General features: G+C 35.4%; 1 protein-coding gene and 2 pseudogenes across 1 annotated transcript; 1 reads left to right on the top strand and 2 right to left on the bottom strand.

Moving 5' to 3' along the window:
* Nucleotides 1-39989: 39989 nt before the first annotated feature.
* LOC139890420 (receptor-like protein 14) lies at nucleotides 39990-45815 on the bottom strand (annotated as a pseudogene).
* A 1612-nt stretch (nucleotides 45816-47427) lies between these two features.
* Nucleotides 47428-50178, bottom strand: LOC139890419 (plasma membrane ATPase-like; annotated as a pseudogene).
* A 2368-nt stretch (nucleotides 50179-52546) lies between these two features.
* LOC139890418 (uncharacterized) lies at nucleotides 52547-53301 on the top strand. Its single transcript, XM_071873301.1, has 2 exons — nucleotides 52547-52781; nucleotides 52859-53301. Exons 1-2 carry the CDS (start codon nucleotides 52547-52549, stop codon nucleotides 53299-53301), a joined length of 678 nt encoding a protein of 225 aa, XP_071729402.1.
* Nucleotides 53302-72089: the final 18788 nt, after the last annotated feature.

Below are 72089 nucleotides of genomic sequence, written 5' to 3'. Positions count from 1 at the left end.
TAGTACAAATATTCTACCAAGGATGCGACATCACTACAAGGAAAGACATAGATATAGCAGCTGGTGGTTCTATTATGAAGAAAACCGAAACTGATGATTACAAAATTATTGATAACACTGCTTCCCACTCACATGAGTGGCACCAAGAAAAAGATATCATTAGATCATCTAAAGCAGCTAGAGCCGATTCTAGCCATGACTTAGATTCCATTTCCGCAAAGATAGATGCTGTGGAGAGACGAATGGAAAAGATGACTAAAGATATTCATGCTATACGAATTAGTTGTGAGCAGTGTGGAGGACCACATTTGACAAAAGATTGTCTCAGTATTGAATTAACAATGGAACAAAGAGAGAATATTTCATACATAAACCAAAGGCCTGGAAATAATTATCAGAATAATTATCAACCGCCAAGACCGATTTACAATCAAAACCAGAATTATAACCGAAATATTCCATACAACAACCAACAAGGTCCTAGCAATCAACAAGTATCTAATAACAATTACAATCAGCAAAGACCGAATTTTCAAAACAAACCACCACAACAAACCGATGATAAAAAGCCGAATTTAGAAGATATGATGATAAAGCTAGTTGAAACTCAAACGCAGTTTTTCACATCTCAGAAACAAACCAATGAACAAAATGCTCAAGCATTTAGAAATCAACAAGCTTCTATTCAAAATCTAGAACAAGAAGTAAGTAACCTAGCAAGGTTAATAGGTGAAAGAAAACCGGGAAGTCTACCTAGTGATACAAATGCTAACCCCCGAAATGAAACAGCTAAAGCCATTACCACAAGAAGTGGTACAACACTTAAACCACCTGAAATACCTGTAACTTCTGATGAAGCTATTCCTACTCCACAAGAACCACAACCTGATCAAGAAAAGGAAAAATAACCGGTAGTTGAAAAGGTTAATGAAGATAACACAGTTAAGGATAAACCTTATGTTAAACCATACCAACCACCACTTCCTTACCCGAGTAAAATGAAGAAAGAGAAACTTGAAGCCGAGCAATCCAAATTCTTGGATATGTTTAAACAGATAAATGTAAATCTTCCTTTCATTGATGTGATTTCAGGAATGCCAAGATATGCTAAATTCTTGAAAGATCTAATCTCAAATAGAAAGAAAATGGAAGAACTCTCGGCTGTTACTATGAATGCTAATTGTTCAGCAGTGCTGTTGAATAAGATACCAGAAAAATTATCTGATCCAGGAAGTTTCACAATTCCATGTTTTCTGGGTAGTCTTAGTTCAATAGAAGCATTAGCAGATTTAGGTGCTAGTATAAATCTAATGCCGTATTCACTATACGCTAAACTAGACCTTGGAGAATTGAAACCAACCAGAATAAGCATACAACTAGCCGATAGATCAATAAAATATCCTAGAGGGATAATGGAAAACATGCTAGTTAAAGTTGGTACTTTAGTATTCCCAGTAGATTTTGTTGTTCTGGACATGGAAGAAGATTCTCAAGTTCCTCTCATATTAGGAAGACCATTCTTAAACACGGCTAAAGCAATGATAGACGTGTTCGGTAAGAAACTGACCCTAAGTATAGAGGATGAGAGTGTTACCTTTTCAGTTGATAGAGCAATGCAACAACCACAATCTGCAGATGATACATGTTATTATATTCAAACTATAGATGCACATGCAGAATTATTAGAAGAATTTCCAGAATTACAAGGAACAGGAGAATGTTCTTTAGGAGAAGGAAATGAACCAATTGATGAAGCTGAAATGTTAGCTACACTTATAGCTAATGGATATGAACCAACAACAGAAGAAATTCAAATGCTAAAAGAAGAAGACAGATATCGATATAAATCATCGATAGAAGAACCTCCGAAATTAGAGTTAAAGCCACTTCCAAACCATTTGGAATACGCTTATTTACATGGTGAATCTGAATTACCTGTAATAATATCGTCTTCTCTTACTGAAAATGAGACATCACAACTCATTTCTGTGTTGAAAGCTCATAAATCAGCCATTGCATGGAAGATTCATGATATTAAAGGAATAAGTCCTTCGTATTGCACACATAAAATCCTTATGGAAGAAGGTCATAAAACGTATGTGCAACGCCAACGAAGACTAAATCCTAATATGCAAGATGTAGTTAAGAAAGAGATTATTAAACTGCTAGATGCAGGTTTGATATATCCAATTTCTGATAGTCCATGGGTAAGCCCAGTTCAATGTGTGCCTAAGAAGGGTGGCATGACTGTCATTACAAATGAGAAAAATGAGCTTATTCCTACTAGGACTGTAACAGGATGGCGTGTGTGTATTGATTATAGAAAATTAAATGACGCCACCAGAAAAGATCATTTTCCCTTACCTTTCATAGATCAAATGTTGGAAAGATTAGCCGGAAATAGTTACTATTGTTTTCTAGATGGATTTTCCGGATATTTTCAAATTCCAATAGCACCCGAGGACCAAGAAAAAACCACATTCACGTGCCCTTATGGTACTTTTGCTTACAAACGCATGCCATTTGGACTTTGTAACGCCCCTGCAACCTTTCAAAGGTGTATGATGGCGATTTTTCACGACATGATAGAAGAATGCATGGAAGTATTCATGGATGACTTTTCAGTCTTCGGTGATACATTTAAATCATGTCTAATTAATCTGGAACGAATGCTAATTAGATGCGAAAAATCAAATCTAGTACTTAATTGGGAGAAATGCCATTTCATGGTTAACGAAGGCATCGTTCTTGGACATAAAATTTCAAAAGAAGGAATTGAAGTGGATAGAGCTAAAGTAGATGTAATTGCTAAACTTCCACATCCCACAAATGTTAGAGGAGTTAGGAGTTTTCTAGGGCATGCCGGTTTTTACCGACGTTTCATAAAAGATTTTTCTAAAATTGCCACTCCTATGAATAAACTCCTAGAAAAGGATGCGCCATTCATCTTTTCAGATGAGTGTATCAAATCTTTTAATATTCTTAAAGAGAAACTCACTAATGCACCGATCATGATAACACCAAATTGGAATCTACCATTTGAACTAATGTGCGATGCAAGTGATTTTGCAATGGGAGCCGTTTTAGGACAAAGGATTGAAAAACGATTTCAACCTATATATTATGCTAGTAAGACATTACAAGGAGCACAAGTGAACTACACAACTACTGAAAAAGAACTCCTTGCAATTGTCTTTGCTTTTGACAAATTTCGATCATATCTCGTTCTAGCAAAAACTGTGGTCTATACTGACCATTCTGCTCTTAGATACCTATTTTCAAAACAAGATGCTAAACCAAGATTAATCCCTTGGATCTTACTCTTACAAGAGTTTGATATTGAAATCCGAGATAAAAGAGGAGCAGAAAATCTCGCCGCTGATCATCTTTCTCGTCTTGAAAATCCCGAATTAGAAGTTCTAAATGAATCGGCCATACAAGACAACTTTCCTGATGAATATCTATTGAAGATAGATTATAAAGAAATCCCATGGTTTGCAGACTATGCAAACTACTTAGTTTGTGGATTCCTTGAAAAAGGATTATCGTACCAAAGACGAAAGAAATTCTTCAGTGACATTTGGGGTATTGACTTTATGGGTCCATTTCCAAAATCTCATAATAATCTATATATACTCGTAGCCATTGATTATGTATCTAAATGGGCAGAAGCACAAGCTCTCCCAACTAACGATGCACGAGTTGTAGTCAACTTTTTAAAACGTCTTTTTGCAAGGTTTGGAACACCGAAAGCTTTAATAAGTGATCGGGGTACTCATTTCTGTAATAATCAACTTGAGAAAGTTCTTAAAAGATATGGAGTAACTCATAAAATCTCCACCGCATATCATCCACAAACAAGTGGACAAGTTGAAAATACCAACCGAGCTTTAAAATGTATTCTAGAGAAAACCGTAGGATCAAATCCGAAGGAATGGTCCATTAAATTGGAGGATGCACTCTGGGCTTTTAGAACAGCCTACAAAACTCCAATTGGAACCACACCTTTTAGACTTGTTTATGGAAAAGCATGTCATCTTCCAGTAGAAATTGAACACAAAGCATTTTGGGCTTTGAAAACATGTAATCTTGATTTACATGAAGCTGGACGTCTACGATTATGTCAACTAAACGAATTAGAAGAATTAAGACATGAAGCATACGAAAATTCGTTAATCTATAAAGAAAGAACGAAGAAATGGCATGATAAAAGAATCAGAAGTTCAAAAGAATTTAAAGAAGGAGACAAAGTTCTTCTTTTCAATTCACGATTCAAGCTATTTCCTGGAAAAATGAAATCAAGATGGTCTGGACCATTCATAGTCAAAAGAGTTTTCCCATACGGAACGATAGAATTGATAAATTCAAATGGGATTGAATTTAAAGTTAATGGTCACAGAGTTAAACATTACATACATGGTCCGATGGAAGTCGACAACGAAGTTAATCACAATTTCGACACCACAGCTAACTAAGTGTGGGGAGAATCAAGTCTTTAAAGGATAATATGTATTTCTGTTAGAGTTAGATTGTCTGTTTTCGTGTAGTTCTCGAAAATGGAACCCGAATGGTCTTTGCCTAGCAGACCCTAAAGAACTAGTCTTCTCCCCCCATTCTGAATTTTTATTTTTTTTAGGTTTTTACAAAATGAAGACTGCCTGTGAACTAAACCATGGTCTAATGCTACACGCTTTGATCACTAAAAGAAATAATGACATACTACCGAGTGAACTAGTATCAGTAATCAGAGAAAGAATGGACGGAGTTAGAAAAGAATCTAGATGCGAATATAATAAGTTACAATTTGGTAAAGGAAAATCAAAATCCGCAGCGAAAAGAAGAGCACGACACCTAGAACGATGTCACAAATGCGGAAAATGGTCACATGGAGGTAAATGTTCAAATAATCAAACCTATTCAAATACCGAATTTGTTACTTTATGCAGAGACGGACCGTTCATATGTTTAGAAGAAAAGACACTGAATGCTCGAGGTTACGCCTATGTAGCCATGGAAAACCAATTAAACTGACTATCTTATGAATGGGATAGATCATATAACTAAGAAATCTATTCCACAGGTATGTCTGTACAGTTTTTATTTTTATTTTTATTTTTAACCTTTTGATAATAAACGCTAATTTGTTCGCTAAAAAGTATTAAATTGGTATTAAATAAAATTAGGTTTGGCGACCGAAATTATTGATATCATTCAAAAATTTATTACATCACTGCGAAATTTAACGTTTATTCTTAAGGTATAAATATCTTTAAACAATCAACCCAAAATATTTCAAAAATTCGTCATGAGTTAAATTAGGTCTTGGAACCGAAATTACTTTACCGAAAAGAGGGGCGCATATTTTTGATAATATTTGATTGATTAAAGTGGGATAAAAAGACAAAAAGATTTTTAAATTTATTTTTACCATGTTTTTAAAATTAATATTTAAATCTTAAATTAATATTGTAAACTTTGTAAAAACAATATATTTAAAATTGTAAATATTTGAAAAATTAATATAAGTTTGGTGTGAATTTATAATATGAATTTTTAAATTAAGATTGGTGTGAACTTTTAATTTTTAAAATATGAATTTTTAATTTTATGCATTTCAAATTTTAAGTTTGGTGTGAATTTTTAATATTAATTTTGAATTTTATATTTAAGTTGTGTGAATTTAAAAACAAAAATTTACTTTATCTCATTAAGTTAAGAATATGATTTTTAAAATTCGTCGTAAGTTGAAGACTAGGTCTTTGAACCGAAATTGCTTTACCCGAGGGAGGGACGAGAACTTTTATTATCATTATTTTTAATCTTATTGAATTAAAGTATGCCAAAAACATTGAAAAAACCCAAAAATCTTAGCTTTTAAAACAATCGCTACAAAAAGACAAATTTTAAAATTTTGTCGAGGGACGGACTAGGACATCGTTCCGAAACGACCTCGTCCTAAATAACAAGGGAAACAAAATTTTAAAAATTAAGTACTTAATTGTTTTAATAAGTTAATGATTATATAAAAAAAAAAATAGCAAACTCCGTGACTCGCGGAGTTTGAAGAGGATTTCACCGCGAGTCGCGGAGAGACCAAAACCCAGAAAAAAATAAAACGTAAAAAACAGAGCAGTTCACTCCCCCACCCAAAAATATTGCGAAGAACAGCGAACAAAAACCCCAAAAACCCGAAAAATACACCCCAAAATCACAATTTTTAACCGTTAATCACCAAATCTTTTACTAAAATCATGTTGAGAAGGATGCTATCTAAGAACTACTCAAGAAAAACGGTAAATTTCTACACCTAAACACCATTTAATCTGAAATTTGGTGTTCTTGAGTCATTTTTTTTCCCAATTTGATTTTGATGCTTTTTAATTAGGCTTAAATTGTTTATGTATTATGCTTGTATAACCTAGATTGATGCTGTTTAACATGATTAGAAGCCTTAAACTTCAAATTTTGAATAATCTAGGATTTGTGTTCTTGAGCAAATTTGGGGCTTTTTGATATAAACAGGTTATGGCCGATTTTTGTCATGAATTGTTGCTAAATTGAGTAGTGTAACATGTCTAGGTAGTTAAATGATCCAAACTTTGAGCCTAAACATGATTTTGAGAATTAAAGTGGACTTTTTCAAGTCTAAAAATTCATGAACTTGATTTTTGAAAGATAATGCCATTTGAGACTTGTTTAATTGCTAGTAATGATTATTTTGACATGTTATTTGAGTTGAATGCTTATGAACTTGGCGAACATTTTCGTATATGCTTATTTGAAAAAGTGTAGATTTGATAAAAATGTGAAAATGAGCTTAAGTTTGATATAAATTGATAATGTCATTGTAATTATTTTGATTGATGATTTTGCTGACACTAATGCATATTTGGATGCACAAAAATTGTGTTTGATGTGTTTTGCAGAATGAAAGGGGTGAATCTTCATCCCAAGCCCGCAATGCTCCTGCTGAGAATTTGGAACAACAGGAGGTGGATAACTACTACAAGCAGGATATACCTCATCCAGTCATGACCTTTTCCGATATGCACTTGGAAGAGTTGTGAAACAAGTTGTTTGCGAACAAGTTTAGAATTAACTAAACTATGTTCTAGTGATTACAAGTTTAAACCTTCGAATAAGATAGCTTTATATGTATGAATCGAATGATGTTATGAACATCATTACTACCTTAAGTTCCTTGGATAAACCTACTGGAAAAGAGAAAAATGGATCTAGCTTCAACGGATCCTTGGATGGCTCGAAGTTCTTGAAGCAGAATCATGACACGAAAACAAGTTCAAGTAAGATCATCACTTGAAATAAGATTGTTATAGTTATAGAAATTGAACCAAAGTTTGAATATGATTATTACCTTGTATTAGAATGATAACCTACTGTAAGAAACAAAGATTTCTTGAGGTTGGATGATCACCTTACAAGATTGGAAGTGAGCTAGCAAACTTGAAAGTATTCTTGATTTTATGTAACTAGAACTTGTAAAATATATGAAGAACACTTAGAACTTGAAGATAGAACTTGAGAGAGATCAATTAGATGAAGAAAATTGAAGAATGAAAGTGTTTGTAGGTGTTTTTGGTCGTTGGTGTATGGATTAGATATAAAGGATATGTAATTTTGTTTTCATGTAAATAAGTCATGAATGATTACTCATATTTTTGTAATTTTATGAGATATTTCATGCTAGTTGCCAAATGATGGTTCCCACATGTGTTAGGTGACTCACATGGGCTGCTAAGAGCTGATCATTGGAGTGTATATACTAATAGTACATACATCTAAAAGCTGTGTATTGTACGAGTACGAATACGGGTGCATACGAGTAGAATTGTTGATGAAACTGGACGAGGATGTAATTGTAAGCATTTTTGTTAAGTAGAAGTATTTTGATAAGTGTCTTGAAGTCTTTCAAAAGTGTATAAATACATATTAAAACACTACATGTATATACATTTTAACTGAGTCGTTAAGTCATCGTTAGTCGTTACATGTAAGTGTTGTTTTGAAACCTTTAGGTTAACGATGTTGTTAAATGTTGTTAACCCAATGTTTATAATATCAAATGAGATTTTAAATTATTATATTATCATGATATTATCATGTATGAATATCTCTTAATATGATATATATACATTAAATGTCTTTACAACGATAATCGTTACATATATGTCTCGTTTAAAAATCATTAAGTTAGTAGTCTTGTTTTTACATATGTAGTTCATTGTTAATATACTTAATGATATGTTTACTTATCATAGTATCATGTTAACTATATATATATATCCATATATATGTCATCATATAGTTTTTACAAGTTTTAACGTTCGTGAATCACCGGTCAACTTGGGTGGTCAATTGTCTATATGAAACATATTTTAATTAATCAAGTCTTAACAAGTTTGATTGCTTAACATGTTGGAAACATTTAATCATGTAAATATCAATCTCAATTAATATATATAAACATGGAAAAGTTCGGGTCACTACAGTACCTACCCGTTAAATAAATTTCGTCCCGAAATTTTAAGCTGTTGAAGGTGTTGACGAATCTTCTGGAAATAGATGCGGGTATTTCTTCTTCATCTGATCTTCACGATCCCAGGTGAACTCGGGTCCTCTACGAGCATTCCATCGAACCTTAACAATTGGTATCTTGTTTTGCTTAAGTCTTTTAACCTCACGATCCATTATTTCGACGGGTTCTTCGATGAATTGAAGTTTTTCGTTGATTTGGATTTCATCTAACGGAATAGTGAGATCTTCTTTAGCAAAACATTTCTTTAAATTCGAGACGTGGAAAGTGTTATGTACAGCCACGAGTTGTTGAGGTAACTCTAGTCGGTAAGCTACTGGTCCGATACGATCAATAATCTTGAATGGTCCAATATACCTTGGATTTAATTTCCCTCGTTTACCAAATCGAACAACGCCTTTCCAAGGTGCAACTTTAAGCATGACCATCTCTCCAATTTCAAATTCTATATCTTTTTTTTTAATGTCAGCGTAGCTCTTTTGTCGACTTTGGGCGGTTTTCAACCGTTGTTGAATTTGGATGATCTTCTCGGTAGTTTCTTGTATAATCTCCGAACCCGTAATCTGTCTATCCCCCACTTCACTCCAACAAATCGGAGACCTGCACTTTCTACCATAAAGTGCTTCAAACGGTACCATCTCAATGCTTGAATGGTAGCTGTTGTTGTAGGAAAATTCTGCTAACGGTAGATGTCGATCCCAACTGTTTCCGAAATCAATAACACATGCTCGTAGCATGTCTTCAAGCGTTTGTATCATCCTTTCGCTCTGCCCATCAGTTTGTGGATGATAGGCAGTACTCATGTCTAGACGAGTTCCTAATGCTTGCTGTAATGTCTGCCAGAATCTTGAAATAAATCTGCCATCCCTATCAGAGATAATAGAGATTGGTATTCCATGTCTGGAGATGACTTCCTTCAAATACAGTCGTGCTAACTTCTCCATCTTGTCATCTTCTCTTATTGGCAGGAAGTGTGCTGATTTGGTGAGACGATCAACTATTACCCAAATAATATCAAAACCACTTGCAGTCCTTGGCAATTTAGTGATGAAATCCATGGTAATGTTTTCCCATTTCCATTCTGGGATTTCGGGTTGTTGAAGTAGACCTGATGGTTTCTGATGCTCAGCTTTGACCTTAGAACACATCAAACATTCTCCTACGTATTTAGCAACATCGGCTTTCATACCCGGCCACCAAAAATGTTTCTTGAGATCCTTGTACATCTTCCCCGTTCCAGGATGTATTGAGTATCTGGTTTTATGAGCTTCTCTAAGTACCATTTCTCTCATATCTCCAAATTTTGGTACCCAAATCCTTTCAGCCCTATACCGGGTTCCGTCTTCCCGAATATTAAGATGCTTCTCCGATCCTTTGGGTATTTCATCCTTTAAATTTCCCTCTTTTAAAACTCCTTGTTGCGCCTCCTTTATTTGAGTAGTAAGGTTATTATGAATCATTATATTCATAGATTTTACTCGAATGGGTTCTCTGTCCTTCCTGCTCAAGGCATCGGCTACCACATTTGCCTTCCCCGGGTGGTAACGAATCTCAAAGTCGTAATCATTCAACAATTCAATCCACCTACGCTGCCTCATATTCAGTTGTTTCTGATTAAATATGTGTTGAAGACTTTTGTGGTCAGTATATATAATACTTTTGACCCCATATAAGTAGTGCCTCCAAGTCTTTAATGCAAAAACAACCGCGCCTAATTCCAAATCATGCGTCGTATAATTTTGCTCGTGAATCTTCAATTGTCTAGACGCATAAGCAATCACCTTCGTTCGTTGCATTAATACACAACCGAGACCTTGCTTTGATGCGTCACAATAAATCACAAAATCATCATTTCCTTCAGGCAATGACAATATAGGTGCCGTAGTTAGCTTTTTCTTCAATAACTGAAACGCTTTCTCTTGTTCATCCTTCCATTCAAATTTCTTCCCTTTATGCGTTAATGCAGTCAAGGGTTTTGCTATTCTGGAAAAGTCTTGGATGAACCTTCTGTAGTAACCAGCTAGTCCTAAAAACTGGCGTATGTGTTTCGGAGTTTTCGGGGTTTCCCACTTTTCAACAGTTTCTATCTTTGCCGGATCCACCTTAATACCTTCTTTGTTCACTATGTGACCGAGGAATTGAACTTCTTCCAACCAAAATGCACACTTTGAAAACTTAGCGTACAATTCTTCCTTCCTCAATACTTCTAACACCTTTCTCAAATGTTCACCGTGTTCTTGGTCATTCTTTGAGTAAATAAGTATGTCATCAATGAAAACAATGACAAACTTGTCAAGGTATGGTCCACACACTCGGTTCATAAGGTCCATGAACACAGCTGGTGCATTAGTTAAACCAAACGGCATGACCATAAACTCGTAATGACCGTAACGTGTTCTGAAAGCAGTCTTTGGAATATCATCTTCTTTCACCCGCATTTGATGATACCCGGAACGTAAGTCAATCTTTGAATAAACAGACGAGCCTTGTAGTTGATCAAATAAGTCATCGATTCTCGGTAGTGGGTAGCGGTTCTTGATGGTAAGTTTGTTCAACTCTCGGTAGTCGATACACGACCTGAATGTACCATCTTTCTTCTTGACAAACAAAACAGGAGCTCCCCACGGTGATGTGCTTGGTCGAATGAAACCACGCTCTAAAAGTTCTTGTAATTGGATTTGTAGTTCTTTCATCTCGCTGGGTGCGAGTCTGTAAGGAGCACGAGCTATTGGTGCAGCTCCTGGTACAAGATCTATTTGAAATTCAACGGATCGATGTGGTGGTAATCCCGGTAATTCTTTCGGAAATACATCGGGAAATTCTTTTGCAATGGGAACATCATTGATGCTCTTTTCTTCAGTTTGTACTTTCTCGACGTGTGCTAGAATAGCATAGCAACCTTTTCTTATTAGTTTTTGTGCCTTCAAATTACTAATAAGATGTAGCTTCGTGTTGCCCTTTTCTCCGTACACCATTAAGGGTTTTCCTTTTTCTCGTATAATGCGAATTGCATTTTTGTAACAAACGATCTCCGCTTTCACTTCTTTCAACCAGTCCATACCGATTATCACATCAAAACTCCCTAACTCTACTGGTATCAAATCAATCTTAAATGTTTCGCTAACCAGTTTAATTTCTCGATTCCGACATATATTATCTGCTGAAATTAATTTACCATTTGCTAATTCGAGTAAAAATTTACTATCCAAAGGCGTCAATGGACAACTTAATTTAGCACAAAAATCTCTACTCATATAGCTTCTATCTGCACCCGAATCAAATAAAACGTAAGCAGATTTATTGTCAATAAGAAACGTACCCGTAACAAGCTCCGGGTCTTCCTGTGCCTCTGCCGCATTAATATTGAAAACTCTTCCACGGCCTTGTCCATTCGTGTTCTCCTGGTTCGGGCAATTTCTAATAATGTGGCCCGGTTTTCCACATTTATAACAAACTACATTGGCATAACTTGCTCCGACACTACTTGCTCCGCCATTACTCGTTCCGACACCATTTGTTCCTTTCGTTCTATTAACCCCTGGTCCGTAGACCTCACACTTCGCCGCGCTATGACCATTTCTTTTACACTTGTTGCAAAATTTGGTGCAGAACCCCGAGTGATTCTTTTCACACCTTTGGCATAGCTGCTTCTGATTGTTGTTGTTGTTGCGGTTATTATTGTTGTTGGGATGATTGTTGTAGTTGCTGTTGTTGTTGTTGTTGTTGTTGTTGTTGGGCCGTTTGTTATAGTTGCGATTGATGTTGCGATTGTTGGGATAATTGTTGCGATTATTGTTGTAATTGCTGTTGTTGTTGTATTGGTGATTCTTATCACCGTTTTCCTCCCACTTTCTTTTGACTTGCTTCACATTGGCCTCTTCAGCAGTCTGTTCTTTAATTCTTTCTTCAATTTGGTTCACAAGTTTGTGAGCCATTCTACATGCCTGTTGTATGGAGGTGGGCTCGTGTGAACTTATATCTTCTTGGATTCTTTCCGGTAATCCTTTCACAAACGCGTCGATCTTCTCTTCCTCATCTTCGAATGCTCCCGGACACAATAGGCACAATTCTGTGAATCGTCTTTCGTACGTGGTAATATCAAATCCTTGGGTTCGTAACCCTCTAAGTTCTGTCTTGAGCTTATTGACCTCGGTTCTGGGATGGTACTTCTCGTTCATCAAGTGCTTGAATGCTGACCACGGTAGTGCGTACGCATCGTCTTGTCCCACTTGCTCTAGATAGGTATTCCACCATGTTAACGCAGAACCTGTGAAGGTATGCGTAGCGTACTTTACTTTGTCCTCTTCAGTACACTTACTTATGGCAAACACCGATTCGACCTTCTCGGTCCACCGTTTCAATCCGATCGGCCCTTCGGTTCCATCAAATTCCAAAGGTTTGCAGGCAGTGAATTCTTTGTAGGTGCATCCTACACGATTTCCTGTACTGCTAGATCCAAGGTTATTGTTGGTATGTAGCGCAGCCTGTACTGCGGCTATGTTTGAAGCTAGAAAAGTACGGAATTCCTCTTCATTCATATTCACGGTGTATCGAGTAGTCGGTGCCATTTCCTTCAAAATAGTTAAATGGAACAAGTTAATCATACAGAATATTAAGAGTAGTTAATAGTATTTCGTAGCATAATATGAAATCATTTATAAAAGCTTTTTCTTCATATTAGCGTTTTATAAGTTTAAATTCGGGTAGTACCTACCCGTTAAGTTTATACTTAGTAGCTAATATACAATTCAACTACTACAATTCTATATGAAAAACTGATTATAATAATATTTCGCGTTCAAACTTTTATACAATATTTTACAAACTTACAATACCGCTTATTTTACATAAAGCATGAAATATAGCACACAATAACTTTGATACAAGATAGTTGTGAAGATAATTCTAGCTAGTACACAAGTCGTTCAGCAAAGGCAATAAAGACACGTAATTCATACGTCCAGAAACAAGTCATGCATTCTGGTTTTACTAGGACTACTTCCCATCCTTGGTCTTGTGCAACATAACCGTTATGGCCGTTGATAAGACAGCGTGTTGTAACGTCGTCAAAGGGACGAGGGTTACGTAATGTCCAACAGTCCCGTAATAATCTAAAAACCTCATTTCTTACCCCAATTACCGACTCCGTCACTTGTGGAAATGTTTTGTTTAATAGTTGTAGCCCGATGTTCTTGTTCTCACTTTGGTGAGAAGTGAACATTACTAATCCGTAAGCATAACATGCTTCTTTATGTTGCATGTTAGCCGCTTTTTCTAAATCACGAAGTCCAATATTCGGATATATTGAGTCAAAATAATTTCTTAACCCGTTGCGTAAAATAGCATTTGGGTTCCCCGCAATATATGCGTCAAAGTAAACACATCGTAACTTATGGGTTTCCCAATGTGATATCCCCCATCTTTCAAACGAAAGTCTCTTATAAACCAAGACATTCTTGGAACGTTCTTCGAATGTCTTACAAACTGATCTCGCCTTAAATAGTTGTGCCGAGGAATTCTGGCCGACTCTAGACAAGATTTCATCAATCATGTCTCCGGGTAGGTCTCTTAAAATATTGGGTTGTCTATCCATTTTGTGTTTTTAAACTGTAAAATAGACAAGAGTTAGATTCATAAAAAAAATACTTATTAATACAAGCAATTTTTACATATATCATAAAGCATAAGAACAATATATTACATATATTACACCACACGAATACAACTATCTTATTCCGACTCGCTTATTTCTTCTTCTTCGGTTTTGGTTCGTTTTGCCAAGTTTCTAGGGATATATGATGTTCCCCTAATACGAGCCGTCGTTATCCACATTGGTTTAGAAAAACCTGGTGGTTTAGAGGTTCCCGGGTCATTGTTACAACTTAAGGACTTCGGGGGTTGACGATACATATAAAGTTCATCGGGGTTGGAATTAGATTTCTCTATTTTTATGCCCTTTCCCTTATTATTTTCTTTTGCCTTTTTAAATTCAGTTGGGGTAATTTCTATAACATCATCGGAATTCTCGTCAGAATCCGATTCATCGGAGAATTGGTAATCCTCCCAATATTTTGCTTCCTTGGCGGAAACACCATTGACCATAATTAACCTTGGTCGGTTGGTTGAGGATTTTCTTTTACTTAACCGTTTTATTATTTCCCCCACCGGTTCTACTTCTTCATCCGGTTCCGATTCTTCTTCCGGTTCCGATTCTTCTTCCGGTTCCGACTCTTCTTCCGGTTCCTCTTCGGGAACTTGTGAATCAGTCCACGAATCATTCCAATTTACATTTGACTCTTCATTATTATTAGGTGAGTCAATGGGACTTGTTCTAAAGGTAGACATCTATTACATAATATCAAACGCGTTAAGAGATTAATATATCACATAATATTCACATGTTAAAAATATATAGTTTCCAACAAAATTTGTTAAGCAATCATTTTTCAAGTAAACACGGTCGAAGTCCAGACTCACTAATGCATCCTAACAAACTCGATAAGACACACTAATGCAAAATTCTGGTTCTCTAAGACCAACGCTCGGATACCAACTGAAATGTCCCGTTCTTATTGATTAAAAACGTTCCATATTAATTGATTTCGTTGCGAGGTTTTGACCTCTATATGAGACGTTTTTCAAAGACTGCATTCATTTTTAAAACAAACCATAACCTTTATTTCATAAATAAAGGTTTAAAAAGCTTTACGTAGATTATCAAATAATGATAATCTAAAATATCCTGTTTACACATGACCATTACATAATGGTTTACAATACAAATATGTTACATCGAAATCAGTTTCTTGAATGCAGTTTTCACACAATATCATACAAACATGGACTCCAAATCTTGTCCTTATTTTAGTATGCAACAGCGGAAGCTCTTAATATTCACCTGAGAATAAACATGCTTTAAACGTCAACAAAAATGTTGGTGAGTTATAGGTTTAACCTATATATATCAAATCGTAACAATAGACCACAAGATTTCATATTCCAATACACATCCCATACATAGAGATAAAAATCATTCATATGGTGAACACCTGATAACCGACATTAACAAGATGCATATATAAGAATATCCCCATCATTCTGGGACACCCTTCGGATATGATATAAATTTCGAAGTACTAAAGCATCCGGTACTTTGGATGGGGTTTGTTAGGCCCAATAGATCTATCTTTAGGATTCGCGTCAATTAGGGTGTCTGTTCCCTAATTCTTAGATTACCAGACTTAATAAAAAGGGGCATATTCGATTTCGATAATTCAACCATAGAATGTAGTTTCACGTACTTGTGTCTATTTTGTAAATCATTTATAAAACCTGTATGTATTCTCATCCCAAAAATATTAGATTTTAAAAGTGGGACTATAACTCACTTTCACAGATTTTTACTTCGTCGGGAAGTAAGACTTGGCCACTGGTTGATTCACGAACCTATAACAATATATACATATATATCAAAGTATGTTCAAAATATATTTACAACACTTTTAATATATTTTGATGTTTTAAGTTTATTAAGTCAGCTGTCCTCGTTAGTAACCTACAACTAGTTGTCCACAGTTAGATGTACAGAAATAAATCGATAAATATTATCTTGAATCAATCCACGACCCAGTGTATACGTATCTCAGTATTGATCACAACTCAAACTATATATATTTTGGAATAAACCTCAACCCTGTATAGCTAACTCCAACATTCACATATAGAGTGTCTATGGTTGTTCCGAAATATATATAGATGTGTCGACATGATAGGTCGAAACATTGTATACGTGTCTATGGTATCTCAAGATTACATAATATATAATACAAGTTGATTAAGTTATGGTTGGAATAGATTTGTTACCAATTTTCACGTAGCTAAAATGAGAAAAATTATCCAATTTTGTTTTACCCATAACTTCTTCATTTTAAATCCGTTTTGAGTGAATCAAATTGCTATGGTTTCATATTAAACTCTATTTTATGAATCTAAACAGAAAAGTATAGGTTTATAGTCGGAAAAGTAAGTTACAAGTCGTTTTTGTAAAGGTAGTCATTTCAGTCGAAAGAACGACGTCTAGATGACCATTTTAGAAAACATACTTCCACTTTGAGTTTAATCATAATTTTTGGATATAGTTTCATGTTCATAATAAAAATCATTTTCTCAAAATAACAACTTTAAAATCAAAGTTTATCATAGTTTTTAATTAACTAACCCAAAACAGCCCGCGGTGTTACTACGACGGCGTAAATCCGGTTTTACGGTGTTTTTCGTGTTTCCAGGTTTTAAATCATTAAGTTAGCATATCATATAGATATAGAACATGTGTTTAGTTTATTTTAAAAGTCAAGTTAGAAGGATTAACTTTTGTTTGCGAACAAGTTTAGAATTAACTAAACTATGTTCTAGTGATTACAAGTTTAAACCTTCGAATAAGATAGCTTTATATGTATGAATCGAATGATGTTATGAACATCATTACTACCTTAAGTTCCTTGGATAAACCTACTGTAAAAGAGAAAAATGGATCTAGCTTCAACGGATCCTTGGATGGCTCGAAGTTCTTGAAGCAGAATCATGACACGAAAACAAGTTCAAGTAAGATCATCACTTGAAATAAGATTGTTATAGTTATAGAAATTGAACCAAAGTTTGAATATGATTATTACCTTGTATTAGAATGATAACCTACTGTAAGAAACAAAGATTTCTTGAGGTTGGATGATCACCTTACAAGATTGGAAGTGAGCTAGCAAACTTGAAAGTATTCTTGATTTTATGTAACTAGAACTTGTAAAATATATGAAGAACACTTAGAACTTGAAGATAGAACTTGAGAGAGATCAATTAGATGAATAAAATTGAAGAATGAAAGTGTTTGTAGGTGTTTTTGGTCGTTGGTGTATGGATTAGATATAAAGGATATGTAATTTTGTTTTCATGTAAATAAGTCATGAATGATTACTCATATTTTTGTAATTTTATGAGATATTTCATGCTAGTTGCCAAATGATGGTTCCCACATGTGTTAGGTGACTCACATGGGCTGCTAAGAGCTGATCATTGGAGTGTATATACTAATAGTACATACATCTAAAAGCTGTGTATTGTACGAGTACAAATACGGGTGCATACGAGTAGAATTGTTGATGAAACTGAACGAGGATGTAATTGTAAGCATTTTTGTTAAGTAGAAGTATTTTGATAAGTGTCTTGAAGTCTTTCAAAAGTGTATAAATACATATTAAAACACTACATGTATATACATTTTAACTGAGTCGTTAAGTCATCGTTAGTCGTTACATGTAAGTGTTGTTTTGAAACCTTTAGGTTAACGATCTTGTTAAATGTTGTTAACCCAATGTTTATAATATCAAATGAGATTTTAAATTATTATATTATCATGATATTATCATGTATGAATATCTCTTAATATGATATATATACATTAAATGTCTTTACAACGATAATCGTTACATATATGTCTCGTTTAAAAATCATTAAGTTAGTAGTCTTGTTTTTACATATGTAGTTCATTGTTAATATACTTAATGATATGTTTACTTATCATAGTATCATGTTAACTATATATATATATATCCATATATATGTCATCATATAGTTTTTACAAGTTTTAACGTTCGTGAATCACCGGTCAACTTGGGTGGTCAATTGTCTATATGAAACATATTTCAATTAATCAAGTCTTAACAAGTTTGATTGCTTAACATGTTGGAAACATTTAATCATGTAAATATCAATCTCAATTAATATATATAAACATGGAAAAGTTCGGGTCACTACAAGTTGCACCCGAACCTGAGATTTGACAGACTTTGGATAGATTATCCAAAATATCAAAGGGGTTTGCATACTCTTCATTCTAAGGTTGTTGAGGTACCGAGGGTCATAGAATGGGGACCCTTAGAAGCTGTAGAATTGGCCGGGCCAATTAGGGAATTACTTGTACAGAGGTATGGTAATTCTTCTTTTAATGACTGGGTACGTTTATTCACCATACGTAGACCTGTATATAAAGTATGGTGTGAAGAATTGTTATGTAGTATAGAGTTGAATGATCGGGTAGCTAGTTTAACCGATCGTTCTTTTATTAGATTTTTGTTAGGCAGTTCGATGCGCCACATGTCTTTACTGGACATGGCTCAGGCTTTACGTATATATACGCCTGAGGAGTTAGCGTCTGCCGATTGTAGAGGATTGATACTAAACGGTAGAAAGATAGATGAAAATTTTGATACACACGGTGTGTGGAGTCAAATGACAAGCCATCACCGTTTCAAAGGGGGAAATTACTCTTATTTGGATATAGATAGAGCCGAATTAAGAGTGATACGTATGTTTTTAGCTAATTCGATTACACAAAGGGGTAAGAACAAGGAAAAAGTAAATGAACAGGATTTGTTTTACCATATGTGTATTCGAGACCCACAAAGCGCTGTAAGTATACCATATTGTGTGGGTTATTATTTATCAGCTATGGTTCGGGGAATGTGACCGCATAGCATAATAGGAGGTGGAATTTTTATTACTTTGATTGGTGAATATCTCGGTGTGGATATAAGTCGGGGGGGATTATTAGTAGAAGAACCAGAACCCCGCGATACTATAGGTTTAAATGTATACCATGGTGCGAAAGTTTTGAAGAAGTGAAATAACGCCGCAGTACGATACCATGGTAGACATCCACAGGTGGAGAGAAACCAACAGCAAGGTAATGTAGGAGGGGGGAATGAGATGCAAGAAATGCAAAGGTTTATAGCTTCTCAGGAATACGAAAATGCTAGACAGAGAGCATTTGAAGATTGGCAAGTTCATCAGAACCAAATCATAGCTCATTGCCAACATATAGGTAGAAACTATATTCCTACACCGAAACCCATCTTCCCTCCTTGGTCTATAGAGATGCAGCCACCGTATCCTACGTATGACCCTGCCGAAGCATTCTATAGCACCTATGGTTATGCCTGGAACCCCTATTGGTACCAGTATCATCCCTAGTATACTTATTTTTTTATTTTGTAATTTGTAATTATTGATATGTTTAATACTTTTGTTAATATTGTAATCATTTTTATAATTATCTAACTTTTATTCTTAGATTTTAATAATGTTTGAATGTGGGGTAATATACCAAACTTCAAAAATATGTATATATGTTTGCAGTTTATCTTATGTACACAACAGGGTAAAACAACGCATTTTCAAAGACTGGCATTAAGTTCAGCAAAAGCAACTAATTTTGACGACAAGATGCAAAATATATGTGAAATAACAACAAGACGGAATGAACAAATGATGTGCACCATTTATCATTCAGCAAACAAACGCCAATATATTTGGAAACTTTGGTAAAAATTTAATCATTTTCACACAAATCACCCTCAATAATTTAAATTGTTACTGATTTCTTGCAAATGAGGGCATTGCAAGATCTTAAGTGTGGGAAGGGGTTAAATTCTTTCGGATTTTAAAATTTTTATCTTAAACACTTGGTTACCATTAAAAATACTAGTAAAGTAGTAGTTGTATTAGAATCTAGTGCTCTCTGATAAAAAAGAACAGCCCTAGTCTTATATACTGACTACCCAATTCTAGTAAAATTTTTCAAAATTTTCAATTAAATGAATTCAAAATCATGTTTATACATATTTATGAACGATAAAACTAGGTTTTAACACCGAAATTATTGTTACCTCGGAAAGGACATAAATTGAGAAACAAACTAAAATGTTAAAATTCATTTAAAATGGAATAGAGGACGATAAAAAGGAAAATAAAAGCCAAGTGTGGGAAAATTTACCAAGTTATCTTAAACATATGTCACATATATCTGTAACAAATAACTGAAAATACTTTTGCTTTGGACTAAACTAAACTGTTTTACCCGATGAAAGAAAAGAAGAGATGGATCTACACGATGAATCAATTCCATCATTAAAAGGAAGTAAAGTCTTCCGAAAAAGACACGCGCTTCTTGATTTAGGTCATGAAGTTGTCGTCCAGACCAGCTGTAGGTTGACGAAAAATCTAGAAAAGTCATCACTAAAATCAGCAGGAAATCCAAGGACCTCAGCATTAAACAGGGTCGCCATGTGGTCAGATTTATCCTAACCATGAGAAGGATTTATCTTGTAAAATGGGGGGGCACCATGCAAATTAGCTGGATAAGACTAATGAATCAGATCCCCAGAAAGGATAATCTCCTTAAAGATTAAAAATCAGCTTTTAAGACTGATATTACTCAATCCTAGAGATTGACCTTAAAGATTGAGAATTACAAACTCATGGAATTCAATGATATCTAAACTCGAGCTTGAACGAGAAAATATTTTGATCAAAATTACAAACCGATTTGTTTTCTGAAAACCCTATTTTTAATGCGTTCATTACCATTGAACGTAAAATCCTAGAAATTCACCTGGAATTCATTAGGTCACCTGAACCAAATCGGGTGTCAACCGTAAGAACGGTAGTTGCATAGTGGTCAAAGACAGGACCTTGTGCCATACCGAAAAAATTATAAGGGTGAGCTTTACTATTGCTCCTACCAAGGATAGTAATTGCGTCCGACACGTTATAGACCATAATTAAAAGCATGTCAGGGGACATTGCCTTAACAGTTGCTTGTTCAACGCTTTCCTTTACAACCGGACGGTAGTTTATCGAAAGGTAATATACGGGACAAGTAAACTGGACGTGTTGCTTTCCAAATACAAGGTTAGCAAGTGGGTGACACAAAACAGCAAGTTTTGAGCTAAAATTTTCAATTCTGAAACCCACCAAACCCACAAAAATATTTTGCAAACACCGGTAAAGGGTTATCCCGGAAAATTTATCTAGGGTAAAAACTAGATTTAATTTTCAAAAGATCAAATGTTTTCATAAAGATCCAATTTCCTTAATGGATCTAATTTTTTATAGTCATGTGGGACTGTAAACCATATCGTTACTACCATTGTTTATACCGCCGTATAGAAAATCACTGATGTACAAATTGTGAAGAATAAAGAAGTGATTCTAGTATTTCAAGACGATATTGCTTGAGGACAAGCAACGCTCAAGTGTGGGAATATTTGATAATGCTAAAAACGAACATATATTTCATAGCATTATTCCTCAAGAAAGACAAGCTTTTAGTTGCAATTGTTCTATTTACAAGTGATATTCGTTTAAATAATAAAAGGTGAAGACAAAAGACAGATTCGACGAATTGAAGACGCAAACGACCAAAAAGCTCAAAAGTACAAAAGACAATCAAAAAGGTTCCAATTATTGATAAGAAACGTCTCGAAATTACAAAAGTACAAGATTCAAAACGCAAAGTACAAAATATTAAATTGTACGCAAGGACGTTCGAAAATCCGGAACCAGGACCAGAGTCAACTCTTAACGCTCGACGCAACGGACTAAAAATTACAAGTTAACTATGTATATAAATATAATATAATATATAATTAATTATATTAATTATATATATATTATATTTATAAATAAAAACCGTCGGCAGAGAAAGACTCCAAAGTGTGAGCTGGAATTTCAAACTCCGCGACTCGCGGAGTTTGAAGGCAAAAATGCCGCGAGTTGCGGAGCCCCAAAATGAAAAACTGCCTATAAAGCCAACCGAATTTTGATCGCATTTTCATAATCTTTTTCTTCTTCTTATCATACGTAAACGATATATATATATATATATAATTTATATTTTAATTTTAATTTTAATTATAATTCTAATAATAAGGGTATGTTAGCGAATATTGTAAGGGTGTAAGTCGAAATTCTGTCCGTGTAATGCTACGCTATTTTTAATCATTGTAAGTTATGTTCAACCTTTTTACATTAATGTCTCGTATTATTATGCTTATTTAAAACGAAGTAATCATGATGTTGGGCTAATTACTAAAATTGGGTAATTGGGCTTTGTACCATAATTGGGGTTTGGACAAAAGAACGACACTTGTGGAAATTAGACTATGGGCTATTAATGGGCTTTATATTTGTTTAACTAAATGATAGTTTGTTAATGTTAATATAAAGATTTACAATTGGGCATCCCTATAAATTACCATATACACTCGATCGGACACGATGGGCGGGGTATTTATATGTACGAATAATCGTTCATTTAACCGGACACGGGAATGGATTAATAGCCACTAGAATAATTAAAACAGGGGTGAAATTACATTCAAGGGTAATTGGTGTAATTGTTAACAAAGTAGTAAAACCTTGGTTTACACGCAGTCGATAACCTGGTGTATTCATTAAACAAAGTATTAAAACCTTGTTGCAATTCGAATCCCCAATTAGTTGGAATATTTAACTTCGGCTATAATAATAATTTGATGAGGACACTCGCACTTTATATTTATGACTGATGGACTGTTATGGACAAAAACCAGACGGACATATTAAATAATCCAGGACAAAGGACAATTAACCCATGGGCATAAAACTAAAATCAACACGTCGAACATCATGATTACGGAAGTTTAAATAAGCATAATTCTTTTATTTCATTTCCTTTATTTTATATTTAATTGCACTTCTAATTATCGCACTTTTATTTATTGTTATTTAATCGTACTTTTAATTATCGTACTTTTTAATTATCGCAATTTTATTTTATCGCACTTTTATTATTCGCAATTTCATTATCGTTATTTACTTTACGCTTTAATTTAAGTCTTGTATTTATTTTTAATATTTTACATTTGGTTTTAACTGCGACTAAAGTTTTAAAATCGACAAACCGGTCATTAAACGGTAAAAACCCCCCTTTATAATAATAATATTACTTATATATATGTTTGTATTTTTATAAAAGTAAATTAATATAGCGTTGAGCTTTGTTTAAAAAAGATTCCCTGTGGAACGAACCGGACTTACTAAAAACTACACTACTTTACGATTAGGTACACTGCCTATAAGTGTTGTAGCAAGGTTTAAGTATATCCATTCTATAAATAAATAAATATCTTGTGTAAAATTGTATCGTATTTAATAGTTTTTCCTAGTAAAATATAAACTATTTCGTATACCTTAGCTTTGACATCAGGTTTCATCAGAAGTTACAGGTATTTCCGGTGGTTTAAGTGTTGTACCACTTCTTGTGGTAATGGCTTTAGCTGTTTCATTCCGGGGGTTAGCATTTGTATTACTAGGTAAACTTCCCGGTTTTCTTTCACCTATTAACCTTGCTAGGTTACTTACTTCTTGTTCCAGATTTTGAATAGAAGCTTGTTGATTTCTAAATGCTTGAGCATTTTGTTCATTGGTTTGTTTTTGAGATGTGAAAAACTGCGTTTGAGTTTCAACTAGCTTCGTCATCATATCTTCTAAATTCGGCTTTTTATCATCGGTTTGTTGTGGTGGTTTGTTTTGAAAATTAGGTCTTTGCTGATTGTAAGTATTATTGGATACTTGTTGATTGCTAGGACCTTGTTGGTTGTTGTATGAAATATTTCGGTTATAATTCTGGTTTTGATTGTAAATCGGTCTTGGCGGTTGATAATTATTCTGATAATTATTTCCAGGCCTTTGGTTTATGTATGAAATATTCTCTCTTTGTTCCATTGTTAATTCAATACTGAGACAATCTTTTGTCAAATGTGGTCCTCCACACTGCTCACAACTAATTCGTATTGAGTGAATATCTTTAGTCATCTTTTCCATTCGTCTCTCCACAGCATCTATCTTTGCGAAAATGGAATCTAAGTCATGGCTAGAATCGGCTCTAGCTGCTTTAGATGATCTAACGATATCTTTTTCTTGGTGCCACTCATGTGAGTGGGAAGCAGTGTTATCAATAATTTTGTAAGCATCAGTTTCGGTTTTCTTCATAATAGAACCACCAGCTGCTATATCTATATCTTTTCTTGTAGTGATGTCGCATCCTTGGTAGAATATTTGTACTATTTGACAGGTGTCTAAACCATGTCGCGGACATCCTCTTAACAACTTTTCATATCTTGTCCATGCCTCATATAGAGTTTCATTTGGTTTCTGTGTAAACGTAACAATTTCTGCTTGAAGTCTTACGGCTTTAGATGCAGGAAAGAATTGTTTAAGAAATTTTTCAACTAAAACATCCCATGTATCGATCGCCCCTTCAGGTAACGATTCCAACCAATCTTTGGCTTCTCCCTTTAAAGTCCAGGGAAATAACATGAGATATATCTGTTCATCCTCCACTTCTCGGATTTTAAATAGTGTGCAGATCCTATTAAAGGTACGTAGATGTTCATTTGGATCTTCCTTCGGCGCACCACTAAATTGGCATTGATTAGTTACCATGTGTAGAATTTGTCCTTTGATTTCATAATCTGGCGCATTAATGTCTGGATGAGTAATTGCGTGACCTTGGCCAGTGCGTTTAGCTCTCATTCGGTCTTCCATACTTAAAGGTTCCAGATTCTCCATAATTGAATTTGTTGAATCGGAATCACTAGAGGATTCTGATTTAATGGTTCGTTCCTCAACAATCTCTGTTTGAATGATTGGTGGCTCCGGAGGAAAGTTTAGTGGTTCAGGATCTACGAACCATTCCTGAATATTCTCCAGATTCTCAATTGTGAGGTCGGATTCAAGAAATGGATTATCGGAAATTTGAACTGAAGTACTTGGTCGACTGGATGACGATTCTAAAGAAAAATCAACGGCAGTAATATTTGCTAAATGTCTTGATCTAGTTACAGGCGGTGAACGTACAAAAGGTGGTGAACGTCTTGCTCGGTGCATTCACTGAATATCCTATTAGTTTTTAAAAGGAAAGAAAAATTATAATAAGTTATCCAATCAATAGACTTTTCTGATTTTGCCCACGTTTCGAATAGCCAAAAGATGCAGCAGAGGGGCAGGATTCGTTTGGTCTCAATATAATTGAGGACTGTTTGGCTCCAATAACCCGGTCCACGTACAAATCCAACTATTACTACGAACCAGAAAATTTTGATGTCTATTAATTTAACCACTTAAAATAAATTTTCGTAATTTTAAGAAATTTAGATAAGAAGTAGAATAAAAATTTATGTCCTAAAACTAGAATAGCGAGAAATAAGAAAGAAAAAGAGTTCGTCGGAAAAAGGTTGAAAAAGAAAAAATGGTTGAAAAATAAAAGGTGACGGAAAAATTAAAAGAAACTTATAAAACTTAAAAATACTTGACTAACCTAACCTTATTACTACAACTAACTTAAAATTATAATCGCAAATTGAGATTACTAATTGGAATGATAATTGGTACATAGTAAAAGGTGTCTAAAAATATTAAAGCTTACAGGAAAAACTATATCCCAAATGGAAATAACTTAAAAAGAAACTAAAACTTAAAAAGGCGTCGCAAAATTCTAAAGTACCTAAATCTTAATCTAAGAAAAAGCACTTAAGGAATTCTACGGCAAAGCCTAAAAATCTAGAAGTAAGAAATAAATATGGCAAAAACTAAGTTTAAAACTAAATATGAGCGAAAAATACAAATATTACGCTACAACGATTAAAAAGGGACAAAATATAAAAATATACAAAAAGTTGTAAAAAGTACAATTTTTATAAAAATATTATTTTTATATTATTTATTTAATAAAACTACTAATTTTACAATTTAATTAAACTAATTAAACTAAATAAAACAAATTAAGTAAAAAGAAATTTTAAAATAAAACTTAATTTTAATAATAATTGATAATTAGGGTTTTATATTAATAATTATTATAATTACCCGTAATTAATGCTTGATTAGGGTTCTGGTCAGCTGTGTCAGATGGTCTCCGCGACTTGCGGTATTCAAAGCTTCAAACCCCGCGACTCGCGGAGTTCCAAAATTCAGCTGACAGGTTATTTAAATTCGACGCGTTTTTCTTTATTTATTTATTTATTTTTTTTTTCTGTTTTTAATTTTTCTGTTAAAAAAAATATGTGTATAAAAACTTATATTTTAAAAACTTAAATAAAATAGAACTACTTTATAATTTTAATAAATAAAATGCTTAAAACTAGATTTATATATATTTTTTTATGTTTTTAAATAAAAACAAAATACTTAAATAAAACTTATGTTTTTATAAAATAAAAATAAAGAAACTTTATAAAACTTAAATATTTAACAAAATCTTAAAAATACTTATATTTTTGTTTTTCTTTTTATATTTTCGAATATTTAAAACGTATTTTTATAAAAGCGACTTTTAATAGAAGTAAACTAAAAATCTCTTCTTTTTTTTTTGTAGCGTTGCGCTTTCGGCTTTTAAGAGATTTCCCGGCAGCGGCGCCAAAAATAACTTGATGTGGTAGCGGAGTGGTATAAAATAGTTATTAATTTTAGCAGAAAATACTATTAAATACTATACAATTTTACACAAGATATTTATTTATTTAGAGAACGGATATACTTAAACCTTGCTACAACACTTATAGGCAGTGTACCTAATCGTACAGTAGTGTAGTTTTTAGTAAGTCCGGTTCGTTCCACAGGGAATCTTTTTAAACAAAGCTTAACGCTATATTAGTTTACTTTTATAAAAATACAAATATATATATATAAGTAATATTATTATTATAAAGGGGGGGTTTTTACCGTTTAATGACCGGTTTGTCGATTTTAAAACTTTAGTCGCAGTTAAAACCAAATGTAAAATATTAAAAATAAATACAAGACTTAAATTAAAGCATAAAGTAAATAACGATAATGAAATTGTGAATAATAAAAGTGCGATAAAATAAACTTGCGATAATTAAAAAGTACGATAATTAAAAGTGCAATTAAATACAATAACAATAAATAAAAATGCGATAATTAGAAGTGCAATTAAATATAAAATAAAGAAATTAAATATGAAATAAAAGAATTATGCTTATTTAAACTTCCGTAATCATGATGTTTGACGTGTTGATTTTAGTTTTATGCCCATGGGTTAATTGTCCTTTGTCCTGGATTATTTAATATGTCCGTCTGGTTTTTGTCCATAACAGTCCATCAGTCATAAATATAAAGTGCGAGTGTCCTCGTCAAATTATTCTTATACCCGAAGTTAAATATTCCAACTAATTGGGGACTTAAACTGTAACAAGATTTTAATATTTTGTTTAATAATTACACCAGGATGTCGACTGAGTGTAACCCAAGGTTTTAATATTTTGTTATCAATTATACCAAGTGTCCTTGTACATAATTTCACCCCTGTTTTAATGAGTCCATTGACTATTAATCCATCCCCGTGTCCGGTCAAATGAACAATAATTCGTACTTATAAATACCCCGCCCATCGTGTCCGATTGAGTGTATATGGTAATTTATAGGGACGCCCAATTGTAAATCTTTATATTAACATTAATAAACTATCATTTAGTTAAACAAATATAAAGCCCATTAATAGCTCATAGTCTAATTTCCACAAGTGTCGTTCTTTTGTCCAAACCCCAATTATGGTACAAAGCCCAATTACCCAATTTTAGTAATTAGCCCAACATCATGATTACTTCGTTTTAAATAAGCATAATAATAACTTAGCTACGAGACATTAATGTAAAAAGGTTGAACATAACTTACAATGATTAAAAATAGTGTAGCATTACACGGACAGAATTTCGACTTACACCCTTACAACATTCGCTAACATACCCTTATTATTAGAATTATAATTAAAATTAAAATTAAAATTAAAATATAAATATAAATTTTTACGTAGTATTATAAGAGAAGAAGAAAAAGATGATGATTACGATCATAATGCGCGAGCTTTATAGGGATTTTCTGAAATTGGGGCTCCGCGACTCGCGGCCTTTTTGGCCTTCAAACTCCGCGAGTCGCGGAGTTTGAAATTACAGCTCAGATACTTTGGAGTCTTTCTTGCCGACGGATTTATAAATATATATAATATATTAAATAATTATAAGAATTATTTAAATATTATATTATATTTATGTGCATAGTTGATTTGTAATTTTTAGTCCTTTGCGTCGAGCGTTGAGAGTTGACTCATGTCCAGGTTCCGGATTTTCGAACGTCCTTGCGTACAATTTAATATCTTGTACTTTGCGTTTTGAATCTTGTACTCTTGTAATTTCGAGACGTTTCTTATCAATAATTGGAACCTTTTTGATTGTCTTTTGTACTTTTGAACTTTTTGGTCGTTTGCGTCTTCAATTCGTCGAATCTGTCTTTTGTCTTCACCTTTTATTATTTAAACGAATATTACTTGTACATAGAACAATTGCAACTAAAAGCTTGTCTTTCTTGAGGAATAATGCTATGAATTATATGTTCGTTTTTAGCATTATCAACTACCCATTTAATATTCTTTTGATACATTACGTAGGTGAAATTCATAAATAAGTGTTAATCTTTCAAAAGAATTTGAAGATAATTTCCAATTGAAAACACAAGATTTACCAAAGTATTGTCAAAACATCGCATACTATGTTTGATAAAAATACCTAAGGGAGTATACTTTTAAATGTTTTATCTTTATTTTCTTGAGGACAAGCAAAAGTTTAAGTGTGGGGGATTTGATAACTCCTAAATTATACATGTTTTTGAATACATTTTAAGGAGTTATTTTGGTATTTTAAAGTCATTTTGATGCTAAAACACACAAAAATGGGTAAAAACGGAAAAAAGGTATTTTAATGTTTTGTTTGAGAAATGTGATAAAACAGGGTTAAAACAGGAATATGCAAGAAATTAGAGCTAAATATTGAAGAACTTCTGAAGAGATGCTGAAATTATGCGCACTGTCACGGTTTTGGCCATATCTTGAGCATCCGGACTCCGTTTCTGACGAGCCACCTGTCAAAACGACCGTAACAGAAAATTCTACAACAAAAATGGAGGAAGACGCTGGTCTTGTTAAGGGGAAGCCGCCGGCTTTGCCAAGGGAAGCCGCCGGCTTCGGTTAAAAAGTCAGCATTTTGCGTGCAAGTTTTTCTTGGCCTCCAAGCTCAGATCTGAAGTGAAGCCGCCGGCTTGACATCCGAAGCCGCTGGCTTGGACCTAAAACGCATTTTTTTGGGCGTTACGATCAAGTTTTGATTGGAGAAAAAGTCACCGCCATGGGAAGCCACCGGCTTCGTACGAAGCAGCCGGCTTGGCACGGTTTTCGAGGTCTATAAATACTGGCCGAATTCTACAGTTTTCAATATACCTTTTCATTATATCTCTCTCTAGTTATGAAATTCTGTAGTTTAGGGTTAGTTTAGGTTTTATTTTCAATGTAAAGCTACCATCTTGCATTGGATTCTAGTCTTAATTCAAGATTAATGCAATTTTCTTATTCCTCTTTATTGCTTTGTAAGTTATAATCTTATTTACTTTATCGTATCTCTTTTGTTACGTTTTTATTTATGTTTAATTGCTTCTGTTCGTCTCCAACTATGAACTAAACGTTCATAGTGGTTACTTGGACGAAAACTGTGAACATCTGGGAAAACAAAAACAGATGAAGCCGCCGGCTTCCTCAGTCCAAGCCGCCGGCTTGGCTGAGCCTAGCCGCCGGCTTCGTACTTCAGTCCGTACGGTTTCTGGTTCTTTTTCAGATCTGTATGTTCATGTTTCTGTGATGATTATTTAAACTGTTTATATCTGCCATGATTAAATTACTTGTTTTCCATGCATAATGATTAAATATTATGAATCTAGGATTAATTAGACATTAATTGTATGATCTTATATTCGATTCATATCACTTATTTAGATCTAGTCCATCAAATATAGTGTTTGGATTGCATGCAAATTAGGTATACGTCATTGGAAGTTACACAACTAGTTGAACTTGAATCACACTTATATAATAGAATTCATTATTGTTAGGCTTAATCGAAGAACCTTTGTTTATGTGTGTTTAATTGTCAATTGTATGAGAACCTGATTAAGATTAACTTTCAGCTAGTAACTTGAGTTGATCTGATTAAGTTTATTAGCTTATATAATTTGTCAGTCTAATTAAATGTTGCCTTGGATCCACATCAGGTTTAGGTAATGTTTATCATGTGATTATTTAAATGCTATGAATGAAGACATTAGCTATGAACATCACTTAGTGAATGTATGCTTTAAGTCCTACCTTATGAATGATATGCGACATCTAGCTTAACCTTTTAGGGATAATGATTGGTCTATGATTGTTATCTTGTTATTTGTTAATATAAGTTATGAAGTAATTAATATATTTCTCTTATGATTCACACGTCCTTGTAATCACTTCTCTTTTATAATTGTTTATTTTGAATCTTTATTTCCTGCTTTATATTTTGTTATTTTGTTTATCTTCAATCATCTCTTTCTTAAGAAATAAAAACCAACAACCTTAAAAACACATAAAAATCTATCTTTAGTTCTTTAATAAGAGCTAAGCTATATAATAAACAACTCTTATCTGCTTCCACGCTCTCTTGGGACGATAACCTAAAATACTACATCTGACCGAGTTTTGTTGCTCGTTAGGGTGTTAAAAGTGTATTAAATAAAGGTTATATAAATTTAAAAGTTTGAAAGGCAAATTAAGCACTGCACACTTTTGCACATCAAGTGGTTAAGTGTCCCATGGTGAGAGCACATAACTCGAAAGTAAGTTCCACAATTTTTGAGCGTTTATTGTCGTCAAATATGTTTTTTAAGAACTCCCATGCTTCGAAAGAGGTCGCTGGTTGAGAGTTCAAGAGCCGCTCGAGCAGTGATTTGGATATGGTCAAAAAAATCCATCCCAAAACAACGGAATCCGCCTGTTTTCCAATCTTCGGGCGGTTCGGAAGAAGATGTTGCGGTTGTGGTTGTCTAAAGATTTGCGGACCATGTCTGTAAAGAAGATGTGGTCTGAAGGTTTGTATGCTGAATAGTGAAGACTATTTGTTTTTTATATCTGCAAAATAACTTAATCCTTTCTGCAACACTTAGAAGCATAAATCTAAGTATGCGAGGTTGTAGACATAATAAGGCATTATTTTATCTTATGTCTTCAGGAAAATAAAGTGTTTGCAGTAAAAACGTTTGCGCCCCCGCAGACATAAGACATAATAAGATTTGCAGACAGAACACTAAACAATACATCAGTAATCCAGATGTACTTTTACTTTTTTTCAACATTGACCCCTTCAGTTTTTTAATATATACACTTCTAACCTTTCACATTCTAACTATGTTGCTTTTGCTAGCGATCTTAAAATATTTTTATATGTATTATGTATAACAAATGATTAAGGGATGATAATTTGTCATTAGAAATCAACATTTTAAAATATGGTTTTAACTTGACAAAATTTTGTTGTTGGTACTTCAACTTTGTACCAAACAACGTAGGTGACCTTAAACTTCTTTTATGACTTCGTTGGCCTCGAACTATTAAGATATCTCACGGATGACCTTGGAGTTAACGATTGTTAAGTTTTATTCGTTAAAGTCATCCATGAAATATCTTAATAGTTTGAGGCCAACGAAGTCAAAAAAGAAGTCTAAGGTAAGCTATTTGGTACAAAGTTGAAGAACCAAAGACGAAATTTTGTCTCTTAACTTTATACACTACTTATCTCAACTTAATAGCAAAAATGAAGTTAGAAATATATTTAATTATTTTATTTTAATTAACTACATATTTTTCAAGCACAAAAGCATTTAAACTTTATCAGATGACTCTTTGTCAAACTATTTTTACGTTATACTTTTGGCCCTCCCATAAAACTTCTTGCTCAAGATCCGCCACTAAGGACGTGAAATCTTCTACATATATGTATCATACATGATATATGCGCTAAATCAGATTTCGGTAAGTGTATTAAACATTTAGGTTTAAAAATGAAGAGTTCGATGTTTATATTGAAAGTAAATTCCATATTTTTATGATGTGAAACTAACAAAAGTGATTTATTGTGCGTGGTGCGTGTCACTTGATCGTTGGCTCATTTTACTGGTTACGCTAATACTTACTCGCACCACGCGCCAAGCACAAGACACTAAACACCATGCATGTTGGGTGGTACGTGGACAGTGGTGTGCCTGGATTTTCCGACTTTTCAGATTCTGTTTGGATAAAATTTTGCCTATAAAGGGGTTTGAACACTCGTGTTTTGCACCACACCTCGCACCACGCACCACTTCGTTCACAACTCACTCCCAACTCTTGTGTTTTGCACCAATCTTCTACATATGACTCACTCAAAAATCTCAAGAATATGGCAGCTAATGCTCAAATTCACATTGGTGCTTATTTTATTCGTGATAACTCTCTATAGTCACCCTTATCTTTCAAGATCTCATTTGCGTTTGGCACTTGGAGACCGTGCAATGTACGTTAATCCATGGCCCATTGAGCTTCCCTTTCACTGCTCCCATAGTCCTTTTTGGTGGTGAAAGCGGTGTAAAATTGGTACAAAAGCGGGTCAGTTAGTAAAACAATCGATTACATATCAGAAAATTTGACAAAAAGATCAACTAACAAAAATGAACTTGTCCGTTTTTGTAGCATATTATCCCCCGCCTTACCACTCAAAGCGTAACGAATGATGAATATGAAAATATCTAATGGGAAGTAGAAAACGTGTTAGAAATAAAACTATGTAAATATTGTATTTTGGGATCAGAAAGGTATCATCATTTCCCTCAAATGACAACAAGGATACAGCTACAAGAAGAATAGAATATCAGCCAGCCAGCCTTCCAAATATAGAAAATACATTCCATTTGTAGGCATATAGTCGTTGGTCTGCTATCTGTATATAAAGGGTCCTTCGTAAATGATCAAAGCACCAATTCACCTTTATCAATTTATAAAAATCAATAAAACGATCAATACTTTTTCATTTTGTTCTTATTTTTAATTCAGAACATGGCATCAGAGCATTGTTAATGATCCTGGATCAGTTAACATCTCTTTTTCATCATATTCAATCCATTGTTTCTTCGAAGTAGCCAACAATATCTGGAGAAGACATCAATCCCAACAGCCAACTTATCACTGAACTAACCAGCCAATTGGCTAGGTTACTTCAGTCCAGTAATGAGAATCAAACACAGAGGTTACCAGATTCATTAAAAATTAATGTTAACCTCAACAGTTCCAATTTTTCATTGTGCTCTAGGATGATTATGGTTGCCATCGGAGGCAAATCTGAGACCCTCCTTAATCATCTCACAGAAGACCCACCTGCAATCAATAATCAAAAGTGGAACCAGGATGATCTGGTTGTATTTTCCTGGATTATCCGGAACATTGAACCATAGATTGCAAGCAATCTTACTCAATTCCCAACTGCAAAGTTATTTTGGAATGCCTTAATCACAACGTACAGTTCAGGCAAGGATAAACTGCAAACATTTGACCTACATGTTAAAGCAAACAACATCAAACAAGAAGGAAAGTCAATCGAAGATCTCTGGTTTAAGCTACACGGAATATGTGGAGAAATCGAAACAAGGAATCCAAATCCCATGGAATACCCAAATGATATTATCAAATACAACAACATCAGAGCAGAGCAAAAATTGTTTCAATTCTTAAATGCTCTGGATCATAAACATGATAATATAAAAAGGGAGTTGCTTCAAATCGAACCCCTTCCAACAGTTGAAGGAGCTTATGTTGCTATTAGAAAAGAAAACGCTCACCAGAGTATATTTAGCAACAAGATTTAACCCACAAACCATTCAGGCATAGCCTCTGGGCTAATTGTACCAGCATCCAAAACCAAAGAAACAGAAACAGATGGCCATGTCCTGTATTCCAGGAACCAACGTCGTTCCAATTTTATTTCATCCAAAGATAAAGACAAAATTGTATGCGAAGACTGTGGAATGAAACGGCATACCAAAGACCAATGTTTTCGACGGGTTGGGTATCCCGAATGGTGGAACGATGGTCACAAAAAGGGAAAAGCATCAATAGCAGCAGGAGTGGCGTCAACCAAAAGCAATCAAGAGACTGCCGGTACCACCACTGCTCAAGGAGGTTTCGGGTTGATGGCGGTTGAAGAACCTGCATCATCTTCCCAAGGTGGAGGTAAATTAGGTTTAGGGTTAGGGTTCATACCCAAACCCGATCGAATTACAGATGAAAAGGGGGTGAGGTTTTTAACTGAAAATAGGTTTCGGTTATTACAAAATGACCCCTCAAACCATTCTAAGTTATATAACCAACCTTTTGTTAAACCCCTTGTCAAAAACCAACCCCTTGTTAATACATATTTACAGAACAGTCCCTCCATATCTACTGAATACCTTGAACAGTCCCATAAATTTAAAGATAACTCAAAATGTCAAAAGTTTTTGCAAAACAGGTCCTTTCCAACTAACGATGTTTCACATGCTAATGTTATGTCTAATAAAATAAAAAACAAGGAATGGATTATCGATTGTGGTGCCACCGACACCATGACTTTCGATAAAACTGACTTTTATTCGGAATCAAAATCAAATAAAACTCAAATTAAAACGGCTAATGGAGGAAGTGTTCAAGTCAAGGGAGGAGGGACGATTGAAATGTCACCGACCTTAAAATTGAAAAACTGCCTTTATGTTCCCGCACTTTCACACAAACTCCTATCCGTAAGTCACGTGACCAAAGAACTTAATTGCACTGTATTATTACACCCAACGTTCTGTATCTTGCAGGACATCAGACGCGGGAAGATTGTTGGTCGTGGTACTGAACGGGATGGGTTATACAATGTGGACGAAGTCACTCAAGATGGTGCAATCATGCTTGCTCATGGGACTCCTAATAGACAAGCATGGTTGTGGCATAGACGTCTAGGATATCCGTCTGCTGGTTATTTAAAATTTTTATTTCCGAATCTGTTTTCTTCAAATAAAGTTATTGAATGTGAAACCTGTATTTTGGCTAAAAGCCATCAAAGTTCGTTTAAAATTAGTGATTCTATATCTGAACAACCTTTTACCTTGATTCATTATGATGTGTGGGGACCCGCAAGGGTAAATGGGGGACATAACCTTCGATATTTCTTACTTTTTATTGATGATTGCACGCGAATGACATGAACATATTTTTTAAGTAGCAAATCTGAAGTTTTCGAAAAATTTAAAAATTTCTATTCTATGGTTGAAACACAATTCAAAACCAAAGTACAAATTCTTAGATCCGACAATGGCGGAGAATTTGTCAATACTCAAATGAAACACTTCTGTGAAACAAAAGGGATTATTCATCAAACTACATGTCCTCATACTCCCCAACAAAACGGTGTTTCCAAAAGGAAAAATCGAATCCTTCTTGAGATTACCCGTGCTTTAATGATAGAGTCAAATGTTCCAAGGTCGTTTTGGCCCGAAGCTCTCGCTACTGCTACTTACCTTGTTAACAGACTTCCAACCAAAGCCTTAGAATACAAAAATCCCCTTGAAACACTTGCTAAATTTTATAAACCTCCGTCGAATCTTACTTTAAAACCTAGAATATTTGGATGCACGGTCTTTGTCCATATTCCCAAAAGGGAAAGAACTAAACTCGACCCTTGTGCTGAAAAATGTGTCTTTGTCGGCTACGGGGTAAATCAAAAAGGGTATATGTGTTATAGTCCAAAAAGGAAACACATGTTCGTTTCTATAAATTGTGACTTCTTAGAAACTGAATACTATTTTACCCAACACACAAGTCAGGGGGAGTCAGAATCAAGTGACTCTGTGAGTTGGCTAGATCTGCCGTCATCTGAAGAAGTGACTCATAGTATCCCTCCTACCCGTACTTCCGACAATGATCTTCCCATTCCCACTGAGGTTAGTTCTGAATTTATTGCAGCTGTTACTACTAACCTTGAAAGTGAGGTAGATTCCTTAGTACAGGAAACAGGTCAAACCGAGGAAACGTGTCATACCGAAGAACAACCTCACCAACAAAGTCAACCCGATCAACCAGTGGAACCTGAAACTGAACCTCCACATGAACAATATGTTCTTCCTCCAAGAGTTAATCGGGGAATTCCTCCAAAAAGGTATTCTCCCGAAAGAGAAAATCCTAGGTCAAGATATCCAATGGCGAATGTTGCCAAAGGTAATCTATCACAAGAAGCCAAACAATTTACTTCCCTGATATACTCTGAAAAAATTCCAAACAACATTGAAGAAGCCCTTAAATCACCCATTTGGAGAAAGGAAATGGAAGATGAAATGAAAGCTCTAATGGATAACAATACATGGGAAAGATGCATCCTTCCTGAGTCAAAGAAAACTGTTGGATGTCGATGGGTATTCACCATTAAACATAAAGCCGATGGAACCGTTGAAAGATACAAAGCTCAGCTTGTGGCAAAAGGATATACTCAGACATATGGGGTTGACTATTCAGAAACCTTCTCACCAGTAGCCAAGATTGATACAATCAGAATCCTTTTCTCAGTCGCATCAAACAAAGATTGGCCACTTCATCAATTCGACGTTAAAAATGCCTTCCTACATGGAGAACTTATGGAAGAAGTCTATATGGAAGGACCTCCCGGATTCACGTCTACCTTTAAAGAAAGGGAAGTTTGTCATCTTAAAAAATCTCTTTATGGCTAAAGACAATCTCCTAGGGCTTGGTTTGGGCGGTTTACCATAGCAATGAAAAATTACGGTTTTAAACAAAGTAATTCTGATCACACACTTTTCTTAAAACGAAGAAAGAATCTTATAACATATCTCATAATCTATGTTGATGACATGATTATCACCGGGAACGATCAAGAAGAAATTTCAAAACTAAAAACAAATTTGTTTAAAGAATTTGAAATGAAAGATTTGGGCGGCCTTAAATATTTTCTAGGGATTGAAGTCTTGAGATCCCGACAGGGGATCTTTATTTGTCAAAAGAAATACATACTTGACCTTCTTGCTGAAACAGGTATGATCGATTGCAAACCAGCTGACACTCCAATGATCCCGAATCAAAGGCTTTATATGGAAGAAAAAGACAAAGCAAGCTTAGCCGATCGAAGTCAATACCAAAAGATCGTGGGAAAACTCATCTATCTCGCTCATACTCGCCCAGACATTGCTCAAGCTGTTGGGGTCGTTAGTCAATTCATGCATCAACCTCAACATCATCATATGGAAGCCGTATGGCGGATAATCAAATATCTGAAGGGAACTGCAGGAGATGGGGTTTGTTTAGCAAAAACAATCATCTAGAAACCCAAATATACACAGATGTCGAGTGGGGGAGAGAAAGGAGATAGAAAATCAACATCTGGATATTTTTCTCTCGTCGGAGGTAATCTGGTCACATGTAAAAGCAAGAAACGGAAGGTTATAGCTCTATCAAGTGCCGAGGCCGAATTTAGAGGAATTGCTAGAGGCGTAACCGAAGCATTGTGGATAAGAAAAATCTTAACAGAAATCGGATTTCCTCCTAATGTTCCTATCAAGAATATGTGTGATAATGAAGCTGCAATAGCTATCTCGGAAAACCCGGTTCAACACGATCGAACCAAACATATAGAAATTGACCGGCACTTCATCAAAGAGAAACTTGAAACTGAAATAATCTCTCTACCATTTGTTCGATCCGAAGACCAACTAGCCGATATTTTAACCAAATCTGTTAATGGAAGACTCTTCAGAGATATCCTCTTCAAGTTGAATATTGGAAACCCCACTATTCAACTTGCGGGGGAGTGTTAGAAATAAAACTATGTAAATATTGTATTTTGGATCAAAAAGGTATCATCATTTCCCTCAAATGACAGCAAGGATACAGCTACAAGAAGATCAGCCAGCCAGCCTTCCAAATATAGAAAATACATTCCATTTGTAGGCATATAGCCATTGGTCTGCTATGTATATAAAGGGTCCTTTGTAAATGATCAAAGCACCAATTCAGCTTTATCAATTTATACAAATCAATAAAACGATCAATACTTTTTCATTTTGTTCTTATTTTTAATTCAAAACAAAACTATGCTATAAAGTCATATCATACCGGCCCAACCCCAATCAATTCCTCTCACTCTTGCGATTGGGATATCTGCAATAGCTGAATCTTTGTTTTGACCAAGAAGCGAAGAAGATGGGTACATATTGGTACCCATTCCGAAAGTCTGCGACCCGTTTCCTTGCCAATAGCTAACTGATCACTGGTGATCATCTTCACATTGGCACCAAGGTGCAGGGCCCGTCGAATGGTTTCAGCACTGTAGTGTCTTGAAGGGTCAAAATGTTTGTATGATTATTGATAATCATTAGTTTATTGATCAAAAAGGTCTAGGTTTAACACGTTTACGTACAAATGGCAGATATGGGTTATATGTTACTTTTAAGTGATCGAATGGGTCAAAAATAATAATATTAAACTAGATGAGAAGGAAATGGTTCATTAAACATAGAAATTCTGTTTAAGAAAGTTTTGGGTGAACCCAACCCATTTCAACTAGTACAAGACAAATACCAGTTACTCAACCCGCCCATTTTGCCACTTCAGTAGCTAGTGTATAGCAGTTTAATGTTCCTGCTCAGGTGCACTCTTGCTGACTCTATGCCAGTTTCCGCTTTGATCAATGTGTGTTATTTCCGTTCGTTTGTCTACTGGATTAAAGGGCAGAAAAATTGTTTAAGCAGACTTCAACATTAGAACATTGTTAAACTTTTGGGTATATGAAATAAAGCGTAACGGTTCACCAGAATCTCAACTGCATGGTAAGTTCTCTATCAGTCACTGCTTATACATAATCAAACAATTAAATTACAACAAGGTTATAACGATCATTTACCGGTTATCTTCACTGTTGTCTCTCGAACCAGTCTAATGGGTCAGTTATAAAACTCCTTCCAAAATAGATTTACTTTGAAAGTCATGCAACCTCTTACTTCATTATATTCACTTGTAATAAATATTATTGATCAAATTAGTGAACATATTTACTAGCGATAACCGGTGGGATTTTATGGCAAGAATGACATAAAGATTTCAGGAACATTAGGCTATGTAGCTCAGAAATATTTGCTAGATGGTAAGCAAAATGAAATATATTTCATAAAAAGTTCTAAGGTTTATTTTTGTTCTGGTTACCCGGTAAGGTGAGTAATCCAACCCCATACTCCAGTATACGCATCCCAAATTAACTGTTTCTAACCCTTCCCTAGCCACCAAAGATTCGAACATTAAGTTATTTAACATTGAATAAAATTTGTATTTTGTAAGCCAGTAATTTAATGAAAACAGTGGTAATTACAAGATTAAGTTACCACCTTGTATATAAATTGTCATGAACTCTTTTGTTTGAAATTTGAAAAGTAATGAATTATAAATACATATAATCTCATTCAATTAAAGAATTTTTAAAATTTCGCATAAATAAAGAACGAAAATGCGGTAATTGCGTGCACAAAAAATTTAACATCTTTTATTCTGCGGCAGTCTATAATACGCAAGGCTCATTTTTCAGTATTTTACTACAGTAATCACTATTTTGTTGAACAGCCATTATTATACAAAAATCACTAGTACAAACATATCATATATTTATCATAAGATTCATAACCTACGCTTACGGAAACAATCAGAAAGGAAAAAATAACATGTATACAAACATTCTTCAATTAAAACAAACCACCTCCTGCGCCAATAAGGATTTATGTAAAGAATCCCAAAAACTCCCATCAAGAACACAAACCATGTGGAGACCAAACTTGCACGAAAGAAAACCATATCCACATCATACCATTTTTCTTCATTTTCTTCCGGCGCCATCATTATTGTAGAATTTGTTGTTTCAGGTGCACAACTCTTGGCTAATGGTGGTCCACAAAGAAATGGATCGTCCCTGTAACTATCAGCAGTAAACGTTGAAAATTGATTCATTTGTGGGAGACTACCAGACAGATTGTTGTTAGCAACAATGAAAGTTGACAAAGAATACAACCCAATCAGTTCTGATGGAACTTTACCACTCAAATGGTTTGATGAAATATCCAGGCTCTCTATATCTGCTAGATTTGAGAAAGAACGTGGTATGGGTCTCGTGAGTTTGTTATGAGACAAGTTAACTGCACGGATGTGAACCAACATTCCAAGTTCTTTTGGTATTTCACCGGTTAGATTGTTACAAGATAAATCCAACCCTGACATGTGATCAAGGATTCCACCTTTGTACGAATCAGCCCTACTTTTTGTTAGGAACTGAACTTCATCTTGTTTTTCATAGATTTCACTCATTCTTTCTCCCCTCAAGTACATGTTCAAAACACTTTCATACTGATAAGAAGATTGAGTGTCATCTGGTCCCACTCCAGATGAGAACTTTAAAAAGACAAGCTGGCCACTTTGAGTAATATTTTGTAAGCAATTAGGTATTGAGGCAGAAAGGAAGTTTCTAGATAAGTCTAACAATCTCAAATAAGATAACTGGCACAAGCGCTTAGGAATAGAACCATTGACGTTATTATTTCTTAAAATGAGGATTCTTAAATTTGAGAGTTCACCTAAGAAGTCTGGAATGTTACTTGATTGCTTGTTATTGCCCATATCCAAAGTCACAAGATTTGTCAGGTAACGGACCCTGAGAAATTATTTTGTGAGATATCGAGATACGAGAATGAGGCCGTCCCACATGGGAATTGACCTTCGAACATGTTGTCTCGTATCAAAAGTGCATTTAAAGATGCCAGGTTGGTTAACCATCCTGGAATCACACCTGAAAATTGTTAGTTATATTTTGGTTAGAAGGAAAAATGGAGTTTTGTCCCACATTGGTAGAAGAGTGAAGTTGGAGGTGAACTCCTTGGCTATAAAAGGAGGCCATGGGATTACTTTCAAAATGCACCAATCAATACACTTTAAGTATTTGATTATTTCTTTCTTTCTTACCTTTGTTTGAGAGTTGTATTAGTTAAATATTTTGGAGAGTGTAGTTGGCTTAAGAGAGTCGTCTATATCATTGTAACAATTTGTGATATAGTGTATTTCTCTCTTTGGGGGCCGGTGGTTTTTCTCCTGTTTTGGAATTTCCACGTTAAATCTTGTGTTGTGTATTGTTCTTATTTCTTTACTATTATTGTTGGGATGGGTGGTGGGAATTAGTGAGACCGTAATTTCCCAACAACTGGTATCAGAGCGTCAGGTTTGACGGGGGTCTCGGTTATAGGAGTCGGAGTATGCTCTGTGGTTGCCACGGGAGTGGATCGTCCATATCAGAAACGAGTTCTATTGATCGTATAGGGTATCTGGTTAGACAATATTTTTTCTGATTCGTAGTAATAGTTGGATTTGTTAGTGGCGAGTTGTGGATTTCCGATTTAAAGGGTCCTGGCTACCTGCTACATCTTTTGGCTATTCGAAACGTGAGCAAAATCAGAGAAAGTGTTGTTTATAGGATACGGATACGATGTCGAAGTTCAGTCCAATGAGGTTTGATGTAGAAAAATTTGATGGGAGGATCAATTTTGGCTTATGGCAGGTTCAAGTCAAGGATGTGTTGATTTAGTCCGGGTTACACAAGGCATTGAAAGGTAAACCCACCTTTGTTTCCGGCAGTGATTCTAGCAGTAAGTTCGATGAAGAAGAATGGGATGATATGGATTTGAGGGCAGCAAGTGCGATTCGTTTGTGTCTTGCAAAGAACGTGCTTGCAAATGTGCACGGGTTATCAACGGCAAATGAGCTTTGGGTTAAACTAGAGCAGTTGTACCAGGGCAAGGGCATCTCAAATCGGTTGTGTCTTAAAGAACAATTTCATACTTTGCGTATGGATGGGGGTTCAAAGATTTCAGATCATCTGAGCATTTTGAATGGTATTGTTTCGGAACTTGAAGCTATTGGAGTTAAAGTGGATGATGAAGATAAAGCTTTGAGGTTGATATTATCTTTGCCATCGTCTTATGAACACATGAAACCTATTTTGATGTATGGGAAGAAAACTCTGAAGTTTGTAGACGTTACTAGCAAGCTCCTATCCGAGGAGAAAAGACTGGAAGGTAACGGGGTCTCGTCATCAGGAGATACGATAGTGTTGTGTTCGGATAGGCGAAAGAGAAACTCTGGGAAGAATCTGGTATGCTGGAGGTGCGGGAAGACTGGGCATGTAAGGGTTAATTGTTCAGGTGGAGCTAATTCGGTAAATGGCTCTAAAGGCGCTAATGATGTCTCCGTTATTACGGAGAGTGACGAATTCCTCTGAAGTCACACCATCCTCATGGTGTGTCCGCGCCACCGTGGAAAGGGATGTTCGTTAGCGGTTCCACAAATTACACATGGGCATTGGTTTGGCGTTGATGCAGATTGTGTGGTGGAAACTGATGTTGTAGCTGATGGGACTTTCGGGAAAGCCAAACAGGAAAGTTGCACCATAAAGTTTCAGCTGGTTGTTCAACAACATGTGCCGAGGTGATATGCTTGGAATGTGATATTCTAAGTGCTATACTCTTAATGGTGGAGTATGATAATTCTTGTTAAGAGTTATGATTGTCTGTGATGACAATGATTGTCGGTTTAGACAATGTTCGGTAAAGATGCAAGTTTTGTCTCTTGGGAGATAATGTCAACGGCATGAAGATGAGGATCTTGAAGTTGTCGTCGAGGAAGCGTCTACATCGGTTATCTTTGCAATGTGGAAGCATGATTATTTTCTTCTATCCAAAAGGTGGAGATTTGTTAGTTATATTTTGGTTAGAAGGAAAAATGGAGTTTTGTCCCATATTGGTAGAAGAGTGAAGTTGGAGGTGAACTCCTTGGCTATAAAAGGAGGCCATGGGATTACTTCCAAATTGCACCAATCAATACACTTTAAGTATTTGATTATTTCTTTCTTTCTTACCTTTGTTTGAGAGTTGTATTAGTTAAATACTTTGGAGAGTGTAGTTGACTTAAGAGAGTCGTCTATATCATTGTAACAATTTGTGATATAGTGTATTTCTCTCTTTAGGGGCCAGTGTTTTTTCTCCTGTTTTGGAGTTTTCACGTTAAATCTTGTGTTGTGTATTGTTCTTATTTCTTTACTATTATTGTTGGGCTGGGTGGTGGGAATTAGTGAGACCGTAATTTCCCAACAAAAATAAGTTGCCACTAATATCCAACATGTATAAAGATACACCTTCATTACTGATCTCTGTTGTGAGCACCCCTGTAAATTGATTATTATCTAACAACAGAATCTGTAGCATACTACTTGCGTTGAATTTTCTTGAAAGTACTTCACCGTACAAATTGTTATTAGATAGCAGTAAAAACCTCAACAGTGGACAGTTAGAAAGCAATCTCTCCGGCACTTCTCCTGATAAATTATTGTTAGATAAATCCAACATTTGTATGCTACTCAAATCGCCCATTGACCAAGGAATAGGGCCGTTCAAAGCATTTTGAGACAAGCTCAAGTACCGTATATATGGAAAAGTATTTCCTATATCAAGAGGTATAGTACCTGTTATTTGATTATCTGACATATCCAAAGACCGTGTATTAGCGTTTCTGTACAACGGCATACCACCAATAGTACCTGCAACTGAATTGTTCCTTAAACTAACAAATTCCAGATCTGGATTACTATTAATCAACCAATTTGGAAATTGCATCTCCAGTGAGTTATGAGACAGGTCTAGTACTTGTAACTTATGTTGCTGAAGTAAAAAACTGGGAAAAACCCTTCCTTTAAGCCTGTTTATATTGCAATAAGATAGCACAAGAACTTTCAACTGAAACAGCCCAACCTATGGGCTCTTCTGTTTCAACCTCAAATTTGTCATTGTTACTTCTGAATTCAACAAACTCCAAATTTGTATGATTGGAGAAAGAGCTAAATGATAATGAGCCCTCAAAACTATTATAACTAAAATCAAGATACTCGAGAGATGTGAGATTAGCAAACAGTGATGGTGGAAGTGTTCCCGTGAATTGGTTTGAAGAAATATCAAAGAGTTTTGAGAGATGTTAGACTGCTCAAACACTCTGAAAGGTTTCCACCAAACTGGTTTTCACTAAGATCAAGCTCTCGGAGGTTCTTCAACCGGCAGAACCCTGCACTCAATTGTGTACATATCACTCCCTATTGGGGGTGATGATATGTACACAACCAATTTTTGTTATGTACACAACCATCATGCTTTACAATATTGTACTGTACAATACTGTAAAGCATGATGGTTGTGTACATAACAAAAATGGGTTGTGTACATATCACTCCCTATTGGGAAAATTACAGTCATCCTTTAGAGTATTTAGATTTATTATCTAAAAATATTGCTACAAAAGGAGTGCACTGATGAAACCACATTATGCGGATTTTCAGTTATGCAAATACATTTAAGAGTATGCATTTTAGAGAAGTTACCATCATCTGGTAATGAGCCGTTGAGCTGATTGTTAGCAAACGAGACAACTTTAAGTGAAGATAATGAACTTATTGCAGATGGGATGCTCCCAACTAACTGATTATCACTCATATCTAACACCTCCAGATGGCGTAAAGATGCCAAAGCTATATTAATTACAAAAGCAGATTAAATATGGGTTAGCTAGTAATCAATACACAAACTCTAAAAATAGATTTCTGAATAGTTGTGTATTATGAGAAGTTGAAAATGGATAAGATTTTGCATCACCTGATGGAGCCTTCAAATGAGTTGGTAAGTATTTGATCATACTGAACTTCTTAAAGCACTAATAAAATTTGTAGGCAAACGAAACAAAAACCAAATACTTTACCTTCCATAGGCAGTGTTCCATTGCTAATATTATTCCTTAAAGACAAAAATCTTAAGGATGGAAAAGAAGCCGTTGCCCGCATGACATCATCTTTATTGAAGTTGTTCCAATTGAGATTTAAGTGCACTAGGGTGCTCAAGGTGCCTAAAACATAATGTCAGACAAAATAAGTAGAATACACAACACCAAACAATGTATACTGTAATGTTAATATATATATTTGAAAATTGATGAAAAGTTATGCGACGTTATCTATGTATTAGCTATATATAGACATAGATCAGTAATTACAACAGCTGTTTATAATCATATTTCTGAGACATTTAGTGTACTTATTAATCTAACCATTATATGTGAATGAGTCTAGGCCACAATCGATTGATTCGAATTAAGGGCAAGAAATCAAATTAGGGTTTTAGATGTTCTCACTGAAATCAGATTTGAAAAAGTAAATAAATAAAATTTTTGAATTGAACAAAATAGCTACCAATGAAAAAAATCCCTACAATCGCCAGAACACAATTACAAACCTGGTCTTGAAGCAGATGAAATTAAGTGGATTAAATCGTCTTCCTGTTTTGATGCGGTTTATCGTCTTCCTGTTTTGCCAATGGGCTTTGCCTCATTGGTCACCATGTTAACATGGTGTTCGAGGAGACCAAGGGTTCGAGTCTCGGGGGGATTTTCGTGAATTAACTCTAACCACTAACATTGCCTTTCAAAAAAAAAAAAAAAAAAAAAAAAAAAAAAGGGGAGGAGAAGTATGAGAGTTGGGAAAAAGGACGATTTTGTTTGTGGTTAACTATCATCGCGTGTTTTTTTTTTTTTTTAATTATTAGAAAGGTTTTTTTTTTTTTTTTTTTTTTTTTTTTTTTTTTTTTTAGGGATGAGTGTATTTAAAATTGATTTATTAACTAATGTATTTTTTTTTTTTTTGAAAGGCAATGTTAGTGGTTAGAGTTAATTCACGAAAATCCCCCCCCCCCCGAGACTCGAACCCTTGGTCTCCTCGAACACCATGTTAACTAATGTATTTAAAGGATGATTAATGGTCGTTGGATTAAGGGGTATTGTAACGTAATTTTCTAATCTAACGGTGATTAAGGTGGTTTTGAAAACATTTATTACTTAATAAAAACTCTCTTTTAATGTATAATAGGAAATAGGATTAAGGGATGATAATTTTCCATTAGAAATCAACATTTCAAAATATGGTTTTAACTTTATACACTACTTATTTTCTCTAACTTAATAGCAAAAATAAGTTAGAAATGTGTATTATTTTATATTAAAAAACTACATATTTTTCCAAGCATAAAAGCATTTGAACTATATGAGACACCCTTTGTCAAACTATTTTTAAGTTATACTTTTTTGGCCCCCCCATAAAACTTGCTCAATATCCGTCACTAAGGATGTGGCATCTTCTACATATATGTATCATACATGATATATGCGCTAAATCAGTGTTCGGTAAGTGTATTAAACAATTAGGTTTAAAAAAGAAGCGTTCGATGTTTATATTGAAAGTAAGTTCCATATTTTTAAGATGTGAAACTAACAAAAGTGATTTATTGTGTGTGGTGCGTGTCACTTGGTCATTGGCTCGTTTTTACTTGTTACGGTAATACTTACTTGCACCACGCACCAAGCACAAGGCACCACACACCGTGCATGTTGGGTGGTACGTGGATTCGTGGTGTGTCCGGATTTTCAGACGTTTCAAATTCTGTTTGGATAACATTTTTACCGATAAAGGGGGTTGTGAACACTTTTGTTTTGCACCAACCTCGCACCACGCACCACTTCGTTCACAACTCACTCGAAACTCTTGCGTTTTGCACCAATCTTCTACATATGATTCACTCAAAATTCTCAAGAATATGGAAGCTAATGCTCAAATTCACATTGGTGTGTGTTTTATTCGTGATAACCCTCTATAGTCACTCTTATCGTTCAAGATCTCGTTTGCATTTGGCGCTTGGAGACCGTGCAATGTACGTTAATCTTTGGCCCATTGAGCTTCCCTCTCACTTCGCCCATAGTCCTTTTTGGTGGTGAAAGCAGTGTAAAATTCGTACAAAAGCGTAAACGATCGATTACATATCAGAAAATTTGACAAAAAGATCAACTAACAAAAATGAACTTGTCCGTTTTTGTAGCATATTGTCCCATGCCTTGCCGATCAAAGCGTAACGAATGATTAATTGAAAATATCTAATGGGAGGTAGAAAACTATGCTATAAAGTCATATCATACCGGCCCAACCCCAATCGATTCCTCTCACTCTTGCGATTGGGATATCTGCAATAGCTGAATCTTTGTTTTGACCAAGAAGCGAAGAAGATGGGTACATATTGGTACCCATTCCGAAAGTCTACGACCCGTTTCCTTGCCAATAGCTAACTGATCACCGGTGATCATCTTCACATTGGCACCAAGGTGCAGGGCCCGTCGAATGGTTTCAACACTGTCGTGTCTTGGAGGGTCAAAATGTCGCAATAAACCGACAAACTCCTCCGGGCCTCCAGAGCTCTCCTTTGTTTTCTCGGGTACTGTCTTTATGATTATTGATAACCATTAGTTTATTGATTCAAAAGTTAAAAGTTTAAAACTCTAGAACATTTTAAACACAAAGATACTTGCTTGTTGGAAAACGGCTAAAGAACGAAGACCACGCTCAGTAAATTTATCAATGATTGGAAATACCTTATTCTTGTCATCTGTCTTTAGGTTGCATAACTCCATAATCTAAGAGATTTCATGACATGTAGAAACAACATAAGAACATAAGGTCTAGGTTCACTTAGTGTGTAGTTTTAACACGTTTAGGTACGAATGGTTGATATGGGTTATATGTTATTTTTAACTGATCGAATGGGTCAAAAATAATAGTATTAAACTAGATGAGAAGGAAATGGTTCATTAAACATAGAAATTCTGTGTAAAAAAGTTTTGGGTCAACCCAACCCATTTCAACTAGTACAAGACAAATACCAATTACTCAACCCACCCATTTTGCCACTTCAGATTTCAGTAGCTAGTGTAAAACAGTTTAATGTACCTGCTCAGGTGCACCCTTGCTGACTCTATGCCAGTTTCCGCTTTGATCGATGTATGTTATTGCCGTTCGTTTGTCTGCACCTCAGTGATCCATCCCTGCTTGTGTCCCCTGCAGAATGAGATAAATTGTTTAAGCTTTTGGGTTATTGCATACATGGTGAGACCAGGTTTTTGGTATATGAAACAATGCATAACGGTTAATCTCAACTGCATGGTAAGTTCTCTATCATTCACTGCTTATACATAAACAATTAAGTACAGTACAACAGGGTTATAACGATCACTTACCACTGTTGTTTCTCCAACCACTCTAATGGGTAAGTTAGAAAATTCCTTCCAAAATAGGTCTATTTTGAAAGTTATACAACCTCTCAATTCATTATATTCGCTTGTAATGAATATTATTCATCAAATTAGACGACATATTTACTCGCGATAACGGATGGGATTATATGGCAAGAATGACATAAAGATTTCAGGAACATTAGGCTATGTAGCTCAGGAATACCTGTTAGATGGTAAGCAAAATGAAATATATTTGGTAAAAAGTTATAAGTTTTTTTTTTTTTGTTCGGGTTACCCTGTCTCTACTATACGCATCCCATATTAACTGTTTCTAACCCTTCCCTAGCCACCAAAGATTCGAACATTAAGTTATTTAACATTGAATAAAATTTGTATTTTGTAAGCCAGTAATTTAATGAAAACAGTGGTAATTACAAGTTTAGGTTGCCACCTTGTATATAAATTGTCATCAACTCCAGGGCCGTCTCGCTAATTTCGGAGGCCCTGTTCGAAACTTAAAAAGGGCCCCTATAAATGTTAATCTTTTCAATACGTATAATAGAGAAAATTACCCAAATAGACAAATAAGCCCATCTCTCTCAAAAATAAACGTTGTCAGAAGCATTTTTTCACAACTAGACATTGACTCCTCGAAAAAACTGGGTCAACGTTCGCGACTCGCGAAAACAGCTTTAAACCATTGAAGAAGAGCCACGTGCACACCTGACTCGCGTATCGCGTAATTTTACTCTCGAAAATCACGTTCATCGCGAAAACATTTCTCGGACTAGCAGGTTGCAAATGTCGCGAAAACCCTCTCGAAAACAACAATTATCGCGAAAATGTTAATAATTTCGAGATTGTTTTACCCAATGCACCGATAGTTGCGTTAGCGTTTCATTCAATTCGTTTCATACACCGCAACTACCTTCACCTTCTCCATCGCCACCGCCACCATACACTACCTACATCATCACCATCGTTAACCATCGCCACCAATAAAGGTATATGTTGATAATCTCTTAGTTTTTGTTTCATATTGAAATTTCAGTGATTGTTTTTTGATGAATTTTATTGTTATTTTCATAGTCTTAAACATGATTGTTGTTTAATTGTTAGTGATGAACGAATTGAATTAGAGCGGATTGTAGATCTGAGTTTCATTGTAGAACTGATTCGCATTGAATATATACACTTTTTTACTATGTAAGAATTGAATCTGCACGAGTCCTTAAATGTTTATGTATAAGTTTTGATGTTATGTGATACCAAACACATTTGAAGATTGGAGAAGTTTAACGCTAACTTTTCAGTAACCCTTAGTACTAGCTAACATACTACTTAGACCATTCGTAACGGTAGGGGGCGTGTGTCGGGGGCGTGGGTTGCTTTTTGATCACTAGGACGTGTGAGTGGTTTGAGTGAAGTAGTGGTGGTGTGGGTTAGTGGTGTGGGTTAGTGGAAAGCTGATGTGGCATTTAATTTTTAATTTTTCTGTTTTATTTATTGCTTTATTGAATTTATTATTAATATTTTCAAATTTAATTTTTAAAATTAAAAAATAAACGGATTTAAAATCCGACTGTTAATTTTTTTTTTTTCAAAAACGGATACTTTTTCACCTATAAATACACCCACTAACCCAATTCATTTCACAGACTTCCGATCAGTGAAAACACTTCCGATCAGTGAAAATGAAAACAATTCCCCCTATGATTGTTGCGTACGATGTTCATTACGGGGGTGATTTCCGTAATCATATGAAGGTCTACAAGTCCGGCAAAAAAAATTCATTCGAAGGAATCGATATCCGTGACGTTGGTTTAGACGATCTGCTAGCCTTTCTGAAGGCAAATGTACCGTGTGAATACACCGATGTGTTGTTTTTTCAAGACGATTATGATGATGAGATGGAGGCAAGCTATCTCCGTACCTATGATCAATGGTACGGGATAAAAGATACCATTGAAGATCGTGGTAACCGCATTACTCTGTATGTGGTTCTTGAAGATGAAGAAACGTTGGGTTGGCGTTACATCGATGAAGCAGCCGAAGAAGAAAAAGAAGAACCGGTGGCTCCAGAGTACGACACAGATGGCCGTTTTTTTGATGAACTCTGCTGAATTCATCGATGTTTGTCTTGTGTTTTAAGATCTTATGTTGTATTTCAGTTTAATGTAGTTCTTGTTTAAAAAATGTAACCTTTTGTGTGTTGAATAAAAGTGATGTTTAAAAATAATATTACATTACTCAATAAGTAAACACGAAGAACATTAACTTAAATTACCGAAATTAAAAATTACATAATTTAAAAATCTTAATTGAAACTAGAAATACATAACAAATTACACGTGTTTTGTTATTTTCTAGTTTACCCGTTTTTACTTTTATCCCAATTTCCTTTTAATATCTTCATAGACTTACTTTACATTTTTAACAATATTTTGTTCCTTAGGCACAAATGAGGTAAAGTCGCTGAAGCACCGACTTACAGATCAATGACTTCAAAACAGAATATCGTAAGTTTCTTATAACTACATTTTATGGTAAATATTATAGTATATATTTAGTTGTAGATTAATTCTTATCTTTTTCTTTTTAGGGAAAATACTATTATGCGGATGTTGTAATAAAGTCTAAGATCAACATTGTGTGTAAAATAAATAGGTTATTTAGGTTATATAGGTTTAGATGTCGGCAGATATTTAATGAGACATGTTTTGGACAATTTTTGTGGGCTGACTGTAAATTCGGAGAACCTTCGTTGATACATTTTATGATTTCCAACTTAGTTGATGTTAATTATAAGACGGAGGGCTTGATTTTTGAGGTTGCCGGGAAGAAACTATTTTTTGGCCCGAAGGAATTCATGTTAATTACTGGTTTGGAATTTGGAAAATTGCCTAGAGTATCTGGAACAGGATGCGGACCTTTAAGAACTCGGGTATTCGCATTTGTGGACAAAAAACAATATGTACTTGGGTCTCATCTTTTGTATGCTTTCGAACATCATCACAATTACACAGATTTGGATGTTGTTCGAATTTGTTTGTTATTGCTTTTAGTTCACGGTTTTATTGAATCTGATGCTAATTATGTTGTTGATGATGAGTTACTAAGACTAGTTGAGGATTTTGATGCCTGGAATAGTTTTCCATGGGGTAGCTATGTTTGGCATCACACTTTTAAACAGCTCTCTCAATGTCCAAGACGTGCGGTAACATTTTTTCCTGAACGTCCTGTTGAGAATCCAGTGTATGGTCTTCAAGGTTTCATCCCTGCTTTTAAGGTTAATTGTTGTTTTAGTATTAATTACTCATACTTAAATTATTATAGATAATTAAATAAATTATTTTGCTTATGTCGAAAAATAGATATGGATTTTTGAAGTGCTTCCGTATCTAAGTGAATATTCGATAAAGGAGCGATGCTTGGAGCGTCCTCGAATTGTTGATTGGAAACAAACGGAAGCCATTGGTTGGGTACGGTGTGTAGAGTTGGAAATGAAGTCCATGGAGGTAAAATCCATATGTATGTAGTTAAATTACATCTTAATCTCTATTTATTGTGTTTTTTTATTGTGACATGTTGATTTTTGTTTTAATTTTCAATTGTAGAGCGAGTATAGACCGAGTGAAATGGTGGCAACGGCTCTTGAAAAATCACATGATTACTATAAGCGTACCATGTTGTTTCTAGACGGGGTAAGTGAAGCAAAAGTTCTTGCTAGATTTGAACGTCGTTTCGATGACCTGAATCTAAAGCCTCAAATTACCAAATTTCGGAACATCCCAGAGCTTTTTGAGGTATTTTAAACATCAAGCTTGACTACTTGAATCATTCTTTTTTCATTATAGAAGCAAGGATCATCATGCTTTCGCTTATACATAATAGGCACTTTGGGAGATAGCTTACCCGACCACAACGTGGTGGCCTACTACTAAATCATCTCCCCCTAGAAAAAAAAGTAAACTCGAAAAATATGCAAAGCTCATACAGTGAGACAATTTGATTTATACATGGAACAACTTCGTATCATTAATGAAAATGCATATGATAAGCTTAACCGTGTCGAGTTAGGTAGATGGTCTAGGGCTCATTGTCCTGTAAATAGGTATAACTACTTAACCTCTAATTGTGTTGAGTCGGTAAATTCATTATCAGCTTGCGCACGAAAAATGCCTATAACAATGATATTGGTATTTTTTAGAGGTTTAGTACAAAGATGGTCTTTTGAAAGACGTGCAGTTGGAGGTAAAATAACAAACTCAATTTACATTACATGTTTCGCTCATTAACATGAAATTTATGAAATGTGCTTAATTGTGCAGAGAAGTACGAAAAACTTGGTCATATACTTACACCTTACGCGGAGACAAAGATTTACAAAAGAATACGTAAATCTAACATGTGGAAAGTGTATGGGATTAGTAAAACTCGTTACCAAGTCAACGATGGAAAATCTAATTGTCTCGTAGACATGCAGACCAACGAATGTTCGTGTAAACAATGGACTAACTCTGGTCTAACATGTGGTCACGTTATCGCGGTATTTAAGGAAAATGGTATTGATAACTGTGCTGAATTGGCGAAACAATGGTTCACAATGGAAAGTTATACGTCTACCTATGCTGAGGAAACTACCTTTGTAGGAGATGTTTGTAATTGGGTTATTCCAGAAAATTATCAAGTTTTGTTACCTCCTACAACAAACAAGCGCAATGCTGGTAGACCCAAAAAACGTCAAGAATTCCATCTCAAGGTGAGAGGGTGAAAATAAGAGTTTGCAGGCGATGTGGTGCTGACGATCATCAAAGTATTCATTTTCGTGTCTCCATGACTTCAACAAAATCATATTTTTTCCCCACTTGTGATTTGAAACAACCATAATGCTTGGTAAACATGTTTAGTATTGTTTTAACCTTATGTTGTTTAATTTAATTAATGTACATGCATTTAAATTTGCGATCATATTGATTCTTAGTTAGGTGTTTTACCAGATTACTTTAACACTTGTAGATGTTTTGAGGTAGACAATCACACTCTATAAAGTTTCCAATTAAGCTAACCACCATGGAGCTAACAAGTGTTCAAATGCTACTGCGACTTAATATCCAATTCCTTTCTTGTTTTCTTATATCAGCTCAAACTTTCACACATGTTTTCACACATATTTATAAAAACAAGAATATACATAAAATATAAATATTAAATTGACGATTTATATAAATAAGAATGCAGGTTTTGCGATTTCATAAAAAAAAATTTGTTTATTTATTTTTAGCATTACTCACTTCTTGGCCTTATACTCACGACGGACTCTCCTGAGCTCGATGGTTTGTGGGAAAGAACCAATGGTGGTTGTTGGGAGGATTGGTAGGTTGAGCTTCTTCTGCTGGGCATCCAACCTGGCGCTCACGTTGGTTGCACGACGGTGGTCAGAACCCCTCAAAGCAATAGCTTGAGAAACCGAACAAGTCAAGACTTTTGATCGTAAAAACAAAAAAGTCGGCCTTTTCCTAACACCAATTAACAAATTGAACTTAATTGACTTACAGCCTTCTGGACGGATTCATTGTTCACTCTTGGGGAGCATTTCCTTGAGGCCTGGGCAGCAGCATTAGCAGCAAAGAACGCCTGAAAAGAAACATTCAGCATAATGAATCGGTTGACTGGTGATCTAATATAGAAACGGATACATATACAAACACAAAGATAGATTAACTTGTTACCTCATCCTTTTGACCAGCAAGAGCCTTCAGAAACTTCAACGACCTTTTAGCCCGAAACAGTTTTAAATTTGTCATAATGATCCCAAACCCATACCACCCATCTCAAAAAACCCAAACTACCTTGCATGGAAAACCCAGACCTCGACCCAAACAACTCTAGTTCAACATAAGGATTAAAAAACAGTAAATTGTAAGTATGATTCGTACTTGTAAATGGGAAGGATCTTGTCAAGAAGGGATAGAAGATCAAAAGTCTTCTCAACACCCTTTGCAGGCTTAGATAGCAACAAGTAGCTGACTGGGCCAACAAATACTGGAACGGTATCGACTCCAAGCTGAAATAACAACAAATAGTTAGCAACCAACATAATACTTCAATACACATATCTAAATTCTTAAAATTCATATATAAACACATACAACTTTAGCCTCCTTATATTCATTCACAGCCTTGTGTGAAGCATATGAAAATGTAACTTCAGGGCCCAACTCTGGGACAATAAAATGGCTGCAGATTAAAGAACACAACACTTATTACTCATCCAACCGAAATCATTTACATTTTTATCAACATACTTCAATAATTTGAAAAATTAAGATCAACAAGCAAGTCGCCAACTTACTAGTTGGTGTCGAACCACTTCAAACATGATGTTGTGGGGTTCAAAGTCCAAGGATGTACAAAATATAAACACATTTAATTAATTGACTAGTTCCTACTTGCTACATCTTACATGCCCAAAATAAATCAAACATCCGCTCTCGATACCATAAACCGGCATGATGAGGCGGTACGAGAACGGGGTGTTGAACCGACTTCTTAAAAGCTAATCGATATAAAAACATACATACAAACACACCACAATCACCCGAACCCAATGCTTGTTGTGGAGTCAGATGTTTTGGATGAACCGTAAAGGTGATCTTGTATTTGTCGAAATCCAATCCTTTACTCTCCAATACACCATTCATTTGTAAGTATTTTGGCAGCTTATCCTTTAAAATTGTCTCCATCCTCGTCCAATAGAAGCTGCGCATTGGGACTCCATTCACTTCACAAATCATGCTATCATAATAGGTGACAACTCCAGTAATGATATCCAACACCATAAGACAATAGTGTGATCTTTCCTCATTTGCCGGAATGAATACCTAAAAAGTTTTATTATTATTAGACAACATATAAATCTTTAGTGTGTATAATAGTTTACGAGTTTTAAATAGAATAACATGAATTGCATGGGTCATTTTGGGTCATGTCAAGACTTTGTATTTATTAAAGATGACAATATCTTAGTATTTGTAAAGATGACAATATCTTAGTAGACAACATATAATGTGGTAAAAATGTACTTATTAAATAAGTAACTTACGTGTGTGACGTTCTTCCAATCACCAGGATAAAGGTAACAGTTGCAGTAATTTGAAGGAATCTCATAATATTCATGGTCCTGGACTGAAGCTAGGAAATAACAATCGACTGTAGACTAATTAGCATCTTCAGGGTGCAGTCTATTTAAATAATCTATCCATAGCCTAATATGCTGTTACAAGGTACATTACATAAACTAATTAGTATGATGTTAGAAGATATAAATGAGTGACAACCCCATACTCACTTTACCCTAATAATAATAACAATTAATAATTATTATGACACATTTCTACTTACATCATCGGATAGCCATCCCTTTTTGGTGTCATAGTCGGGGTTTTTGCGGTCAAGGATATATTGCGTTGGTGTTGGCCGACGTAGTAAAGCATACCAAAAAATTCTATAAACCTCCAAAACAGAGTCAGAGTAAATGTGTATCTTCGCTCTATCTCCATTTTCTGAGCTTATCCAATCTTCAAATTCTGGAGGTACGTATGGTTGATTTCCAGCACCTGGTCTCCTTACAAAATCCTATACAATTATATAATACAATAATAGTAACAACAGTGACAAATTAAGGTTACTTAGTATATGTATTTAGACGAATAATCTACGCGCATTTAACTAAAGGTAAAATAATTAGCAAACAGAAACTGCAACAGTTTAAGAGGATGATAAATGCTACTTAATAATGACTAAATGACATAGTTTGCATGGTAACATAGAGTAAATGCAAAAACGTGATGTTATTCCAAGTAGGTAATGCAGTTGACATATCAATAAGTGATTAATTTACCTCGGTAAAAAACTTAACATCCTTTGCGGAACCAAAAGTTTCGGTAGAATAAGGCCGCCTTTGTCATCATCACTCGGTATATTCAATACCTCTTTTACCTGCAAAAGTATAACTTTGTATCAACTACTAATTAATATAATTCATTAACAAACGTCATTATGTAAAATAGAGCTAATAAAACTATTATTACTACATCCTTATGTAAAAGGTTCAAACTATCAATAAAATTCATACATCGACAGATTCTTCTATCACCAACCCCTTCCCCGGCCTTATCACACGTTTCTTTTTTTTAACTGGATATTGAACCCAAGGTGACTTGTCGTATTGTCCACACTTCCTCTCCCGCTTTGTCATTACTGGTTCCAGATCTTCTTTATCAACCTTTGAGACCGTCTGACTATTATTATTATATATCTATTAAAACAAAATTCCAAACTTAGGTTTTCTTCATATAAAAAGGATATTGAAACTAAAATATATAAATCGAAATTTCAATTAATTGGAACTATAACCTGTTTAGCTAATGATTCTTGAAGCAAATTCAACAAAGAATTATCCTGAACATCCAAATCTCCCATTGCTACGGCCGACAAAGATCTCAAACCATCATAACAACTGTCGTCATTTCCTAAATCAAACTATAAAAAAAAAAAAAAAAAAAAAAACCCAAAATTATTACAAGTGTATAGTTATATAAAAAATTTATATAAAAATTTAAGGTTAAAAACTAACTTGATGGTCGTCATTGAAATTGGGTAAATCAACGTTCAAGTCAAGAAAAGTGTTATCGGCATTTCCATTCATATGGCTAAGAGGAGGATTAGGAATTTGACTATATGCATCAAACGTATCGCCATTTTGTTGAGCTGCTCTAAATGCGCTATACTGAATTTAAATGATAACAAGTAAATACATTATTAGTCACTGGGTAAAGCAAATTGCATCGCATGTGTTTGTTTTCGAATTAAAGTACAACACACAATTTAAAATAATTGTAAAAAAAGTTAACAAACAAAAAAAAAATTAATAATATACCTCTTGCTCTAACTTCACTTGACGTTGCTCTAACTTCACTTGACGTTGTTTTACCGCGTCTAGTTCTTTAAGATAAAATTCATGAATTTCTTTACAATTTTGTGGAAGTTGTGAAACTCATGGAACTTGCCATTTTGGAATAACTTGTGGAGGTGGTGGAGGTTGTGGAACTTGAGGAGATGGTGAATGATAACGCCAAAATTATACATGTTTATTGCCGTTATTTCGATCCAAAGTTGTTCCATTTGTATGTAATTGTTATACGTATGTATTGTAATTCATGTATATTTGTAAAAGTCCATTGTGAATGAATAAATGAAGACCAACAGCAAAAATAGAGTTAAAACGAAGATTGAACGTGCAAAACAGCCCGAAACCACTGAAACAGGTCTAAATGCGGCGCATCTCTCTTAGATGAGGCGCATCTATGCACCAAATAATTCTCGACAGTTTCAGATGCGGAGCATGCAGACTTCTGGACCAAAACAGCCCCAGATGCGGCGCATCTGAGATGGATGCGGCGCATCCAAGCCAGATGCGGCGCATCTGTCCCAGATGCAGCGCATCTGACCCCCTGCCGACAGTCCTGAGTGCAGAATCGAGCTGGAATCTACTGAGCGAAAATAGATGCGGCGCATCCCAAAGAGATGCGGCGCATCTGGTCACTTTCTGGCCAAAATACCTAACTTTTGAGGCTATTAAATGGAGCCTTTGGTTACTTACTTGAGACACCTTCACTACTACGTTCTCCCCCAGTTTTAAGACGATTTTCAAGGTCCAAGGAAGGCTGCAAGTTAATCTCCACTCTTTCAACATCAATATTAAGCTAGGATCATTTATCGCAATTGATACTATTGTTCTATATCTTTTTAACATGAATTCAACTTGTATTTACTGTTTCATTAGTTCTACTATGATTATGTTAGGCTAAAAGCCTTGTGTGTTTGCTTCAATGTAAGATTTATGGCTTGGGATTGTTCTATACTTTGATGTTATGCTAGTTATACATATGTTTGATTGATTTAATTATCTAGTTCAACCGTAAGAACCATTGTTATGCATGTTTAGATCATTACTTCAATTATATATATTGCAACCTATTAATGTGAGTTAACTAGGAAAACAATCTATACTTCAATACATCTAGTAATCTAGACGATTAGATACATACACTTAAGTGATTTTGTTATGTGTTTAATTCGGTAATTGAATAAGTTCCAAAGGAACGTAGTTATGAAATTACCTCAAGTGATTGTTGTAATTAAGGTTTCACGTGAGTTTAACCGGGTTGAATCTAGTTAGTTAATCAATCTAAATCACCATGTTCTTTCAAGAAATCCATTGTTTTAACTATCTTTATATTCTAGTTCAATTATACGAGTTATGACTTGATTTATGTGAATTTATCAAAGGCTATAATTTGTACTTCAACACCTAGTGATCTAGACACCTATATGTGAATATAGGATGGTAATTGGATGATATTTTGGTTTTACAATCATGTAGTTTACTTAGAGTGATCTTAGTAAACTAGGTTTTATGTGAATTTAACCAAGAAAGAATCTTGTTGATTAAACATAGTTCTTAAGTTTATAGATATTGTGAAATTGATATAAACTACTCTATTGTAACTATCGCATAACGGTTTTAATTATAAAAGAACAATCCCTGTCATTTATCAAGCAAAGAAGTAAACACCGCATTCTCATTCTTGTTAATTATTATTTTTATTTACTGTTTCGTTAAACAAAAACACAACTTCAAATACAAACCTCCTTTTTAGAATAATTAATCGTGGTAAAATCATTTAAACAAACTTCTCCCTGTGGATCGAACTGGTCAATTTACTTGCTAGTTACTACATGATCGGGTTTTAGTTGCCTGTATTATGTGTTAATTATTAAGCATATTGTCTACATTTTAAAGGTTACGTCTTGAAACATCAACTTTTTGGCGCCGCTGCCGGGGAGCGGTTTTGTTAAAAGATTTTAATAAACTTTGAATTATTCGATCCTTTTGTAGGAATTCAATTCCTAGAAAAGTTACTTTTTATTGTAAGCTTGTGTTTTTGCAATTGGTTTGTTTGTGGTGTTGTGATTGCAGGATAGGTATTAGTGCATGAATCTATGTTCTTCCAACTCTAATTTAATTCCTTCATATCCTGAACCTGAAAGAGAACTTCACGAACGCTTAAGAGCTCAAGAAGTAGAATCTCTTGCTCAAGGTTTAGAATCACTTTCGTTAGATTCTAACTCTGAACCAATTGTTCAACCAATCATCGAGCCAGTCATTAAAGAAGAGGAAGAGATGACTGCTACAAATCAAACAATGGATGCTTTGATGAAGGCAACAAGGACAGGACAAGGCCATGCAATTGTTCAACCTACGATGACTGATGGTTTTGAAATAAAGGGGCAATTTCTCCACATGGTGACTAATACATGCCAATTCGGTGGGGCCCCAAATGAAGATGCTAACGAGCATCTTCGTAAGTTTGTAAGCATTTGCAAGCTTTTCAAAATCAAAGATGTCTCCGATGAAGTTGCATGTCTAAAAATCTTTCCATGGTCCCTAAAGGATGATGCAAGAGATTGGCTAGACTCATTACCGGAAGGTTATATTGAAAACTGGAATGATATGATGGACAAATTTTTGTCAGAATTCTTCCCTGCTTCGAAAGCAGCAAAATTGCAAAGTGACATAAATCACTTCAAGCAAAAGTCTAACGAGACTCTTTATGAAGCTTGGACCCGATTTAATAAAATGCTTAGGGTATGTCCTCAACACGGGTTGAATACATTCCAAAAAGTCCAAATTTTCTATAAAGGAGTCTATGTGGCTACCCGGAAGGATATAGATGTTGTAGCAGGAGGATCAATCATGAAAAAAACGCCCGAAGACGCTCACACGATAATTGCCAATATAGCAGCCCATTCTCATAATTGGCATCAGGAGATGGAATTCTCTAGATCGTCAACAGTTGCTAATGTTGAAAGCAGCGATGAAATCGCTGCATTAAAAGTTTAATTGGCAAATCAAGCAAGGCAAATCGAGAAGGTAACCAAAGAAATGTACGCTATCAGGGTAGGGTGCGAGTTGTGCCAAGGTCCCCATCTCACGCGAGATTGCGACCAAACGACGATGGAAGAGCAAGCAAATTTCCTAGGTTACATGCGAAAAGGTGAGATGAATTTTGACGACTTTCCGGCGGTTGAAGCAAATAACCGGAAATATCCTCCTGTCAACAGTTATCAAATAGGAGGACCTTCAAGTTCAAACAACAACTACCACGGAGGAAATGCAGGTTACCAAAATAACCGGAATTTCCAGAATCAAAATCAAAGAAATGCACCACCGGGTTACAATCATCTAAACAATCGTAATCAACCCCAACGAAATTACCAAAATAATTTCCAACACAATCAACCACAACCACAACCACAAGCACTTATACAACCACAACCTGAGAAGAAATCCGGTTTAGAAGATCTGTTGAGAGATTTTATGGTTAAACACGAACAAAATGCAGAAATTCAAACTCAGCAAATTCGCAATCAACAAGCTACGATTCAAAACTTAGAAAGGGATGTTGGAAGGATCTCACAGTTACTAGCAGAGAGACAACCTGGTGCTCTCCCCTCAAATACTCAAGTGAATCCTAGTAACAATCAAACAAGGAATGAGCATGTAAATGCTATAACCACTAGAAGCGGTTTAACTACTAACCTGGAGACCCTTAAGTCCCCGGAAGTTCCCTTGTCTCCTTCTGTTTTGCAGGTGCCTGTTGATGTAGATGAGCATGTTGAAAAAGAGCAAGAGAAAGGTGATCCACCGGAGGTCATATCGAAGAAAAGTGAAGAACCACCAGTGAAGGTGTACAAGGCACCTATTCCATACCCAAAAACGTTGAAGAAAGACAGACTCGCAAGCCAATATCAAAAAATTTGCGGATATGATCAAGCAAATCAGCATTAACATGCCACTCGCGGAGGTTCTTAAGGGTATGCCCCATTACGGGAAGTTTTTGAAAGATCTCATATCCTCGAAAGGAAAATACCAAGAAGTATCTACCACATTCCTCCATGAGGAGTGTTCGGCCATCTTGAAAAAGCAAAATGTACCTCCAAAATTGGGAGATCCGGGTAGTTTTATCATACCATATATGATGGGTGATTCGGTAGTGTATGATGCGCTAGCCGACCTAGGTGCAAGTGTTAACCTAATGCCTTACTCGTTATATTTGAAACTTGACTTAGGAGATTTGAAACCAACCTGGATGGGTATTCGATTAGCAAACCAATCATTTGATACTCCCATAGGTATAGCCGAGGATATTCTTGTAAAAGTTGGCTCACTTATCTTTCCCGTCGACTTTGTTATTCTAGAAATGCAAGAGGACACAAAAGTTCCTATCATTTTAGGACGTCCTTTCCTTAACACTGCAGATGCTATCATTAATGTCCAAAAAGAACAATTAAGTCTAGGTGTGGGAGACGAGAGAATAGTTTGTAATATTGACAAAGCCATGAAAAGACCCACTTCCACCGATGACTCTTGTTTTCAAATTGATGTTATAAACTTTTATGTTGAGAATGAATTACAGGAGCTACTTGAAATTGATACCTCAGGGTTTGCCCCGGTGAGTGAAAGTGAATATTTCAATATTGATGAGGATTTTGATGAGTTGATGAAAGTGGTCACGGATGATGAGACCATGAAAGAAGAAATTCCTAAGGAAGAAGAATCATTTGAAGATATCGGAAATAAAGATAGATTCCGAATAAAGAATTCCTTGGAAGAACCACCCGTACTAGAGCTTAAGGAGCTACCCAAACACTTGGAGTATGCTTACCTCGAAAGTACATCTCAATTACCGGTAATTATTGCTTCACATCTTTCTGGTAACGAGAAGGAAAGGTTAATCTCTGTTTTGAAAACCCATAAAAAGGCTATAGCCTGGAAAACGACCGACATTCCAGGGATAAACCCGTCTTATTATACACATAAAATTCTCCTTGAGAATGAATTCAAACCAGTAGTACAAAGACAATGCAGGCTAAATCCCAACATGAAAGAGGTTGTTAAAAAGGAGGTAGTCAAGCTTCTTAACGTCGGGTTAATCTACCCCATCTCCGATAGTCCTTGGGTTAGTCCAGTACAAGTAGTACCCAAAAAGGGGGGTACAACCATTATTGTAAATGAAAAAGACGAACTCGTTCCAACTAGAACGGTTACCAGCTGGAGAGTCTGTATTGATTACAGGCGTCTCAATGATGCCACTAGAAAAGATCAATTCCCATTGCCTTTTATTGATCAAATGATTGAACAATTAGCGGGGAAAGAATACTATTGCTTTCTAGATGGTTTCTTCGGTTACTTCCAAATTCCAATTGATCCCAACGACCAAGAAAAGACCACATTCACTTGTCGTTTTGGGACCTTTGCCTATCGCCGCATGCCATTTGGTTTATGCAATGCACCCGGAACCTTTCAAAGGTGCATGATGGAAATTTTTGATGATATGGTATAGGATTGTATGGAAGTCTTCTTGGATGACTTTTCCGTGTTTGGAGACTCCTTTGAATCGTGTCTTTTTAACCTTGAACGTATGCTTATCCGATGTGAGAAAGCAAATTTGGTCCTGAATTGGGAAAAATGCCACTTCATGGTGAAAGAGGGCATTGTACTTGGTCACAAAATATCTCGTGCGGGAATAGAGGTAGATAAAGCTAAAATTGAAGTTATCTCTAAGCTACCTATACCGACGAATGTCAAGGCAATTAGAAGCTTTCTTGGTCACGCGGGATTTTATAGGCGATTTATCAAAGATTTCTCTAAAATTGCCCGTCCAATGACCAAACTTCTTGAAAAGGATGCTCCATTTGACTTCGATTCCAATTGTGAGAATGCATTCTCCATTCTAAAGTCAAAACTCACACAAGCTCCCATTATCATGTCTCCGGATTGGAGTATGCCTTTTGAGTTAATGTGTGATGCGAGCGACTATGCCTTAGGTGCTGTCTTAGGACAACGACCCGATAATCATTTTCGTCCAATTTATTATGCGAGCAAAACGCTAACGGGAGCTCAAATTAATTACACCACCATGGAAAAGGAGCTCCTAGCGGTTGTTTATGCGTTTGATAAATTTCGGTCATATTTGGTGTTGTCCAAGACCATTGTTTACACGGATCATTCGACTCTTAGGTACTTATTCTCGAAACTAGATGCAAAACATCGTCTCATACGTTGGGTTCTTTTACTTCAAGAGTTTGACATTGAGATACGTGATAAGAAAGGAGCCGAGAATCTAGCCGCCGATCATTTATCCCGACTTGAAAACCCCGAATTAGAACAACTTGATGATACAATCATCAAGGACACATTTCCTGATGAATCTCTAATGAGGATTGACAAGGAATCTGAAATCCCACAGTTTGCCCATTTTGCAAACTATCTTGCTTCAAGCATTCTTCAAAAAGGACTTTCTTATCAACAAAAGAAGAAATTCTTTGCGGATTTGAAGTCCTATTTCTGGGAACATCCCGACCTATTTCGTGTTGGTGCGGATCAAATGATTCGCCGTTGTGTGTACGAAAAAGAGGCTCAACAAATTCTCAAGCATTGCCATCAAGGGCCCACCGGTGGTCATTTTGGACCAAACCACACCGCAAGAAAAATCCTTGACTCGGGATTTTATTGGCCCACGATCTTCAAAGATGCCCATAATTTTGTTTGGACTTGCAATGCATGCCAACGAACGGGTAACATCACGAAAAAGGATGAGATGCCTCAAAACGGCATCCAAGTTTGTGAAATCTTTGATATTTGGGGAATCGATTTCATGGGACCATTTCCAAGTTCCCATAAGTGCAAATACATCCTAGTAGCCGTTGACTATGTATCCAAGTGGGCTGAAGCAAAAGCTTTACCTACGAATGATGCTAGGGTGGTGGTGAACTTCTTGAAAAATCTCTTCTCGCGCTTTGGAATCCCAAAGGCGCTCATATCCGATCGAGGAACTCATTTTGCCAACAACCTTCTTGAAAAGGTGTTGAAGAAGTATGGCGTAAATCATCGTTTTTCTACTCCGTACCACCCGCAAACGAGTGGTCAAGTGGAGAACACAAATCATGCTTTGAAACGCATACTTGAGAAGACGGTTGATAACAACCCTAAGATTTGGCAACGCAAGTTAGATGATGCGTTGTGGGCCTTTAGGACTGCTTTTAAAACACCAATCGGTACCACACCATTTAGACTTGTATACGGTAAAGCATGCCATCTTCCAGTTGAAGTGGAACATAGAGCGTACTGGGCATTAAAACTTTGTAATTTAGACATGGAAAAGGCTGGTGAAAACCGATTCATGCAAATGCATGAATTGGAAGAGTTGAGGTTAGAAGCGTACGAGAATTCGAGCTCGTATAAGGAGAAAACGAAAAGGTGGCATGATGCCCGATTGAAAGAAGTGAAAGAGTTTAAAACTGGTGATAAGGTTTTGGTTTTTAACTCACGGTTTAAATTTTCTCCCGGAAAGTTGAAGTCCCGATGAACGGGACCTTATTTGGTGAAACAAGCATTCCCATCGGGATATGTTGAGTTGTTTGGAAATGGAAATACCTTTAAGGTGAAAGGTCATCGCTTGAAACTCTATTTCGATGGAGTGAACACCACAGTTCGAGATGACATCACCCTATTCCCCAACGCTAATTAGCTTGGGACGGAGTCGCGTGAACGACTCGTTAAAATCACAACATGTATATAGTCCCACTCGTGTACGTATTTTAATAAATTTGAGTGTTTTTGAGTGATTTCTAAGTTATTATAAGAATCAAGTTGTTTAGGGACCTTCCGAAATGTTTAAAACGCGAAAAAACGTCAAAATCTGGTGCAACAGGGGCAGATGCGCCGCATCTATGATGGATGCGCCGCATCTGCAGACAAGAAAAATTCCGTGAGTTTTGAATGCGCCGAGAAAGGGTCATGAGCCGCGTTTGGACCATCTAATGCGCCGCATCTGCTTCAGATGCGCCGCATCTGAGCCAGATGCGCCGCATCTGCTGCAGATGCGCTGCATCTGTGTCTGTATGTTGGATTCTGCCCAATTTTTTTGCACAAATACGGGAGTTTATCATTTTTTTCTCATTTTTTCACCAACTACTCCGAATCCCATCTCATTCTCTCTCAAAATTTCAATCTCTACTCACTAATTGAACCGATTAATCCCATCTTTGAGCATCAAATCCGAATATCAACATGAGAAAGGTAAGATTAATCCTAAACACTTCATGATTCTTGTGTTCTTCAATCTAAAAATTGGATTTAGCTTGTTCTTAATGTGAGGATGTTTGAATGTTCATGTTTTGGTCATTATATGCTTAAATTGTTGCTACTAATCCTTATTCATGCCCTAATTTCATGATTATTTGCTTCAATCTTTACTTTGGAAATTAGGGTTCTTCATGAATTTAGGGGTTTCGGAATTTTGGCCATTAATTTATTCAATTGAGATATTTTGAAGTTTGATTACTAGTATACATTAACAAAATCGCATGAACCTTTGTTGAATTACACGATTACACAAATTATTGAATTTTAGGGTTCTTGAATTAGGGATTTTGACTTTTGTTAACTAGTAAGTGTTCTAAGTTGAAGTTATGCAAATCATTACTTATGCTAAACACATGTGAACCTTAACTTGATGTTATTTCGATTTGAAAGTAATTATTATATAAGTTAAGGATTATATGCTTAAGCATTTTGATGAAGTTGTCGACTTGAGATGAATTTAATGTTCTAAATGTATGAAAACCATTGATTGCATATTGTTTAACATGCTTTTTGATGAATGCCTATGGTTCCATATGTTATGACATTGCAAGTGTTTGGTGAAATGAAGCATGCTATGTATGATTATACTTGTAAAGTGATTTGAATCAATTGGCATACTAGTACATGTTTGTTAAGAGTGAAAATAGTTCATACCATGTTAAGATATTGGTTAACATAAACATTGAGATTTAATTGGAACTTAACATATCCACATGGTTTTCGCTAAGTACAATATGAAAGATGTTTTGAAATTCTTTAACGCTAATCAACTTGGTTTGTTATTTTGTTTGTTTGGTTTTGTTGTGTTTTTGTAGACTAGAGCATCATCATCAAACCCAAAATCAAAGAAGCAAAAAGCCCCGGCAATTGTAGATGAGGATACAAGTGAAGAAGAACATGCTGCTGAAGAGGAAGAAATGGATATTGACAACCGGCAGTTAAATGTCCGTGGATTAACCACTCCGGATCCATGGATCAATGCATTTTTGAGGCATCCGGAATACCATGAACGGATGAAGGCACTTCTACACAAAGATGTATATCCGGGGAAATATATCGATTGGACACCATTAGAAGAAGCCGGCGAATATCAAAATTTTCGCAACCTTTTCCGAGTAACGTATCACGGCCATCGAATATATGCTTGGGAAAACCTGTTCAGAATGCAAGAAAGAGTGTATCCACTTTTAGTCAAAGAATTCGTTGGTTCACTTAGGGTTGATTACACGTCACCAACATCGGGTACATTTATGAGATTTAGGCTTGGAGGGCAAGACAGGACATTAACGCTGCTGCAATTTGTGAAGGCGTTGGATATTTATGAAGGGTTGCCACATCAACTGATGCAAAATTACTTTAATCAATGTATATACTATGTTTCTTCTTTTAATCATTCAGCAGCATGGGTGGACATGAGCAATACCGCATATAGTGCAAGCAAGCAGACTTGTAGCAAGCTACGTACCTACGAGCACCGATGCATCCAACGATTCATTTCAAGTACCATAAACTGTCGAAAATACAGTAGTGAAAAAGTCACCAACTTGGATATATGGTACATTCACGCGATAATGGATCACTCCCATGTTCATATCCCACGAATGATTCTCACTTTCCTCCTCGAAGAAAGGAAAAAGATTACACTAATCATGGGCGGCCATTTTGTAACCAGGATTGCCGAACATTTTCGAATCAACACAAGTGGGTTAGAGGAGAAACATATGATTTCCTTTGATAGAGTGAGTTATACAAGGGCAAACATTTTGATGAGGGGGTCGAACGGCCTTCTAACTAGGTATGAGGATCCCCTGAACAGGCAACCAGAACAACCCCAACAGCAACCAGATCCACAGCCGAATGTTGGAAGTAGTTCGGGTCCGGGAAATGATTGGGAGGCTTACATGGCGCGCCAGTTTTCGGATATGTGACTCCATAGTGATCGAAACACCCAAAAGGTAATTGATCACTATGATGCAGGTAACAGGGAGATGCAACATTACATTGATGTAGGGAATGATCGAACATGGTACACTCAAGCGGGGCAGCAAAATCAGCTTAATTGGATACATGAACAGACAGTGTCATACGCTGCAGATCCCGCTAACTATACCCCCTCTCCTTGGCCTGCATACGATCCTTGGGTTCGAATGGGTGATCCATATCCTGCGCCTTATCCTCCTCCTCCTAACCCGCCTACTGAAGACACTGCGGTCGTCCCTGCTCAAGGAACTTATCAGGGGTACAACCCCTCAATATTTTAGGACGACGAAGCGGGAAATCAAAGCGAAGGTAGAGCTGGCCCAAGTAACTCATTTTGGGGATTTTTCTGAAGATGACGTAATTTTTCCTGATGTGTGACAGGTTTGGTTGATGTTGGTTTGTTTCAAAAACAATTTCTTTTCAAGTTTGGTGTGTAATAACTAGATAATATTTTGGAGAATTGTAATTTGAATAATTTAGATAATTGTAAGTGGGGTTTTTAGTACATGGAGTACACCCCCATTTATTTGTGTGAATCGTATGGTACCTTTGTTTAAATTGCTACAGGTGAGCATTGTGCTATATGCTGCATTTTTACAAAGACTGGCAGTAAGTTTAGCACATACTTGATTGGTGATTGTTTTGTGGTTGCAAGAAGCGGATGATGTTCTTATGCTGGCATTCAGTTCAGCGCCATCATCCCGTGAACTTCGGTTTTAAACCTTGAAAGTAATAAACTCTCTTACACTCTTTAACCCTCTTGAATTTAACTTTTCTGATTTCATGTAACGAGGGCGATACATGAACTCAAGTGTGGGGAGGAAGTTATAAATTCTTTCGGGTTTTTGATTTTGGTTAAAAAGGCTTAAAATGGTGAAAATTTTTAAACTTTTATCTTCATAAATTCAAATTTTGTTTAAAATTTGTAGATTTTAAAACTAGGTGTATACACCGAAATTATTATCACAAAACAAATTAAGAAACAACCAAATGATTGAGTTTATTTTGTTAAAAATCATAAAACTAGTAGTCATATAAAAGATATAATCATCATGCTATACCACATTCTGGATGAAATGAAAATCATCAAGTAATTTGTTTTTCTAACAATCTAATCCAATGCTCATCCATGTAAAGATTGTGATGGAAGTCAAGTCTTCCAATATGACACACTTGCTAACTTATGTTAGAAGTCGTAGTCCAGAACAGCTGTAGGTTGACGAAAAATCTTGAAAAGTCATCTCTATCATCGGCTGGAAATCCACCTCACCTCAGCATCAAACAGGGTTTTTGGTGGTCAGACTTATCCTAACCATGAGATGGATCTGTCTCGTACAATGGGGGGCACAATGCAAATTAGCTTTTTAGACTAATGAATCTAATCCCCAGATGAATGATCTCCGTAAAGATCAACCGCATCTATGTTGACCGCGGTCAACATACATATGCCATAACAAATTGAGGTGTGCAAACTCATGGTTCACTGATGATATTTGGATATGATATAGTTTCTTCTAAAACTTATGCTATTTTATGAACTATATTGTGTAAAACCATTTTTAGGACATCCGGTTTCAAGTTCCATGATACTTCAATCATGGAGGCGAGTAGCTTGCTAAGCGCCGACTGAGGCTGCGGTTTTCAGTTACCCTCAACCGGACTTTGAGGTTAAAACCGGAAAACTTGTTAGTGTAAAAACTAACATGTCTAATTTTCAAAATATAAAAGGTTTTTCACAAAGGTCCCAATTTCCCTAAGGATCCAAATTTTTAAGAAATGTGGACTTTAAAACCCACCTTTCGACTTTGGCGTGATTTCATTTCTTGTGTGTACTCAAAGTGTGTGTATTACATTGTGAAATAAATAATCGTGTGTGTACTCAAAGTGTGTGTATTACATTGTGAAATAAATAAAAGTGTGAGTGTGTATATATTGTGACCCAAGTGTGATTTCCATATAGTGTGAGTTATTGTGTTACTAAATAACTTGTGTATCTTGTATACTATATCAAGTGAGTGATTCCCATTTTTATGTTCTCAATTAAATAAGTGTGTTTACTGTAGTAAATTTCGATTTCTTATAAGTCTTGCTTGAGGACAAGCAAGGTTTAAGTGTGGGGATTTTGATAACGCCAAAATTATACATGTTTATTGCCATTATTTTGATCCAAAGTTGTTCCATTTGTATGTAATTGTTATACGTATGTATTGTAATTCATGTATATTTGTAAAAGTCCATTGTGAATGAATAAATGAAGACCAACAGCAAAAACAGAGTTAAAACGAAGATTGAACGCGCAAAACAGTCCGAAACCACTGAAACAGGTCTAAATGCGGCGCATCTCTCTTAGATGCGGCGCATCTATGCACCAAATAATTCCCGACAGTTTCAGATGCGGAGCATGCAGACTTCTGGACCAAAACAGCCCCAGATGCGGCGCATCTGAGATGGATGCGGCGCATCCAAGCCAGATGCGGTGCATCTGTCCCAGATGCGGCGCATCTGACCCCCTGCCGACAGTCCTGAGTGCAGAATCGAGCTGGAATCTACTGAACGAAAATAGATGCGGCGCATCCCAAAGAGATGCGGCGTGATGTATAGCGAGGTGTATACGAAATAGTTTATATTTTACTAGGAAAAACTATTAAATACGATACAATTTTACACAAGATATTTATTTATTTATAGAATGGATATACTTAAACCTTGCTACAACACTTATAGGCAGTGTACCTAATCGTACAGTAGTGTAGTTTTTAGTAAGTCCGGTTCGTTCCACAGGGAAATCTTTAAACAAAGCTTAACGCTATATTAGTTTACTTTTTATAAAAATACAAATATATATATAAGTAATATTATTATTATAAAGGGGGGTTTTTACCGTTTAATGACCGGTTTGTCGATTTTAAAACTTTAGTCGCAGTTAAAACCTAATGTAAAATATTAAATAAATAAAAGACTTAATTTAAAGCGTAAAGTAAATAACGATAATGAAATTGCGAATAATAAAAGTGCGATAAAATAAACTTGCGATAATTAAAGAGTACGATAATTAAAAGTGCGATAAAATAAAATAACAATAAAAATGCGATAATTAGAAGTGCAATTAAATATAAAATAAAAGAAATTAAATATGAAATAAAAGAATTATGCTTATTTAAACTTCCGTAATCATGATGTTTGACGTGTTGATTTTAGTTTTATGCCCATGGGTTAATTGTCCTTTGTCCTGGATTATTTAATATGTCCGTCTGGTTTTTGTCCATAACAGTCCATCAGTCATAAATATAAAGTGCGAGTGTCCTCGTCAAATTATCCTTATACCCGAAGTTAAATATTCCAACTAATTGGGGATTCGAATTGTAACAAGGTTTTAATACTTTGTTTAATGAATACACCAGGTTATCAACTGCGTGTAAACCAAGGTTTTACTACTTTGTTAGCAATTACACCAATTACCCTTGAATGTAATTTCACCCCTGTTTTGATTATTCTAGTGGCTATTAATCCATTCCCGTGTCCGGTTAAATGAACGATTATTCGTACATATAAATACCCCGCCCATCGTGTCCGATCGAGTGTATATGGTAATTTATAGGGATGCCCAATTATAAATCTTTATATTAACATTAACAAACTTTCATTTAGTTAAACAAATATAAAGCCCATTAATAGCCCATAGTCTAATTTTCACAAGTGTCGTTCTTTTGTCCAAACCCCAATTATGGTACAAAGCCCAATTACCCAATTTTAGTAATTAGCCCAACATCATGATTACTTCGTTTTAAATAAGCATAATAATAACTTAGCTACGAGACATTAATATAAAAAGGTTGAACATAACTTACAATGATTAAAAATAGCGTAGCGTTACACGGACAGAATTTCGACTTACACCCTTACAACATTCGCTAACATACCCTTATTATTAGAATTATAATTAAAATTAAAATTAAAATATAAATTATATATATATATTTTACGTATATATGAGAGAAGAGAGAAAGATGGATATGTTTTTGGTTCACCAAAGCTCGATTTTTATAGGAGGTGTGGCCTGACTTTTCATGCCATGCGATCGCATGGACTTCCTTCTTCCTGGCCATGCGATCGCATGGCCAGCTGGGAGAGCTCACATGTTGCTTGTTTCCTTGTGCCGACGTTTTATAAATAATATAATATATTAAATAATTATAAGAATTATTTAAATATTATATTATATTTATGTGCATAGTTGACTTGTAATTTTTAGTCCATTTCGTCGAGCGTTGAGAGTTGACTCCGGTCCCGGTTCCGGATTTTCGAAA

Source organism: Rutidosis leptorrhynchoides, chromosome 2 (assembly GCF_046630445.1).
Source record: "Rutidosis leptorrhynchoides isolate AG116_Rl617_1_P2 chromosome 2, CSIRO_AGI_Rlap_v1, whole genome shotgun sequence".
Classification (NCBI taxonomy): Eukaryota; Viridiplantae; Streptophyta; class Magnoliopsida; order Asterales; family Asteraceae; genus Rutidosis; species Rutidosis leptorrhynchoides.
Note: the sequence above shows the minus strand (reverse complement) of the source record. Positions and strands in the feature narration are given on the sequence as shown.

Bases quoted from the DNA above. Each gene is read 5' to 3' on its own strand.
- LOC139890418 (XM_071873301.1), top strand. From the start codon at position 52,547: ATGGAACAACTTCGTATCATTAATGAAAATGCATATGATAAGCTTAAC. The intron at 52,782-52,858 runs GTAAAATAACAA...TTAATTGTGCAG, and splicing joins TGAAAGACGTGCAGTTGGAG to AGAAGTACGAAAAACTTGGT.